The sequence below is a fragment of the Hordeum vulgare genome, chromosome 7H, assembly GCF_904849725.1.
Source record: "Hordeum vulgare subsp. vulgare chromosome 7H, MorexV3_pseudomolecules_assembly, whole genome shotgun sequence".
NCBI lineage: Eukaryota > Viridiplantae > Streptophyta > Magnoliopsida > Poales > Poaceae > Hordeum > Hordeum vulgare.
In genome coordinates, this window is record NC_058524.1 from 600404614 (window position 1) to 600476702 (window position 72089).

The 72089-nt window shown below is 42.5% G+C and overlaps 1 protein-coding gene across 1 annotated transcript; it reads right to left on the reverse strand.

Moving 5' to 3' along the window:
• Positions 1 to 7022: 7022 nt before the first annotated feature.
• On the reverse strand, positions 7023 to 10018 carry LOC123412688 (myb family transcription factor IPN2-like). Its single transcript, XM_045105630.1, has 6 exons — positions 9509 to 10018; positions 9335 to 9411; positions 9152 to 9206; positions 8740 to 8803; positions 8546 to 8618; positions 7023 to 8014 (listed from the first exon to the last, which is right to left on the reverse strand). Exons 1-6 carry the CDS (start codon positions 9699 to 9701, stop codon positions 7430 to 7432), a joined length of 1047 nt encoding a protein of 348 aa, XP_044961565.1. The 5' UTR covers positions 9702 to 10018; the 3' UTR covers positions 7023 to 7429.
• Positions 10019 to 72089: the final 62071 nt, after the last annotated feature.

Genomic DNA, 72089 nt, shown 5'->3' on the forward strand with positions numbered 1-72089 from the left:
TGCCATACCACAGTTCGTATGGTGTCGTCTCAACGGATTTTGATGGTGGCCTATTTAAAGTGAATGCAGCTATTTCTAATACATAACCCCAAAACGATAACGGCAAGTTGGTAAGAGACATCATAGATCGCACCATCTCTAATAAAGTACGATTAAGACGTTCGGACACACCATTACGCTGTGGTGTTCCAGGCGGTGTCAACTATGAAACAATTCCACATTGTCTTAAGTGAGCACCAAACTCGAAACTCAGATATTCACCCCCACGATCAGACCGTAGGAACTTGATCTTCTTGTTACGATGATTTTCAACTTCACTCTGAAATTGCTTGAACTTTTCAAATGTTTCAAACTTGTGCTTCATTAAGTAGACATAACCATATCTACTCAAAACGTCAGTGAAGGTGAGAAAATAACGATATCCGTCGCGTGCCTCTACGCTCATCGGACCACACACATCGGTATGTATGATTTCCAACAAGTCACTTGCACGCTCCATTGTTCCGGAGAACGGAGTTTTAGTCATCTTGCCCATGAGGCATGGTTCGCACGTGTCAAGTGAATCAAAGTCAAGTGACTCCAAAAGTCCATCGACATGGAGTTTCTTCATGCGCTTTACACCAATATGACCTAAGCGGCAGTGCCACAAAAATATGGCGCTATCATTGTTAACTCTAACTCTTTTGGTCTCAATGTTATGTATGTGTGTATCGCTATCAAGATTCAATATGAACAATCCTCTCACATTGGGTGCATGACCATAAAAGAAGTTACTCATAGAAATAGAACAACCATTATTCTCTGACTTAAAAGAGTAACCGTCTCGCAATAAACAAGATCCATATATAATGTTCATGCTCAACGCAGGCACTAAATAACAACGATTCAAGTTCATAACTAATCCTGATGGTAACTGAAGTGAACCTGTGCCGACGGCGATTGCATCAACCTTGGAACCATTTCCTACGCGCATCGTCACTTCATCTTTAGCCAGCCTTCGTCTATTCCGCAGTTCCTGTTTCGAGTTGCAAATATGAGCAACAGAACCGGTATCGAATACCCAGGCACTACTACGAGAGCCGGTTAAGTACACATCAATAACATATATATCAAATATACCTGATTTTTCTTTGGCCGCCTTCTTATCTGCCAGATACTTGGGGCAATTGCGCTTCCAGTGACCCATACCCTTGCAATAGTAACACTCTGTTTCAGGCTTAGGTCCAGCTTTGGGTTTCTTCGTCGGATTGGCAACAGGCTTGCCGCTCTTCTTTGAATTACCCTTCTTGCCTTTGCCGTTTCTCTTGAAACTAGTGGTCTTATTCACCATCAACACTTGATGCTCTTTACGGAGTTCAGACTCTGCGACTTTCAGCATCGCAAACAACTCGCCGGGAGACTTGTTCATCCCTTGCATGTTGTAGTTCAACACAAAGCCTTTATAGCTTGGCGGCAGTGATTGAAGGATTCTGTCAATGATAGCCTCTTGCGGGAGTTCAATCCCTAGCTCAGCTAGACGGTTTGAGTACCCAGACATTTTGAGCACATGTTCACTGCCAGACGAGTTCTCCTCCATCTTGCAAGCATAGAATTTATCGGAGGTCTCATACCTCTCGATCCGGGCGTTCTTCTGAAAGATAAACTTTAACTCCTGGAACATCTCAAATGCTCCATGACGCTCAAAGCGACATTGAAGTCCCGGTTCTAAGCCATACAAGACTGCAAATTGAACTACTGAGTAGTCCTCCTTACGTGCTAACCAAGCGTTCTTAACATCCTGATCAGCCGTAGCGGGTGGTTCATCTCCTAGCGCAGCATTAAGGACATAATCCTTCTTCCCAGCTTGTCATATTAGCTTAAGATTACGAGCCCAGTCTACAAAGTTGCTTCCATCATCTTTCAACTTAGCTTTCTCTAGGAACGTATTAAAATTCAGGATGACTGTCGCGTGAGCCATGATCTACAACACAAATATATTCAAAGTGGACTTAGACTATGTTCAAGATAATTAGAGTTTAACTTAATCAAATTATTCGCTAAACTCCCACTCAAAAAGTACATCTCTCTAGTCATTTGAGTGGTTCATGATCCACTTACACTAGCTCAAGTCCGATCATCACGTGAGTTGAGCATAGTTTCAGTGGTAAGCATCCCTATGCTAATCATATCATCTATATGATTCATGATCGACCTTTCGGTCTCATGTGTTCCGAGGCCATGTCTGCACATGCTAGACTCATCAAGCTTAACCCGAGTGTTCCGCGTGCGTAACTGTTTTGCACCCGTTGTATGTGAACGTTGAGTCTATCACACCCGATCATCACGTGGTGTCTCGAAACGACGAACTGTAGCAACGGTGCACAGTCGGGGAGAACACAATTTCGTCTTTAAATTTTAGTGAGAGATCACCTCATAATGCTACCTTCGTTCTAAGCAAAATAAGGTGCAAAAAAGGATTAACATCACATGCAATTCATAAGTGACATGATATGGCCATCATCACGTGCTCCTTGATCTCCATCACCAAAGCACCGGCACGATCTTCTTGTCACCGGCGCCGCACCATGATCTTCATTAACATGTCGCCATCGGGGTTGTCGTGCTACTCATGCTATTACTACTAAAGCTACATCCTAGCAAAATAGTAAACGCATCTGCAAGCACAAACATTAGTATAAAGACAACCCTATGGCTCCTGCCAGTTGCCGTACCATCGACGTGCAAGTCGATATTATCTATTACAACATGATCATCTCATACATCCAATATATCACATCACATCATTGGCCATATCACATCACAAGCATACCCTGCAAAAACAAGTTAGACGTCCTCTAATTTTGTTGTTGCATGTTTTACGTGGTGACCATGGGTATCTAGTAGGATCGCATCTTACTTACGCAAACACCACAACGGAGATATATGAGTTGCTATTTAACCTCATCCAAGGACCTCCTTGGTCAAATCCGATTCAACTAAAGTTGGAGAAACTGACACTTGCCAGTCATCTTTGAGCAACGGGGTTACTCGTAGCGATGAAACCAGTCTCTCGTAAGCGTACGAGTAATGTGGGTCCAAGCCACTTCAATCCAACAATACCGCGGAATCAAGAAAAGACTAAGGAGGGCAGCAAAACACACATCACCGCCCACAAAAAAATTTGTGTTTTACTCGAGAAGACATCTACGCATGAACCTGGCTCTGATACCACTGTTGGGGAACGTCGCATGGGAAACAAAAAATTTCCTACGCACACGAAGACCTATCATGGTGATGTCCATCTACGAGAGGGGATGTGTGATCTACGTACCCTTGTAGAACGTACAGCAGAAGCGTTAGTGAACGCGGTTGATGTAGTGGAACGTCCTCACGTTCCTCGATCCGCCCCGCGAACTGTCCCGCGATCAGTCCCACGATCTAGTGCCGAACGGACGGCACCTCCGTTCAGCACACATACAGCTCGACGATGATCTCGGCCTTCTTGATCCAGTAAGAGAGATGGAGAGGTAGAAGAGTTCACCGGCAGCGTGACGGCGCTCCGGAGGTTGGTGATGGTCTTGTCTCAGCAGGGCTCCGCCCGAGCTCCGCAAAAACGCGATCTAGAGGAAAAATCGTGGAGGTATGTGGTCGGGCTGCCGTGGAAAAGTCGTCTCAAATCAGCCCTAAAACCTCCGTATATATAGGTGGGAGAGGGGGAGCCTTGCCTTGGGGCTCAAGGAGCCCCAAGGGGGTCGGCCGAGCCAAGGGGGGAAGGTCTCCCCCCCCAAACCGAGTCCAACTTGGTTTGGTGGGCGGAGTCCTTCTTTCCTTTCCCACCTCCTCCTTTTTTTTCTCTTTTTTTTTCTTCCTATGGCGCATAGGGCCTTCTTGGGCTGTCCCACCAGCCCACTAAGGGCTGGTGTGCCACCCCCAAGGCCTATGGGCTTCCCCGGGGTGGGTTGCCCCCCCCCCCGGTGAACTCCCGGAACCCATTCGTCATTCCCGATACATTCCCGGTAACTCTGAAAACCTTCCGGTAATCAAATGAGGTCATCCTATATATCAATCTTCGTTTCTGGACCATTCCGGAAACCCTCGTGACGTCCGTGATCTCATCCGGGACTCCGAACAACATTCGATAACCAACCATATAACTCAAATACGCATAAAACAATGTCGAACCTTAAGTGTGCAGACCCTGCGGGTTCGAGAACTATGTAGACATGACCCGAGAGACTCCTCGGTCAATATACAATAGCGGGACCTGGATGCCCATATTGGATCCTACATATTCTACGAAGATCTTATCGTTTGAACCTCAGTGCCAAGGATTCATATAATCCCGTATGTCATTCCCTTTGTCCTTCGTATGTTACTTGCCCGAGATTCGATCGTCAGTATCCGCATACCTATTTCAATCTCGTTTACCGGCAAGTCTCTTTACTCGTTCCGTAATACAAGATCCCGCAACTTACACTAAGTTACATTGCTTGCAAGGCTTGTGTGTGATGTTGTATTACCGAGTGGGCCCCGAGATACCTCTCCGTCACACGGAGTGACAAATCCCAGTCTTGATCCATACTAACTCAACGAACACCTTCGGAGATACCTGTAGAGCATCTTTATAGTCACCCAGTTATGTTGCGACGTTTGATACACACAAAGTATTCCTCCGGTGTTAGTGAGTTATATGATATCATGGTCATAGGAACAAATACTTGACACGCAGAAAAACAGTAGCAACAAAATGACACGATCAACATGCTACGTCTATTAGTTTGGGTCTAGTCCATCACGTGATTCTCCTAATGACGTGATCCAGTTATCAAGCAACAACACCTTGTTCATAATCAGAAGACATTGACTATCTTTGATCAACTGGCTAGCCAACTAGAGGCTTGCTAGGGACAGTGTTTTGTCTATGTATCCACACATGTAAATGAGTCTTCATTCAATACAATTATAGCATGGATAATAAACGATTAATTTGATACAGGAACTATAATAATAACTATATTTATTATTGCCTCTAGGGCATAATTCCAACAATCAGGTGGTGGAGATTTGGCAGTTTCCTATTCGTTTGTTTTCCCGAGCATGGTTCTTGGCAAAGCATGGACTCGGCTTAGGACATGGGGACCACCTGTCAGGTGGTGAACACGTGGCAATTTTCTATTTGTTTGCTTTGCCGAGAATGGATCTCGGCAAAGCATGGACTCGACATGGAATATGGGGACTGCCTGTCATGTGGTGGGCATTTGGTAGTTTCTTATTCGTTTGCTTTCGCGAGCATGCTTGTCGCCAAAGTTTGTGCTCGGATTAGGATGTGGCGCCCACATGTCAGGTGACAGACACATGGCAATTTCCTATTCATTTGCTTTGCCGGGAATGGATCTCGTCAAAGCATGGACTCGGCATGGGCCATGGGGACCCGCCTTTCAGGTGGTGGACATGTGGCAATTTCCTATTTGTTTGCTTTGCCGAGCATGGGCTCGGCTCATGACATGGGGCCTAGCTGTCAGGTGGTGGACACGTGGAATTTTTCTATTCGTTTGCTTTGCCGAGAATGGATCGCGACAAAGCATGGACTCGGCGTAGGCTATGGGGACCACCTGTCATGTGGCGGGCATTTGGCATTTTCCTACTCGTTTGCTTTTCCGATCATGGTTCTCGGCAAAGTCTGTGCTCGACTTAGAATGTGGGGCCCAGCTGTTAGGTGCAGACACATGGAATTTTTATGTTCGTTTGCTTTGGTGAGAATGGATGATGACAAAGCATGGACTCGACGTAGGCTATGCGGACCTCCTGTCATGTGGTGCACATTTGGCAGTTTCCTATTCATTTGCTTTCCCGAGCATGGTTCTCGACAAAGTCTATGCTCACCTTGGGATGTGGTGCCCACCTGTCAAGTGACAAACAATACGGTTGGTTCTTGGCAAAGTTATGTTTGCCTGAGGGGTGTACGTCGGGTACTCTTTGCGGAGAACAATTCTCGGCAAAGGCTTTGCCGAGTTTATTTGACCCTTTGTTGAGTATTTCTGGCACTCGACGTAGGTTGTAATTCCAGTAGTGCTTATGAAAGCGCTATTATAGCCTTAAGAAAACATAAAGTAAATTGAATAGCAATGTTTTGAAAAGAAAATGCACGGAAGGATCTAGAACAAAGAGAAGTGTCTATGATTTAAAGTTTGTGTACTAAAGAAAAGATGGCAGTAATTTATTTAGAGGATTGAAGAATTGGATTATGGAGTATTCGAGAACAAAGGAGAAGTGCTTGTTTTTTTAAGTTTGTGCCACAACCATTGAATCCGGTAGAGTGAAGAGCATATCCAAAGCCCAACAGTGCTTGGACTTGCCACATCTCTACCGTTGGATTGACTTCATCCAATAGCTAATATTTGAAGTTATTCGTACACTAGTGAGCTGGGAGCAATACGGTGTTTTGAGCAAAACAAAAGGAAAATAAGTAAATAACATTTGACGGAAGCCTACGATACCGTTAACTTTCTGATATTTAGAGCCCCTTTTTGGAACCTCCATTCCTGTGCGACCACGACCGTGGTAGAATATAATAATGTGATGCATACTCTACACCATCCGTCTCTTTTTATAGGGTGTAATTCGCTTCTTACAAAAGAATTGTCACACCATAATTATGTTAGTCTATCGATCAGGTGAACCAAATTAATGAATCCATGTCATGCAAACCAAGAGGCAGATACCAGAAGTGTTTATGAAGCTATCTATAGGGGTAGAGTTGGAAGTGATCCAAGAAAATCATCTCGGAAGACTGATTGCGACGAATAATTCAGGACAAATATGAAAAATGTTAGTGCGCTATAAAAAGAGAATGAGGGATTATATACTAAGGCTGCTTAATTTTCTCAAAAGAAATATATTAAGATTGCAGACGATCAAAATTAACATGTGCAAGCTAACTAGAAGATATAACCAGTCCGAAAAAAGGACGTGCAACAGGGCATTTAATCGCAGCTTAATTGATACAAACATAACACCAGAGAACACATTATCACATGCATGACTACACAAGGTGACACCGATAAATTTCAGTGTTTTCCCTCTATTATTGTTAATACATGCACCGAACAAGAATTAGGATAGAAGCATGTTTCACACCAGCTGTATGCTTTCACAGCTACACCAAAATGTACAACTCTTAAACCAACGCCAATATGTTAAAATACAATTTTGTTACCCACTAAATCCTCAAAAAAAAAAGAAAGGAAAACATATATCATCATCAGCATATGATGACCCCTCTTTCTTATCAACTCTTAGGCTCTTAGCTACACCTCACCCAGGCTTATTTACTGATCTTAGCAAAGGAGCCAATTAAGCTTGGTTCATGACAACAAGACATTAACGTACGTAACTATTAATTGTGTTCCCAAAGAAGAACAAAAAACACATTATTTAAGATATTATTAAATTACCCGTAGGATAAGTTCCTCTCACTTCCTACTTGCTGTGGAGACGACCTCATCTCAAGCTTGGAGTTGATGATTGGGCCGTCGAAGCCCTTACTGCCCAAGGAGTCGCCGGACAATGACATGATCGGATCCATTGAACCACCGCTGCCGCCACCCGCCTCCATCATGCAGGACGGCCCCATCTGGAGAAGCTCATCGGCGCTGCCGCCACTCTTCGCCTGCTCATCATCGTCGTTGCCCCACATCATGGGGCTCTTCCCGGTGGAGCAGCTCCTGACTGCTGCCGACCCAATGCAGCTCTCGTTGAACGCCAAGAAGCTGTCCATAGCCATTGTTGGCCTCATCTCCATGTGCTGCTGAAGGTCCAGATGGCTCGACGTCCCACCGTATAGGGTGAGGTCCTGGAAGCTCATGGAGCCGCCAAGGTCCAGGGCCGGCGCCTGGCTGCCGCCTAGAGATCTGTACCCGGCAGCGGCGGGCCACGTGGCGCAATCGCTGGACGCGAGGGTTTGGTAGGCTTTCTCCAGGATGGACTGCATGTACTTCCCCTGGGCCTCCACCCTCATCTGGAGGTGCTTCTGCACCTGCACATACACATCACATGGCATATATATTGGCATCATTGCAAAGTGATCACAGCCTTGAAAGTGAAAATGCACCTGCATTGGATCCGATGGCACATATAATGTTGGTGTCATTGCAATGCAAAGTGATAAATTTCTTCCGCCTTGAAAAGGTTAAAATGCATATGTGCCAAGCTCATGAGTGCTACCAAAAAGATGTGTGCCGAGTAAAGTAGTAAACTTCCCATGAAATATTCTTGCAACCAAGCTAGCATGGAGGTTCACATGCACCAACATGCATGTGTAAAGGACAAACATCATTGCCGTATCATCTGCCAGCAACTTGGCAAAATTAATGTAAGTTTCCTTCGAACGTTCATGCATGCATTGCATGGAAAGTACAGAAGATACATGCATGTTTGTGGTTGTGTAGGGACAGGGTAACAGATCGTAGTTGTACCAGTATATATGTATGTGTAAACTTCCCAAGAATTTCAGATGCACCAGTATATATGTATGTGTGTACCAGTATATATGTAAGTTTCAATTTACCTCCAGCTGCTCATGGAGCCTTCTTTGGACCTCCATCTGCATCCTTAGTGACTCGTTCATGTGCGTGCTGCGGCTGGGTGGTTAATCGACGACACCGTACCAGATTCATGTTAGCTAGTAGTCTTTCAGAAATGCATGCATTTGAAGAACCTGATTCGTCTTTATTAGGATACATGTGCTTTTGTGAATCTTACTCGTTCATGCTTCTTCCCATCATGCCCGAGGACGAAGAGGCTGCATTCCGTTGCATCTCCATTGCTGCAGGTGATTTGAAGACGAAGTTCATTAATTAACTGGACTATGCTATGAATAAGAGATCGAGTACTACTTTGCCCTTTTTGACCAAAAAAGAGAGATTGCCAAAAGAGAGAGTAAACTTCATAGCTAGGTTAAGCACCTAGGCATAACAGGTTGCTTCGGAAAGACTCTAAGACGCATGCATGTAACATATTTCCAGGTGAATGATCTAGGTTTAACTATGACTGAAGTGAGGGAATGCAAACATATATGTGAGATCTAGTAGGGATAATTGAACCAGCATGATATATAGAACAGAAGCATGAATATGCACATCGATTTTAACAAGTAGAGATTTTATGATTTTACCATCCTTGACTGAGTGATCACCGAACTCCTTGTGTTGCTTCCCTAGCCTGAATTTCTGAGAACAATAAAATCACAACTCAGATCACATATGAGATCTGGAGAGAAAGAGAGAGGGAAGAAGGGAGGGAGGGAGGGAGAAAGAGAGAGACAGACTAAAACCTAATTCTGCCCATGCACACACACCTGAAGATGACTCTTGAGATGATAAAGCGTGAGGCCCTTGACTCCCATAACCCTCATGATAGTCTTCGGAGTTGCCTCTGCCATCAAGCAAAATCAACAAGCAAACCTAATTAAACTCCACAAATTACCACAAAACCTAGGCTTAAACAAGCATGCATGGATCGATCTCCTCACTGTCCGGGCCTCCGAGCTGCGCGACGGCATCGACGAAGCGGTCATGGAGCTCGACGGTCCACCGGAGGCGGGGCTTGGGGTCGGTGGTGAGGACGAGGCCGGAGTCGCACGCGGCGGCGGCGGCGGCCCGATCGTTAATTGACGACGGGCTCACGCCGGGCTTCTTGGAGGTAGCTGCAGCAGCCGGGAACATTCTATTCTCGCCCCTCGGCGCCCCTCTTAAATCCTTCTCTCTCTAGAGATCTTTTTCCCTCTCTGATCAATCTCTGCTACAGATTTGGAAGAGATTCAAGAACAAGGAATAGGGTTCGCTCCCGCACGCAGAACGAGGCTCGGAAGGGTATATAGTCGTAGTAGTAGACGCGGTAGTGGTGGTGGTGGTACTTCCCTTGCTGTCTTCTTTCTTGATATGCTCCCTCTCCCTCTCTCTATTTCTCTCTCTCTCTCTCTGCTTTAGTGGCTTTGTTTCTTTATCTTTCTTCTCTCTCTCTCTACGCGTGGAAAGCTCATGGACGGGTGATGATATTCTCCAGGGAGAGGAAAAGCCACGGCCAACCACTGGAAGCCTCGCCCGCTGTCCTGACGCGCGCCTCTTTTCTTTTCTAAAGATGAGACTGAGAGAGAGGTGTCCATTCAACACAGTCGCATTTTGTCATCTCTAAGCTTCTCTCAAAGTATTAACTAATTATGTCACAGCTCCTTTGATGCATGGAGATTTTTGCAGGGCTATTGACTAGTTAATTAAAGCATCACCAAATTTAATACCATCTGCTTGTGGGCGCCATACTTATTAAAAGAGTGTTGGGAAAATCTATTGAGAGGCGCTGCACCTCTGGCGTACCGTGCGGCGGGCGGTTCGTAAAGATTCGTGCAGAATCTTGCGGTTGCCAGCGCGCGACCGACCGCCCCGACCCGCCCACCTTTTTTTACGCCCCCAAGCGGGGGACTGTTCAAATTTTGTTTTTTTTCATTATCCGCGCCTCATTCTCCTCACAAGCCGTTGCTCCCGAGAGTCAGTCTGGCGAAAGCGGAGGCGGATCCGGCGATCCCCGCGCGACGAACTGCGAATTCGGTGCGGCGTAGGGTGGATCTGCAACTGTCGTTGGCGCTGGAGGGCGAGGAACTCAGGTGAGTGCTTTTCTATCCGGTAGTTACTGCTCATTTCTCGATAGGGATCCGTCGTCGGGGGTTGGTCGTCGGTGGCGAAGCCGGCGTTGATGTCCTCCGTCTGGGCGGCGGCCGAGTCGGAGGAGGCCGAGGAGTAGCCCTTTATTGGTGGTCCTCCTGGATGTGATGACGGGGCTGGTGGGGACTCTGTTTTTTGTGGCGATGGTGGGGATGGTGATGGCCGAGTTCGAGGAGGGGGGGGGATGATGATGCGCCGGCGCTGAGGAGGAGGCGGGCGGCGTGGGGCGGGGAGGGGGCGCGGCCCTGGAGGCCGAGGAGGAGCGGGGTGGCGCGTCGGAGGCAGAGGCGGGGGGGCTGACGGAGGAGTTTTTGTTGGTGGGTCTGGTGGGGGACTCTGTTTTATGGTGATGGTGGGGAGGGTGATGGTCGAGTGCGAGGAGGGGGGATGATGATGCGCCGGCGCTGAGGAGGAGGCTGGCGGCGTGGGGCGGTGGAGGGGGCGCGGCCCTGGTGGCCGAGGAGGAGCGGGGTGGCGCCGTCGGAGGCAGATGCGGGGGCTGGTGGAGGATTTCTTGTGGGTGGGGCTGGTGTGGGAGTCTGTTTTTTTGTGGTGATGGTGGGGAGAGGTGATGGTCGAGTGCGAGGAGGGGGGATGATGATGCGCCGGTGGTGAGGAGGAGGCGGGCGGCGTTGGGCGGGGAGGGGTCGCGGCCCTGGTGGCCGAGGAGGAGCGGGGTGGCGCCGTCGGAGGCAGAGGGGGGGGGGGGCGTCGGAGGGGTGATGGAGAGGACGTAGGGAGAGGACGGTGGTGCTTTCTGTAGAGTGCGGCGACAAATGGCAGGGGGTGTGCAGGTGGAGTGCGAGATGGGGGCGCCCTCCTGTTGCTTGATTTTGCGGATGGACCGTACCATGGGGAGGCGGTCACGAGGGAGAGGTTGTCCTCCTGGACTGCCTGACTGTGAGACCGATTTGGTCGAACAGAGACGAAAGAATGGCCATAGGGACGGTCATACTGACTGCAGACGAAAGTATCTGCTACTGACTGCAGGTTGTCGGTGGTGGCCAGCTCGAGCAGGTGGGAAGGAGGGGTTTTGGTGGGGATGGTCGTGGGCGGAGGGTGACATGGCGGCGGCGGCAAGGTTGTGCAGGCTCGGGGCACATGCTTTCGTCTGCAGACGTTAGTTAGTTAGCTAGTTAGTTAATTACAGGTGTTGTCCACAAGACGTTAGTACATCTTCAGCTAATGTCAGCATACATACATCGATGATGGATCACTTCACCTGATAGGTACTAGTAGTAAGCAAGCAAGCAAGTAAAGGAGGGAGTGACAAGTGTGCCAACACTGTCCAGTAACCTCCCTCTCAAATCATCTCATCCGTGGATAGGATACGCTACTGACTGTCTGGTCAGTTTCAGTTAGAATCGAGCACATGAACTGTTTTTGTGTTTTCGCCTGTTGCTTCAGTGTTGCTCGACCATCCCTCCTCGTTACAGCACCAAGCAAGGTCCCATTTTTTCCGAATAATGGCATCCTGCACGATCCCACTGCAATGATCTGCCAGCCCCCCTGAAATCATGCATGCGACTTACTTACTTAAGAATGGCCTTTTTTATGTGACAACTGAATATAAATAATTTGCCAAGTAAGCATGTTAAAATTGGCGATCAATTTTTTTGCAAATCTGACAAACTAATCCTCTACACGGCAACTAGATATAAATAATGGACGCTACTACAGAGAGGCGCCGCACCCGCGCCTTCCTGAGCGGCGGCCGCTATCGAGCTTTTTTTGTGAGGATCGTGCTCCCCTGCTTGCAACAGAAGCCTGTGTTGAAACCGAAAAGCAGTTCATGCATTCAAAAAGGAACGACAAGGAGCAGAAAAGTTAAAAAACATAGCATGGTAGACACAGCAGTAGGCACTGGGTACTGTGGTAGGCACTATTCACCCCATAGTTCAAGCCCAACTGCACGCATCAGTTATTTTTTTGTCGGTTTAAAGTGTTTTAGTTGCCAAATTATAATAATTAGTTCCAGTATTTAGACCATTTAATTGCCATACTAGACATGTTTAGTCACCACATTTTTTTCTGTCACTTGTTTAGTCATCACATTACAGTTACTTAGTTGTCAGATTACAAGTATTTTTATATTGTCATATTAATCATGCTTAATCACCAGATTATTCTATACATACTTACTTATGTTAGTTCTAAGCTAGCGATTCCACTACACAGTTACAACCTATGTGTTTTCAAGTTTTCATATAGGTTTGCCTTAATATTACCATTTTTTTAAAATGAAACAGGGATTTCTGAAAATGCCAAGGAGAAAGAGGAACTGGACGGAACACACTGTAGGTGGTAGGGGAGCAGTCAATAAGGTTTCTGGTTTTACATTTTTATTACTCGCCTTTTATTTTTCTTACGTCAGCACATTGTTTTGTAGCAGTTGCCACTTTTTTCCTATAGTATTTGCCAAAACAATAGTTCATAGTTACCATTTTTTATTTTGTTTTTTCTCAGGGCCACATTGACGGTACTGAGCAAAATAGGGCATCACCACAGGCTATTTGCAAGCTATACAAGCACATAAATGAAGATCAACGTGCTGCTATCAGAGACATGGGTACTGGAGCGTTCCTTGACATCAAGTGTGGTTACTTGCACAACACCCTTGTGACATGGTTCACTAGGCAGTACCACTCAGGGAGGAAAGGTTTTGTTGTGCCTAGACGTGGGTTCATCCCACTAACCGAGGAATCTGTTCATAAGATTTTGGGCATTCCTCGTGCAGATATCGAAATCAAGTATGAAGCTGACTACGACAATAAAGATGAAATTGCAAGTTCTTTGTTCCCAGGCGATGGCAGCAGGCCAAAGATCACGACAGTTGCTACTGCAATCATCATCAACAACAATGGTGATGCTAGTTTTAAGAAGTTATGGCTTATTTATATCGTCTCAACCGTGTTGGCTCCTACAACGGATACAAGGATCAGCAACAGGTGCTACCCCATGCTGGTAAAAGTCTACTTTATGAGAGTTTTTTCTATTTTTTTGCTGATTTTTTTGCTAACTCTTTTTTGTTTTGTTTTTTTTCAAAAAGGAACACATTGACCAGGCAAACAGGCTCAACTTGTGCAATTTTGTTGTGGCCCAGCTACATGAGCACCTCTCAAAGGCCAAGTTCACAAAAGGATGCCTTCTTTACTGCATGGTGAGTGACAATCCAAAAATCAAAAGTACAAACCCAGCGAATATTTTTGTTGTGGCCCAGCTACATTTTGTCTTTCTTTTGTATCTGTTTCTGTACCCAAAAGCAGGCAACTATGGTTTTTTTTTTAAATCTGGCAGTTAGTGTGTATATATCTGACAACCAGCTTATATATATTTGACAACTATGCTTATTTTGAATCTGGCAATCAGCTTTTAACTGATTTGTGTCTTTTTTGTATTATTTGTTGCATCCACATCTACGGTATCTTGATGCTTTGGATTGCGATGGCATGGAGCTTGAGTTACCCGACACCCCGTACACAATTAATGCATGGTCGAAGACACATGTCGATGTTGTCGTTGAGATGGACATGCTGGAGCATGATCCACCCAGTTTTGGCAACTTTCAGGTTCTTTTTTTGCCTCCTTTCACATTTATGACAATAGCTTCATTTTTTTAGAATAGTACTTCCATAGGATAAATGTCTCGTGGGAAATCAACTGTTTTTTTCCGTTTTATGATGCACGCACATGCAGTTGAAGGGAGAATTTAGAGAGGAGAGTCACAGCAGATTTGATCTGTTTGGGGGACCTGGGGGCTTCAAAACCTGGATGAAGCAAAATATACATCCTAGTTGCTCTCAAAGTGTAAGAATTTTTTTTGTGTATATGGATTTTTTTTTCTCTGCGGCAAGGGCTTATTGAGTTCATATGTATGTGTATTTTTTGCTCTTAAAATAATGCTTTTTCTGTATTTTTTTCTCCTCACAGGATAAGCTTAAAGCTACCATAGTTATCAGCAAGTTTGCATCAGGGGTTGGCGCATTGTTTAATCAGTTTGCATCAGGGGTTGACACACTCCTTACAGAGCTCATGCAGGGACTGACGGCACCCGCAACCAGAAATACAACTACAAGTAGAATAAAAAGGGGCACCGAGGAAAGAGAAAGTGATGATACATCGTCCGAAGATTCAGCAGAATCTGACAATGACACAAATGAGGACAACGTGGATATTGAACGTGACAAAAAGAAGAGGGTGACAAGGTAAAGTAACCCGACAACTAGCCATATAAATTGATCAAGTTGTAATTAGTGTGCAACTTGTCATTTTCACACTTATCATTTTTTTCCCGCAAAACACTAATGCAGAGAGGAGGACATCACCAGAGGCAATGTCGAATCACCATTGACAAAAAATGCGAGAGATGTGGCAGGTGAAATGGAGAACACGACGTATGATCCATCTCAGGGAGCAAATTTCTTCGGTGGTGCTCGCGAGACAGAAGTTTGTGACAACACATCAAGTGGGGATCCATCTGCACAGTTTGACACCAAGTCTCCATCAAGGTCAACTTCACATCTGAACCTCCCATCTGACAGCGATATGTGCAGTCCAGATAACAATTCCCCTGCAGATACACTTGTTTCACTTATATCTGAGGGGAACAGCCAGGAGTTGGAGGAAAAGATTAGAGGCAGCGCAGCAGGGCTTGCTAACAGGCTGCGTGAGCTGAAAAGCACAAGACCGGCTGATATAGAACAGGGTGATGGGAGCACACATGAAGAGATTAAGCGTATCGTTGTGAAAGAGCTCGGACTGCTGAAAGAAACATGTGGGTAGCAATTCGAGGAGAGAAATACCTGCAAAGACTTAAGGAAGATCAATGCACGTCCCATAAAGATGACGCCAAGGAGGTAGTTTTTCTTGTGTTTACTTTATCATGTATAGATTTTAATTTTGCTGAAATATGCATGGCAGACTGCATGCACTTTGTTTTACTGTAGGCAACAGCGAAAGGCAAGTCTGAACTTGCCACATTGTTAAACACACTTTTCCACATTATCAACCACTTACTTGCCTGATAGAAATGACTAAATTACCATATTTTCAGTGTTTGTTTCATACAAAGCTTTGTTGGTTCTTTTAAATCTAGTTGCCACAAAAAAATATGCTTTGTCATTTTTAACTCTACCTAGATGTCATGTAGTGTTATATAAGCCTTTTGTGAATGCTTGGCATAAAAAAATGACAACTCAGTTGCCATGCTTTTTATAAGTTCGCTTTTTTGTTGTCTCATAATGCTTTTTCATTTCTTATAAAATCCACTTTTGTCACAAACACTTTTTCGTTTGTAATTTCCATTTTAATAATAACTAGTTGTCATTTTTTCTCATGATGCTTGTCAATGTTTTTTTTATAAAGTCCACTTGCCACAAATGATTTGTTGTACTTGCCATCTTAATTGTACCAAGTTGTCATATTGTCTCATAATGCTTTGTCACTTGTTTTTGTAAAAAAACCAGTGGTTTGCGGTGTTTTTTTGTTGGATTAGTCAGTTTGAATTCTATCTAGTTGTCATGTTGTCTCATAAAAGTCTTTTCTCGAGTACTCTGAATGCTACGTGTTCTTTTAGTTATTTTTTAATTACACTCAACTGTCTTATATAAGCTTTGTAAGTCGTTAGTTTACAAAAGCTTGCCTGAATCTGCTTTTTAAGGCAACTTATATATTTTTTTCCTTTTTTTATCCGGCAGGAAGTGTCCTGAATCCACGAAAGAAGATGGGGAGAAGAAGCGCAAACATGTACAACAAGCTGGAGTGAATGTTTCAATAAAGAGGTCAGCAACACTATTTTTCCGAAAACCACGTATAGTTTGCCATCAAGTAAAAGAGGTGTTTTCAAAATGCATTTGACTATCAGTTTCTTCTAACACTTTTTTCTTTTTCTTTTTTTGCATGTTTTTTGTTTCATAGAAAAAGCACTGCAACATTGACGCAGCCTTCACCAAAACGACAGGCAACAAGGAGATCACCACGGCTTGCACGGATAACATCCTCAAACGTCACCGGCGCTGATGTCTCTCACGCACCAATGGAACAATCATCATCACGTAGCAGTGCAAACAAAGCAACAGGTTTTTTGGCTACAACACGCTCAGGAAGGATCCAAATGCGCTCACCAGGCAAAGATGGAAGCAACAGCAACACACCTATTACAATTTCTCCAAAAATGAGCCCAAGAACGCAACCAAGCACTGGAATTGGAGAAAGTAAGTGCACTGCCATAATCTTGTCGCCAACTGCTGATACAAACACGCACAACGGGAAAAAAGTAGGAGTTGATGTGGCTACAACACACTTAGCCAGAATCCGAATGCGTTCATTAGTCAAAGATGGAAGTAGCAGTAGCACAGCTATTGTAGTTTCTCCAGAAATCAGCCAAACAACACAACCCACAGAAATCGATGAAAGCAAGTCCACAGCTATTATCCTGTCTCCAGCAGTCAATAAAAATGTGCATGTTGGATCCGGATCTTCTTCAAGCTCAACTAGGATATCGCCACTTGGTAAAAGGATCTTGCGGCACATGACTAATGATGGCAAGTCAACTCCCATTTCAGAACATGTATTAAATGTAATAAAAGATCTTTCAGAATCTGCAAAAAGGCTAGGGATGTTTCAAGGCAAGAAATATGATTCAACAGGAGCTATTCCGAAGACGCAAGCAGCGAATGCAAACAAGAGGAGTGATGGTTCTTCATCAGACAAGGCTAGAGATAACCGGCCTGGGGCATTTACACCTCCTTCGTTCTCCCTTGGTCTCTCACCTATCCCATCAAATCCAAGCAATGAAGTGAACATAGATTATGGGCATCTTGATGCACGCAATCCTTTAGAAATAATGCCATTATCATGGGCCCAACCAACAGGTATTCGGAACATGATCATACATAATTCACTTTTTGTCAGTTTTATTTTGTGCTGAGTCGCCATTTTTTATTTTTTTCATCAAAAAATAAGCTCAAAATTTGCTTAGTTGTCAGATTACAAACGCATCCCTACTTTCCAGAATTAATAGCTTGTTTTTCCAGATTATAAAGTTCTTAGTTGCCAGGTTTAATAGCTTGTTTTTCCAGATACAAAAGTTGTCAGTTGCCAGAATTGATAGCTTGTTTTTTCAGATTTAAAAGTTGTTAGTTGCCAGAATTAATAGCTTGTTTTTTTCCAGATTAAAAAGTTCTTAGTTGCCAGAAATATGTAGTTTCCAGTTCTAAAAGTTCTTACTTACCATGCTACAAAAATACGTAGTTCCCATATTAATATTATGCCTGTCCTGCTAAAAGTTCTTACTTCCCATGCTACAAAAATACCTAGTTCCCATATTTTTATTTATGCTTGTCCTGCCTTTTTTTGTTCCTTGTAGTAGTTGAAACAGGCCTGCAGATGGTCGAGTATCCATTGTCAGACAAGCTGACTGCATTTCTAGCCACTGGAGATCAGGACGAAATCGATGCTGATCTAGCTGAAGAGCTTGACGACTATGAGAGGCACCTCGAAGATTTCTTTAAGAAAAAGCGTGCAGCAGCAACAACAGCTGGAGCAGCGAGAAGCAATAACATGGCAGGCGAGACTGGTGTTCAAAGTGTGACACCAAAGACCAACCCCCATAAGGAAAGAGTGAAGAAGCCGTCTCGCTTTAAGCTATCGCCATACGATGATGATATCAATGTCACCAGCGAAGAAGAAGATATCTATAAGAAGCTAATGTTGAGCAGCAAATACAAAAAGAATGGAAATTCATCGATCAAAAAGTAATTGTCTGCTTCTTTTTTTTTTGCTTCTCCATTTCTATTTTTCTTGCTTTTCTCACTCTTTTTACAGTATTTTTATGCTGCTTTTTTGATGATTGCTTCACCACAAATATGCAGCGTGATCATCATCAAGTATGAAAAAAACTGGGTGTACACATGGGATCTCGCTGATTCAACCTACATCACAGGGGAGTTGTCTACTAATTGTGCTGAAGTTGGGATAGAGTATCTGCAGGGAACAAACAAAGTTGAGGGCAAGTTGATACTCTCACACTTAGTGGCAAAATTCTTGTTGCAAGGCGCGCATAGTAAGAAGATAGTGACTAACATTTTCGAAAGGAAGAAGGACTTTGCTCTTAGCTGCCAGAATTTAGTAAGTAACTCATTTTTTTTCATCAACCTGAAAACAAATCCTACATGATGTGGGACTAAAATGCATGTGTTTGCAAAATTTTACTTTTTTAGTTAGCTGCATAAAATACAAATGCTATATGTTTAATGTTTTTTTTGTTCTTCTTCATGCGCTCCCACAGATCATGTTCCCTGTTATTGAAGAAATGGGAGGGAAAGAAGTGTCAGGACATCACTGGTATGTTTTATGCATCAACAATACTGCTCAAAGGTTTGAGGCGTTAGATTCACTTCGCAGCAAAGGAAACATTGGTCTCATTTACCATGCAAATGCTGTAATGAGAAGAATCAAGGAAGCATGGAAGTTATACTACGATAAGTCGAGGGTTCAGATTGAAAACTACGAACTCGAGATCATTGACGCCCCAAAACAGGCCGTAAGGTGAGTAAAATATTTTTTTATCTTTTTTATTTTTTATAATTTGAAAAGTAAGGTTTTGGTTAAATCTGGTAAGTGAACAATCGCAGTATGACAAACTTTTTTGGCAACTAAGTAGTTTGTTAAGTGTAAAATGTTTAATGTAAAATCTGACAACTAAGAATAGTAATCAGTTAACTATTATTTTAACAACATGACAAACTAATGAATTTAGAACTTGGTATATCATGAGAGTAAATCTTTGAGCCCTTCGTTTTCTGCAACTACAAACTGCAAATATCATTTTCATTCATAAGTTTTGGAAAAAGCTATCTCACACTGGTTTTTTTTACTGCAAGCACAAATAGGAGTGTGCAGTGTGGCTTCTACATGCTGGAATATCTTGATAAGTGGGATGGTGTAAATGTGCCTCGAATTCGGAAAGAGGACATCCAAAAAATAAAGAAGATAACAGCCAACAAATGGCTCAACGCTCCTTTCAACAAAAACAAAAAGTGGAAACAACAGCTTGACAGCAACTGTCGAGGAGGTAAGTAAAACACAATGTATGAACTAGTACCTTTTTTATTTTGGAGGTAAGTAACTCATCTAAATTCCTTTGCATGAGTTGACTAGTAATCATCTGTTTTTGTTAAAACTGTCATGCACCAGAGTAGACAACACTTGCCACATTGTTCCATTCACTTTTTGCCATATTATTATGCACTTACTTGCCTGAAAAAACTAATTTAATTGCATATTTTTTGATGTTATCGCATAAATCTTTTGTCGGTGCTTACAAATACTTGTCACGGAAATTTAATGTGTTTGTCATTTTAATTGTAACCTAATTATCGTGTTTTGTCTCGTAAAGCATTGTCATGTGATGCACGAGTGCTTACACTCAGCTACCAAGTAGTACTTGCTTGCCACATTGCCATGCTACAACCATCCAGAATAGGTTCGATCCCCTCGCAGAACATATTGCGTTCAGAATTACATATATAAACAACATCCAAAATATTTATATATATAAATAGAATGAAAATTACACAATGCATCAAGAAAAACACGTCTTCTTCAGTTTGGAGGGGGGGGGGGGGTTTCCCTCGTTAAGCATGTCCTCGCATCATGCGTGACTGATCCACACAACCGACAAGTCCTCTTCTCTCTCTTCCCAATGTTCAATGGGTGCTGGAACGACTTCTTCCTCTTGCGGCCTTTTGTGTTTGACTTCTCTGGGTCACGAATGATAGGCTCAGGAGCAACTACATGCGAAGAATGGTGCTGGTTGTTCGAGCCACCAACTGGGGTAGAAATAACAGTTGTAGCAGGAGCCATTGGCCAAGCGGATGCACTCTCACTCATAACAGTCATGGATGCATTTTGGCATTGATTTTGGGTTTTGAACGCAGCTGCACGAGAAGAATGACCTTTGTTGTTGGAGCGAGGAGCAGCTTGGGCAGTATAGACTCCTGGAGTAGCAGATCTTGACATAGGTTGCGTAGCTGGCGCACATGCTGCAGCCGGCAAAGCACTTCGGGCAGAATATGCACCTAGAGCAGCACATCTCGACACAGGTTGCGTAGTTGCAGGTGTTGCTGTAGCACCGTAGCCTAGAATGTTTGGCTCGGCAGGAGCTACATAGGTTGAATGCCCTTGTCTTGTGGAGGCACCAAGTTGGGCAGAGTATACACCGGGAGCAGCAGGATTTGGCATAATTGGTGCACTCATAGCAGCCAGCAAAGCACTTTGGCCCTCAATTTGGGGGGTCGAACGCAGCTGCATTAGAAGAACGGCCTTGGTTGTTAGAGGAAGCAACAGATGGGGAAGTATAGACTGATGGAGTAGCAGTGTTTGACATAGTGTGTGTACTCACAGCTGTAGCACCGTGCCCCATAATGCTTGGCTCGAAAGGCACTCCACGGGAAGAACGGCCTTGGTTGTTGAAGCCATGAATTGGGGCAGAATGAGCAGGTTGAGCAGCATACTTTGACATAGATGGTGCACTCGCAGCAGTTGCTGAAGAAACTGCAGCAAAATCAGCCCTTGATCTTCTTTTTTTCTGTTCTTTCGCAAGCGCAGCAAGTTCCCTCTTCATCTCCTTCAAGTGTGTACCTATTATCTTCCGACCATCAGCTGTTCGGCACCCAACTTTAGCAAGCGAGGCAAACTCATTCTTCATGAGGGTTGTTTTCATCAGAATCACCGATTCCTCAGGCATCTCATGCACCTTGCCAGGGACTTGTGATGACATATCAACGAGCATTTCATCCGCAAGCCATGTCCATCTTTTGAGTCTGTATGCCGCTGGCAACGTGGTAACACCAAGCTGGACCATGATCTGCAAAAATGTACAAGGTAGTAAAATACATAAGTCATTTTTGAAGAATCTAGCAAATCCCACAAAAACAGCCTACAAAATCTGACAAGTAGGAAAACAAGTGGGGGAACATGACAATTATGGAAAACAAAACGCAGCAAGCAGGATGTGTTTTTACCCTTAGTATATGGCAACAGACGATCCCATCACGCTCATACTTGCAGCATTCACACATATAAAACCCTTCTTCAACATTTGCATGAACCTTAAAGGACTTGTTGCCATATCCCGGGACAAACTTAGCAATGCAGTCAACCATGTATTCTTGGGCACCCATTTGCTTACAGCTGTAAGACAACAGCGATTGCATCTCCCCCTGGAACCTAAGAAAAATATTGCGTGTATAGATACTTGACATTTGGAGCTCAATTGGGTTGTAACTCCACTTCCTAGCTATTGTGATTGTTGTGTCTGCATCCTGCTTGCTCTCAGCACACATTATCTTCTCTTGTATGGTAGCATATTGGCGAATAAAGTCCATTATTGAGTTTTGTAGGTTGACATACTTTTTGAGCACAGCATTGAAGCCTTCACTCCTTTGTGTGGTCTGGAGAAAGGGGTAGAACTTGTGCATAAAGTAGGCAGGCACCCAACACCTTTGTTTCTCATACAAATAAACAAAGTCTGGGTGTTCTGCAACCCCATGTTGTCGAACCATTGCAATCCACCTTGCTTCAAACTCCTCAGGAGCGTAGCTGTCGTTGACACAATCATTGAACTTAGCTTGCAACTCTGGTTTTTTCGCTAGGAACGCACCAAGCTTCTCAGTTGCATTTTGCATTATGTGCCAACGAGAGATTCAGTGCGTTTTATTGGGAAAAACATTCTGAATAGCAGACCTCATGGCAAAATCTTGATCAGTTATGATATTGGTTGGAGCCAAACCACCCATTGCCTCTAGGAATGTCTCAAATAGCCAAACGAAGCTTGTCGATAGCTCGTTCCTAACAAAACCACACCCAAATTGAATTGACTGTCCATGGTTGTTTATACCAATAAACGGGGCACAAGGCATCTTGTATATATTGTCAAGTATGTTGTGTCAAAAGAGACACAATCAGTGAAAAACTTGTAAGCCCTTCTCGCTGAACCATCAATCCAGTAAATGCATTGGACCTTATCTTCGTCATCAAGCTTGTACTTGTAAAAAAAGTCTTTATCAAGCTGTTGACTGCTTTTGAAGTACTCAATCGGGTCCTGCATATCAGTGTATTTGTGCTCAGCCCGGAACTTTGCCAGCAAATTTGCCAAGTCTTTGTCAGTGTAACCAATGGCTTCACGTTGGCCATGCAACTCTGTCAACAACTGCATCTGTCTAGAAGGTTCTAGATTGCACGAATGAAGCAACTTCACACACTGTTGTTCTTCTTCAGGGATATGTCTATGTGATCGTAGGTATCCTGTCAGCGACCATTTCTTTATGAGAGGGTGGTTATGGTTGTCATTTGTTTCTGTTACAACCCAGGCATTATCTCTCCGCTTCACAAACATACGGGCTGGGCAGTTTGTTCTTTCAGTTGTATTCCTCCTCCTCTCAGGGGCAATAGGTTGCGGGTTTTGGGTGTCTACTTTCCTCTTGATCTTCAACCCAGCTCTATGGCAGACAAGTGATGCTCTTATCAGTTCACCACTAGCCTCTGACCTTTTTCGGAAACAATACCTTACTCCAAAACCTTTCTGCCTCGCATACATTTTGTAGTGTTTCTCAGCATCCTCAAGAGTGTCAAATCTCATCATGGCTGTGGGTTGCTGTGGCGTGGACATCACCTCCGGCATTCCTTCATCCTCATTTGCATTGTCATCGTTTGGGGTGTGATTAGACGATTCATCCAGCGTTTGGTCGGTGTTTGCCGGCAACACAGTGCGTGATGTACCGACAGTCTCACGATCTGCATAACATACAAAACCAATTTTAGTTACATTTTTTTAGGAAATCACAGTTTGTGCATATATTTTTTTCTCGAAAACTGGTAATCAGTAACCTGACAACTAGTTTTAGTAACCTGACAACTAAGTAATACTCAATCTGAAAAGTAAGCTTTTTTTAAAACGGTAACCAAGTACTTTAGAACATGGCAAGTAAGCACGGTTAATCTTGGCGAGCAGGCACGGTTAATATGACAACTAGCGCATAACCCAGGGAAGTAAGGAGTTGTAATCTGGTAACAAAAATTTTTTCCCCCCTGTAATATGATGAGTAGCTACTTGTAATTTGGCAAGTAGACAATTTATAAAGGGACAAGAGGTCAACTTATACATGTAGCTAGAGCTAGGCCATGGTGTGAATTTTTTTTGGGCTAGGCTATGTGTGAATTTTTGGCAATCAGGTAACCTGACAACTACCTTTAGCAAACCTGACAATTAAGCAATACTAAATCTGGAAACTACGCTGCCTAAAATGATAACTAAGTACTTAGAAACCTGGTGAGTAAGCACAATTAATCTGATGAGTAGGCACAGTTAATATGGCAACTAGCGCGTAACCCAGCAACTAATTACAATTGGAGAACCAAGTAATAACAGCATGCATTTTGCATCAGGCAAGTAAGCAGTTTTATACAGGACAAGAGGTCAAGTCATCCATGTAGCTAGAGCTAGGCCATGTGTGTATATTGGCTAGGCTACTATTATGGTAGGAATTATGGTAGGAATTATGTAGGAATTATAGCAGCAAAAACACTACAAAAACACAACCAATTTGGAAACTACAGGGAGGGAGGGGACAAACCTGTGTCATGAGCAGTCACAAAGTGAGAATCCATCTATATATGAGTGATGCCCCCTTGTTTGTTTTCTTTTTTGTGAAGATCTTGCTCTTCCTGCATGTTTTGTGTCAAATGGAGACATTTTTATCAGTGTGTTTTTTCTGACTTTTTTGTTTCTGTAATAAGGGATTTGAGATCAGAAGCTGAAGATCCAGAGGGAGAAAGAGAGGTGGATATCTGAAGGGGCCAAGAAAAAGAGAGAGGGGTTGCCTTTTTGAGTTGGAGAAAACAAGAGATCTGAGGGAAAACAACAGATCTGAGGGTGTTGTTTTTTTAATCATTTTCTGTAAGCAGATTCATATTTGTGGGAAACTCCAGAATTCATACCTGTAATTTTTTACTGCCTTGGATCACTTGGACAACTCCAGAAATTGTCTCTTTTCTTTATGCTTTTTCTGTTGGTATTTTGTTTCTTGCTGGTATGTTCATGCCAGTGGGCTTTTGTGGAGGGAGGAAGAAGACAGGGGGGGGGGGGAAGAGATCACGGTGGGGGGTGGGGGTGGGGGGTAGGGGATATGAGATGGGTTTGGGATTGGTGGTGGGGGAGAGGTAGATATTTATGGTGCTGGTGGGGGCTTCAGACAGAAAAAGAAGGAAAGGGTGGGGCTGCGGGCACCTGCCCGTGCGGGGTGTTTGGTTGCCAGGCTGGCAACCTGGCCGCCGCACGGGAAGACCTGTGTGCGGCGCCGCTCGGTAGTGCGGTCCAAGAGTGTTTTCCAGACAGTATTATGGTTGAGTAAGATTTAAGTACAACCGATGATATATCCATCTTGTTTTGAAGTTCATGGCTCATTTGTGTAGAAATTATGATTGCTTCTTTTATTTTTATGCTTTAAGATGATGATTGCATTCTGAAAATCTAAATGGCTCCCACATCATCTGGGGACAATAGGCTTTAGATCATGTTGTTAACTTGCATTTTAGTACGTACAGCAATATAATAACCCGCATCACCAAGCTGTATAATTAATCCTCTATCGTATAGATCTACCTGGTGGAACTATATTTTTCTAGGCGGTGTGATGCACTTGTTGTTTTTCGATAATGGAACTTTTCTGATTCTTACCATTGCATTGAGCCGATACACACAGAACCGCGTGCAGGGAGTTAGTAAATTTCCCGGGCTCTACATAATGAGGATGTACGTGGTCAACAAAAATAAAGTCATGCCTAAAATAAAATAGCCACAAGACAAGGAAACTCAGCTTACTTAGGTGACTGGGTGAGGAGAATCAGTTTGGAGATTAGACCCCCATCCATTCGAACAATCTACGCAAACATTGCTATCGTGAAGCGAATCGAGTTGCGGATAAACTAGCAAAGAATTCTTTTACCAATAGGTCTTCTAGTTTTTGGGAGGCTTTAAGTCCCGATTTTATTTCTCATCTTCTTGTAAATGATATGTCTATTATTTAAGAAATAAAAAAAATTACCCATAAAAAAATGCCATACAAATATGCTATTCAATCAAGTCGCTCTACTCGAGTGGCTAATGCGTGACAAGGTACCGTCGGGGATGATTTGGTCTAATTTCAATATGTCGTCCAAGCCATCGCTTGCTTGAGAAATGACTCCGACTTTGAAAGCCATCCCACTTTTATATTCCATATTCCTGAAAATCCTATGTGTCATCCTAGAAACAAATAACCATAAATTCTATAGTGAGTACAATACGGGCACAACTAACATGCACGTCCAGGAGTAGTGTATCAAATTAAGAAACATAATTATGAGTAGGAGTCATACTTTAATTAGTACTTTTGTATCATCGGTGCATCAAATCATCAATGGGTCAAGCTATGCTACATAGACAATGATGCATGGTAAAGGAGTGTATACCCCAAACACCATCAATCATCATGTCTAAATGATGACTTGCAGATTGTCTAGGAATTTGAAAGGCATGCATTTGCATTGAGCCCCGGGATACTTGTTAGTTGGGAAACTAGACATCACAACATTCCCAATAAAAAGCAACCTATAGCTAAAGACACCATTGCCTCATAGCTGATTGGAGCAACCATGCATCTTTCCCTTTATCAGAACCCATTATTATCAGCTCTTTTCTGATGTACTCGTGTGATCATTTTTAGTTTACACAGCAGATAAATCAAGGGCATATATCTGTCATACTCCTTTGTGTTGATTGCCCTAGCCAAATATGCCCCCCCCCCCTTTAATTCTTGATTTGTTTTTAAAGGAATTGGTGCTTTATATATAGTGATTGTGAATAAGAGTGTTTATATAGCTGATCTTAATCTTACCCGCAAAAAAACAAAGCTATGATCTTAATCCTTGATTTCCCTTTTTAGATGCTAATTCTTGATTTCCCGATCGAATAGATGCATGAACTTAAATTACACTTGCTAGGTCTAGTTGACTACCAAATCAAGTTTATTTGAGGCCTATGACTTGCAGTACGTACATGGGGAACAAATAATGGTGCTGCAAGGAATCAGAATGTTGAACTGCTGCGTACGTCACATATTTTAGGCCTATGGCGTGTAGTTTTAAGATTATTTTCAGTGCTATAATTTATAGAGAAATAATGACAGGTACATGGGCGACAGATAATGGTGCTGCGAAGAATGCGAATTTGACAAAGTTCAACTCATAGTCTCTCCCACTTTAGTAGAATATAAGATTGTCTCTCCGTGCATGCATAGGTCACTTAGAGAATCCCTATATATATGGAACCCACAAATCCAAACAAAGGGAAACCATGGAGAGTTCCAGGCCCCCATTTAACTAGGAGATAAAAGCAGAGAGGATGAGCGAGAACCTTGTAAAGCTAGCTAGCTCAGTCGTTCCATACCTTTGGCCTTCTCCCGTGAGGAGAGAGGGTGCATGGCATGCCGTTTTCTTCGCCGTAGATGGAATATATGCTTTCTTCTTTGCCAATTAAGCAAAGATGCTGTTTTTTTCTGTTAGCCATGTGCGGCTTGAATTGTATCTTGTGGTGTATGCTGGTTTATGTTTTGAGGACATTTCACAAATACACAATCTTTAGGTCTGAGGTAACACAATGACAACTCCAATTGTGTTGACAAGTCATAACAAAAAACACAATCTCCATGACAGGGCCGGCCGGCAAAATCCGGGGTCATGTACGAGTCAAAAAAATGAGGCCCTCTATCTCATTTAAAAAATGAACTAACGAGCAATTATAATGTATATATCTTGCCGAAATTTTTTATAATGTTTATATTATAATGTCTTACATAGCAATTGGACATAAAAAAATCATACTTATTCAACTCCCGGTTGCTATTTATTGGAACAACATAATTCCTTTAGTATTCTTTCAAATGAAATCCTCAATGATATCCTTGTAATCAATCTTGTCCAACACTTCAGTCTCAAGTGCTATTGTGGCCAAATCATTGAGTCCTTTTTTTATAGCAAAAACGGTAGGTAAAGTCCCTACTGTAACTCTTTTTCATTAATATGGGTATGCACAGAAGGCATTTACAGGTGTGGCATTGCACAAATAATTTACATATGGTCTAGCCAAGATTGCATTCCATCCTTCAAAGCTAGGTCTAGTTTTCTTAATGATCATACTGAAGTGATCCTTGAAGCAGCCGATGCAATGCATAATATCCACTCTTTGCTGATCAAATATGATACCATTTCTATGTTTCCATAGACTCCAGCAACCTGCAATAAGGGATTCTTTGAAGCATCTGATCTCCAGTCTATCATTGGCTCTCTGAAGCATGTCTATTATATTTAGACCAATCTCCCATTCAAAGCCAATATTGTTCCAGAAATTTTGGCTAAAATCACGTGAGAAGAATAGGTGTATTAAATCTTCAGGCTGATTATCATTACATAGGACACAGTGTGTGTTTTCAACATACAAGCTTTTCCTGTCCATCAGTAATCATTGAGTCTTTGTTGTGTCATAGTAGTCCGGTTGAACTGCTACACTGTGATCTTTAGCCAAGGAGATAAGAACCGATCTCTAACAAAGTAACCATACATGCCAAAAGTTAATTAGGAAATTAGGAATTAGGAGTAGGAACTAACTTTAATCGGAAAGAGGACTCGCTGAGCACCTGGAGGATGGAGTTGGTCATGGATCAATCCGACAAGGCCACGAGGCGACGATTCTAAAATTTGGGAGAGGAATGTTGCGGCAGTGACCTGAATCTGATCGATCCGGCAAAGGTGACGAGACAATCCCGTTTCCTCTAGTGATGCCGACGCCGACACGATTGCTGTTGAGGTTTCCGATCGATCAACCCACGATCTTGTTGTCTTTTTAGACCGGCGATCCCGTTTCCATCAAAATCGATCGAGCAGTTTCCTTTGTTTGAGAAGCATCGATCGAGCAGATGAGCACCAATGCTCGATGGCCTCGACTCAGCCCAGCTCAAGCTCCCAGCGGACCAGTGTGGCAGCTCCTAGGAATTTTTAGAAATACTAGGCCTGTATAAAATATTTGATGCTCTCAAAATTATGGGCACTGTGTGGGCTGCATATTCGGCACAACTATGGGCCCAGCCGTCCTCCGCGATATGAGGCAGGACCTTTCCGCTTCCCTTTGCAACAGTAGGAAGTTAACCTTTTAATCAAGTTTTATATCTAAAAATTGATGGACTTAGTTTCATCTTTCAAAAAAATCCAAAAGTTTATAAAACTTAGTCCCACATAAAAAAAACTAAAAACTTAATGGAACTTAGTTTCACAGAAAAATCCCAACAAACTCAAGCATGGGTTGATTTTAAGAAAATAAAACACTATTCCTTTTGTAAATACCATGCTAGTATTTTTTTGACAGCCCAGCCGGAGTGTGTCTTTTCATTAAGGGGGAAATATGTACATGTTTGATTTTTAAATGGGGGCATGTCAGGAACCCACAACGATACTAAAACCAGATATAAACTACTCGTGGATCTCAATAACCCTCCAATCATGCTGCACAATCTTCTCGAAAGTGAGATTGACCATCTCAATGTAAGTCAGTCTCGGGCCATTGAAAATGCGTCGGTTCCTCTCCTTCCAGGTGTTCCACATAATGTAGATGAGGACGCCCTTCATAGTCTCCTTTTGAGCATGTCAATATCTTTGAGCCCTCCCTCCCACCATGCATCGAAGAAATGTTAGTATGGGTCTGAAGGCAAGTTGATCATCCACCTAGATCATCATCAGACTGTGGACTCAGAGCCATGAAAGGGGAGTCGTTGCATAGGTGTCCGGCAGTGCCAGCGTCTTTGATGACCGAGAGAAGATAACTAAGGAAGAAGACTCGTGAGTGACAACATGTGAAGAAACTATAGTGGATCCGACAAGTAAAAGAGAAGCAGCAAAATTCAATATGGCTCGTGGGCCATGAGCCTGGCCCGCTTGTTTGAAGATAAAGCCCTGGTGGAACTTCGGTCCAGAATGGACCCAGTAGTTTAAATACTCACGTATAACGTCTCTCTATCTCTCGTCCTGGATTTGGACAACGGCTTTGGCTAATTCTGTACGCAACAAATAGTTGTGTGGGAGGTTGGCAGGAAATACATGCTCCTCCTTCCCCATTTTGCCATGAACCCTAGCTACATAGATCTAGAGATTGAGAGCGATCCTTACACTTGGTATCATATTTGGTGGTCCTCGTGCTTCCTTAACATCATCACGGGACATAGTGGCATGATCGTAGAAAAGCTGCAACAATGGAGAAGTTGTCCTGCGATGGGTGGGGGTCTACAAGCTCCTGCGGGTGGATTTTGCCATGGATCTCGACCGCCGCTTGAAAGAACAAGGCGCGGATCTCCTCCAAGCCATGGAGAAGTTGATTACGATGAACATAGCTACTCTCGACCGGCTTGCTGCCGACGCGGGTGGGTGGGGTCTGCTATGAGATGTTGATGGAGTTGGAGCTCCACGGGGAGATACGTGACACGTCTTCAATGTATCTATAATTTTTGATTGTTCCATGCTATTATATTATCATCCTAGGATACTTTTTGGGTAATAATTTACCACTTTATGTTATTTTTAAGCATTAACCTATTGACCCAATGCCCAATGTCAATTGTTGTTTCCTGCGTGTTTTTTACTTTTTAGATTTACAATACCAAATAAAGTCCAATTGCCCTGATTTTTTTATGATTTTTTCTGGACCATAAGCAGACCTCGAAGCCTCGGGAGAAGACCATAGGTAACACGAGGGAGGCACAAGCCAACAGGGTGCGGCCGGGGGGTCGGCGCCCTGATGGCTTGTCCCTCCCTCGTAGCCCCTCTACCTCTGTTCTATGGCCTATAAATTCACATATATTCCAAAACACCTAAGGAACATCGTGAAACACTTTTTTCACCGCCACAAGTATTTATTCCATGGCAATCCCATCTAGATTTCCGTTTCGGCACCCTGCTGGAGGATAGGGCCTCTTCATCAACCATGTTGCCCTCGTGATGATGTCTCCGTAGTTCACAATAGACCTACAGGTCCATAGTTAGTACCTAGATGGCAATCTCTCTCTCTCTCTCTCTCTCTCTCTCTCTCTCTCTCTCTCTCTCTCTCTTGATCTTCAATACAACTATCATCACATCTTTGCTTTAATCCATCCGATGTAATTCTTTTGTATGGTGCGTTCGTTGGGATCCGATGAATTGTGGGTTTATGTTCAGGTTATTCTGAAAATTATTTGAGTTTTCTCTGATTATTATGATTCTTATTTGCATGATCATCATAGCTTCGTAAATTTCTCCGATCAATTGAATTTCTTTGGCCAAGAAGCTTGATATTTTTTCAATGAAAGGGGAGCGTTGCAGTGGGTTCAACCTGATGGGTTTCTATATCCGAGTGAGAGAAGGGGACAATGTACGTCTTTGTGTTGTTGCTACTAAGGAGAAAATGATGGGGTTTATTCATATTGATTGAGTTTACTTTGTCTACATCATGTCATCATTATCCAAGCATTATGATGACCCACAAGTGTAGGGGATCTATCGTAGTCCTTTCGATAAGTAAAAGTGTCGAACCCAACAAGGAGCAGAAGGAAATGACAAGTGGTTTTCAGCAAGGTATTCTCTGCAGGCACTGAAATTATCGATAACAGATAGTTGTCTGATAAGATAATTCATAACGGGTAGCAAGTAACAATAGTAACAAAGGTGCAGCAAGATGGCCCAATCCCTTTTGTAGCAAGGGACAAGCCTGGACGAACTCTTATATAAGGTAAAGCGCTTCTGAGGACACATGGGAATTTCTGTCAAGCTAGTTTTCATCATGTTCATATGATTCGCGTTCGCTACTTTGATAGTTTGATATGTGGGTGGACCGGTGGTTGGGTGCTGTCCTTACTTGGACAAACATCCCACTTATGATTAACCCCTCTCGCAAGCATCCGCAACTACGAAAACAGAATTAAGATAAAGTCTAACCATAGCATTAAACTAGTGGATCCAAATCAGCCCCTTACGAAGCAACGCATAAACTAGGGTTTAAACTTCTGTCACTCTAGCAACCCATCATCTACTTATTACTTCCCAATGCATTCCTCTAGGCCCAAATATTGGTGAAGTGTTATGTAGTCGACGTTCACATGACACCACTAGAGGAAAGACAACATACAACTCATCAAAATATCGAATGAATACCAAATTCACATGACTACTTATAGCAAGACTTATCCCATGTCCTCAGGAACAAAAGTGACTACTCACAAAGCATAATTATGTTCATGATCATAGAGGTATTGAATAGCATTAAGGATCTGAACATATGATCTTCCACCGAGTAATCCAACTAGCATCAACTACAAGGAGTAATTAACACTACTAGCAACCTTACAAGTACCAATCGGAGTCGCGAGACGAAGATTGGGTACAAGAGATGAACTAGGGTTTGGAGATGAGATGGTGCTGATGAAGATGTTGATGGAGATGAGTCCCCTCCAATGAGAGGAGTGTTGGTGATGACGATGGCGATGATTTCCCCCTCCGGGAGGGAAGTTTCCCCGGCAGGACGGCCCTGCCGGAGCTCTAGATTGGTTTTTCTCAAGTTCCGCCTCGTGGTGGCGGCGTTTCTTCCCAAAAGCTCTCCCCTGATTTTTTTTCTGGGACGAAAGAGACTATATAGAGTTGGAGTTGGAGGCTGCGGAGCCACGTGGGCCCCACAAGCCTGCCAGGCGTGGCCTAGGGGGGGGCGTGCCTCCTGGGCTTGTGGGCTCATGGCTCCGTGTCTTCTGGTAGTTCTTGCGCTAGTATTTTTTATATATTCCACAAAAAATCCTCTTAAGTTTCCAGGTCATTCTGAGAACTTTTATTTCTGCACAAAAATAGCGTCAGTCCGGGTTAGTTCCATTCAATTCATGCAAATTAGAGTCCAAAACAAGGGCAAAAGTGTTTGGAAAAGTAGATACGATGGAGACGTATCAACTCCCCCAAGGTTAAAGCCTTGCTTGTCCTCAAGCAATTCAGTTGACAAACTGAAAGAGACAAAAGGAAAACTTTTACGAACTCTGATTGATCTTGTTGTTGTAATTATGTCTAACTCATATTCAGATTTTCAGCAAGATCATAAGCTAACCACATAAGCAATAACATTTAGGTCTCATGGTGTACTCATATCAATGGCATAATCAACTAGCGAGCAATAATGATAAGTTTCAAATGTCAACACTTCAATCAAAACAATCATGATACAATATGAACAAATGGTATCTCGCTAGCCCTTTCTGAGACCGCAAAACATAAATGCAGAGCACCTTCAAAGACCAAGGGTTGACTGAACATTGTAATTCATGGCAAAGAAGATCCAGACACAGTCATACTCAATATCAATTAATAGCAAAGCATAAAAATGACGGAGGTGCTCTCTAATTGGTGCCTTTTATAAGAAGAGGATGACTCAACAGTAATGTAAATAGATAGGCACTTCGCATTGGGAAGCATTGATTTGCAGAGGTGCCAGAGCTCAAGCTTTTAAAACAGAGATAAATAATTTTGGATGGCATGCTTTCATTGTCAACGTGATGACCAAGAGTTTTCACCATCTTCCATGCTACACATATTATAGGCGGTTCCCAAACAGAATAGTAAAGTTTTGACCCCCCCCCCCCCACCACCGATCAATCACACTCCACGACTAGCCGAAACCTCGGGTGCCGTCCATACCAACAACAATCCAGAGGGAGTTTTGTTTGCCATTATATTTTCGATTTGATTTGAGCATGGAACTGGGCATTCCGATTACCGACCCCTTTCTCGTGAGTGATAGTGAATAAACACGTATCAAGGATAACACGCCTAGCATGAAAGATATTGACCGCCCCTTGTCACCACATCAGCGATTCGGGCATACAAAACAGATTATTATTTGAAGATTTAGGGAGTGGCACATGCAAATTTACTTGGAACGGCAGGTAGATACCGCATATAGGTAGGTATGGTGGACTCATACGGAACAACTTTAGGTTTATGGAAGTGGATGCACAAGCAGTATTCCCGCTTAGTACAAGTGAAGGCTAGCAAAAGACTGGGAAGTGACCAACTAGAGAGCGACACCAATCATCAATATGCATTGAAATTAACCAATGTTGAGTGCAAGAATGAGTAGGATATAAATCACCATAAACATGAATATCGTAGAGGCTATGTTGATTTTGTTTCAACTACATGTGTGAACATGTGCCAAGTCAAGCCACTTGAATCATTCAAAGGAGGATACCATCCTATCATACTACATCATAATCATCCTGAAATTCATGTTGGCATCCAAGACAAACCATTATAAGGTCCTAGCTAATTAAGCATGGCATCAGAAACTATGATCTCTAAGTTGTCATTGCAAACATGTTTCTCTCATAACAATGTTGAATTAGGAACGATGAGCTAGTCATATTTACAAAAAAAATAGGTCGAGTTCATACCAGCTTTTCCAGGCTCAGTCACTTCATCATATATCGTCATTATTGCCTTTCACTTGTACGACCGAATGATGTGAGTAATAATAAGAGTGTTCATGCATTGGACTAAGACGGAATCTGCAAGCAAACTTAGAGGAGAAGACAAAGTAATATGGCTCTTTGATGAATAAACAAAAATGCATATGAGAGCCACTAATCATTTTAATCATGGTCTTCTACCTTGACCCAAAGAAAAAGAAAACTATTTACACGGGAAAGCTCCCAACAAGCAAAATAAGAATGGGAAATCTCGTGCGCTTTCCGGACTACTTTAAATTTTTCTATTTTTCTAAATATTCCAAAACGGAGAAAAATTGCTATTGGAAAAGTTTTGGAGTCTTTTTACTTACCGAATCACATACCTCTTTGTTTTTGGAGTCTGAAACAAGCTGGTAAATATCCCTTATGTACTCCTCCAGAGTTATGGTATTAATTATATTGCTTTCACATTTATGGGAGTACTTGAGATATAATGCTTGATTCTTTGCCGATTCACAACTCTCGAAAATTTACCTTCCGCGTTGTTGATTTTGATGGCACCAGAACGATATGCTTCCTCAACAATGTAAGGACCTTTCCATTTAGAGAGAAGCTTGCCTGCAAAAAATCTTAAACAAGAATTGTATAGCAAGACATAATCACCTACATTGAACTCACGTTTTTGTATCCTTTTATCATGCCACCTCTTAACTTTTTCTTTAAACAACTTGGCATTTTCATATGCCTGAGTTCTCCATTCATCAAGTGAGCTAATATCAAATAACCTCTTCTCACCAGCAAGTTTGAAATCAAAGTTGAGCTCTTTGATTGCCCAATAAGCCTTATGCTCTAGCTCAAGAGGTAAATGACATGCTTTACCGTAAACCATTTTGTACGGATACATGCCCATGGGATTCTTATAAGCAGTTCTATAAGCCCACAATGCATCATCAAGTTTCTTAGACCAATTCTTTCTAGACCTATTAACAGTCTTTTGCAGAATTAGTTTAATTTCTCTATTACTTAACTCTACTTGACCACTGGACTGAGGATGATAAGGAGACGCAATTCTATGGTTGACATCATACTTAGCAAGCGTTTTACGGAAAGCACCATGAATAAAATGCGAACCACCATCAATCATTAAATATCTAGGGACTCCAAATCTAGGGAAAATAACTTCTTTAAGCATCCTAATACAGGTGTTATGATCAACACTACTAGTTGGGATAGCTTCTACCCACTTAGTAATGTAACCAACAGCAACTAGGATATGAGTATACCCGTTGGACTTTGGAAAAGGTCCCATATAATCAAAACCCCAAACATCAAATGGTTCAATGACAAGTGAATAGTTCATAGGCATTTCCTGACGTTTACTGATATTACCTATTCTTTGACATTCATCACAAGACAAGACAAACTTACGAGCATCCTTGAAGAGAGTAGGCCAATAAAAACCGGATTGCAATACCTTGTGTGCAGTTCTATCTCCCGCATGGTGTCCTCTGTAAGCCTCGGAGTGACACTTCTGTAGGATCTGTCCTTGTTCATGCTCAGGTACACAACGTCTAATAACACCATCTACTCCTTCTTTATAAAGATGAGGATCATCCCAAAAGTAATGTCTCAAATCAAAGAATAATTTCTTCTTTTGTTGGTATGTGAAACTAGGTCGTATATATTTAGCAACAATATAATTCGAATAATCAGCATACCAAGGTGTACTACGTGAAGCATTGATGACATTCAATTGTTCACCAGGAAAGCTATCATCAATAGGTTGTGGGTCATCAAGAATATTCTCCAGCCTAGACAAGTTATCTGCTACGGGGTTCTCAGCACCCTTCCTATCAACAACATGCAAATCAAATTCTTATAGCAAGAGAACCCATCTAATAAGTCTAGGTTTAGCATCTTTCTTTTCCATGAGATATTTAATAGCAGCATGATCAGTGTGAATAGTAACTTTGGAATCGACAATATAAGATCTGAACTTATCACATGCAAACACGACTGCTAAAAATTCTTTTTCAGTAGTAGCATAGTTTCTTTGGGCACTGTCTAGAGTTTTACTAGCATAATGAATAACATTCAATTTCTTATCAACTCTTTGTCCTAGAACAGCACCAACAGCATAATCACTAGCATCACACATAATTTCAAAAGGTAGGTTCCAATCAGGTGGTTGAACAATAGGTGCAGTTATCAAGGCCTTCTTAAGTTTTTCAAATGCTTATTCACAATCATCATAAAAAACAAATGGAATATCTTTTTGCAAGAGATTGGTAAGAGGCCTAGAAATCTTAGAGAAGTCTTTAATGAACCTTCTATAGAAACCAGCATGACCAAGGAAACTTCTTACACCTTTAATGTCTGTAGGGCATGGCATTTTCTCGATCGCATCAACTTTAGCCTTATCGACTTCAATACCTCTTTCAGAAATCTTATGTCCTAAGACGATGCCTTCATTAACCATAAAGTGGCACTTCTCCCAATTCAAGACAAGGTTGGTATCTTTACATCTCTGCAAAACTCGATCAAGGTTGCTCAAGCAATCATCAAAAGAAGACCCGTAAATGGAGAAATCATCCATGAAAACCTCAACAATCTTTTCACAAAAGTCAGAGAATATAGCCATCATACATCTTTGAAAGGTAGCAGGTGCATTACATAAACCAAAAGGCATACGTCTATAAGCAAAGGTACCGAAAGGGCAAGTAAAAGTGGTTTTCTCCTGATCAGATTGTGCAACAGGTATTTGGGAGAAACCAGAATAACCATCTAGAAAGAAAAAGTGTGTGTGTTTTGACAATCTTTCTAGCATTTGGTCAATAAAAGGCAAAGGGTAATGATCTTTCCTAGTGGCTTTATTTAATTTCCTAAAATCAATTACCATCCTATAGCCAGTAACAATTCTTTGTGGGATCAATTCATCTTTATCATTAGGGACAACGGTAATACCTCCCTTCTTAGGGATGCAATGCACCGGACTTACCCAATCACTATGAGCAACATGATAGATAATACATGCTTCCAGGAGCTTTAGTATTTCTTTTCTTACCACCTCTTTCATCTTAGGATTTAATCTTCGTTGATGATCGGCAACTGGTTTGGAATCAGGATCAGTTTTAATTTTATGCTGGCATAGAGTGGGACTAATGCCCTTAAGATCATCAAGAGTATATCCAATAGCAGCACAGTGCTTCCTCAGAGTTTTCAATAATTTCTTTTCTTCATGCTCTGAAAGGTTAGCACTAATAATAACAGGATATATATCTTTTTCATCAAGATAAGCATACTTAAGAGTATCAGGTAACTATTTAAGCTCAAACACAGGACCACCCTTTGGTGGAGGTGGATCTCCAAGTAATTCAACGGGCAAATTGTTCTTAAGGATAGGATGTTGTTCAAAGATAACTCTATCTATCTCATTCCTTTCATCCATATGCATATCATTTTCATGTTCAAGCAAGTATTGCTCTAAAGGATTAGTAGGAGGCACAACAATAGAAGCTAGAGCAATGATCTCATCCTTACTAGACAATTCTTTTTCATGAGGTTGTCTACCAAACTTGGAAAAAATAAATTCATGTGACACACCTTCAAAGCCAACAGTGACAGTTTGTTTCTCACAATCAATCTGAGCATTGACAGTATTGAGAAAAGGTCTGCCAAATATGATGGGACAAAAGCTATCTTGTGTGGTAGCAAGAACGAGAAAATCAGTAGGATACTTAGTTTTACCACACAAGACTTCAACATCTCTAAAAATGCCCACAGGGCAGATAGTATCTATATTGGCAAGTTGAATAGTAACATCAATGAATTCCATCTCGACAGGTGCAATCTCATCTTTAATTTCATCATATAAAGATCGAGGTATTGCACTAACACTAGCACCCACGTCACATAAACCATGATAACAATGATCTCCTATCTTAACAGAAACAATAGGCATGCCGACGACAGGCTTATGTTTTTCTCTAGCATGAGGTTTAGCAATTCTAGCAGCATATTCACAGAAGTGAATAACATGCCCATCAACATTATCGGACAGGAGATCTTTGATAATAGCAATGCTAGGTTCAACTTTAATTTGCTCAGGGGGTGTAGGTGTTCTAATATAGCCCTTACGTATCACAGTTGAAGCTTTAGCATGATCCTTTATTCTAACAGGGAAAGGTGGTTTCTCAATGTAAGCACTAGGAACAATAGGATCATTATAAGCAATGACTTTCTCGTCAACTGGATTGGGTTTTACTACATTGACTTCTATGGGAGGATGATATTTAAACCACTTCTCTTTAGGGAGATTAATATGAGCAGCAAATGATTCACATAATGAAGCTACTATCTCAGAGTCAAGTCCATGTTTAGCGCTAAAATCACAAAAAGTATTTGTTTCAACAAAGGATTTAACGCAATCGAACTTAAGATTCATACCTGACTCCTTACCTTCATAAAACTCCCAATCTTCAAAGTTGTGTTTAATTCTTTCCAATAAATCCCATTTGAAATCAATATCTCTCTTCATAAAAGAACCGGCACAAGAAGTGTCAAGCATGGTGTGATTGTCATGAGAAAGTCGAGCATAAAAGTTCATAATAATAATTTCTCTAGGGAGCTCATGGTTGGGGCATGAATATAACATTGACTTAAGCCTCCCCAAGCTTGAGCGATACTTTCTCTATCACAAGGCCAAAAATTATAGATATAATTCCGATCACGATGTACCAAATGCATAGGATAAAACTTTTGATGAAATTCCTATTTCAATCGGTTGTAGTTCCATGATCCAGTATCATCACATAGCCTATACCATGTCAATGCTTTATCCCACAAAGATAAGGGAAAGACCTTCTTCTTGACCTCATCCTCGGGCAAACCTACAGCTTAAATAAACCACAAACTTCATCTACATAGATTAGATGCAAGTCGGGATGTGATGTTCCATCTCCTATAAAAGGATTAGCCAAGAGTTTCTCTAGCATACCCGAAGGAATTTCATAATAAATATTTTCAGTAGGTGCAGTAGGTTGAGGAGCATCTCTTTGTGCTTCCGGTCGAGGTGAAGATACCCCGAACAAGCTCCTCAAAGGATTAGTTTCCATAGTGACAATTGACAATAAATTTCAGCACACTATATAAATGTTTCCTTACCAAATTCCACTTACCAAAGGCGCTTCACTCCCCGGCAACGCGCCAGAAAAGAATCTTGATGACCCACAAGTGTAGGGGATCTATCGTAGTCCTTTTGATAAGTAAGAGTGTCGAACCCAACGAGGAGCAAAAGGAAATGACAAGTGGTTTTCAGCAAGGTATTCTCTCCACGCACTGAAATTATCGGTAACAGATAGTTGTGTGATAAGATAATTCGTAACGGGTAGAAAGTAACAATAGTAACAAAGGTGCAGCAAGATGTCCCAATCCCTTTTGTAGCAAGGGACAAGCCTGGACGAACTCTTATATAAGGTAAAGCGCTCCCGAGTACACATGGGAATTTCTGTCAAGCTAGTTTTCATCATGTTCATATGATTCGCGTTCGCTACTTTGATAGTTTGATATGTGGGCGGACCGGTGCTTGGGTGCTGTCCTTACTTGGACAAACATCTCACTTATGATTAACCCCTCTCGCAAGCATCCACAAATATGAAAGAAGAATTAAGACAAAGTCTAACCATAGCATTAAACTAGTGGATCCAAATCAGCCCCTTACGAAGCAACGCATAAACTAGGGTTTAAACTTCTGTCACTCTAGCAACCCATCATCTACTTATTACTTCCAATGCCTTCCTCTAGGCCCAAATATTGGTGAAGTGTTATGTAGTCGACGTTCACATGACACCACTAGAGGAAAGACAACATACAACTCATCAAAATATCGAATGAATACCAAATTCACATGACTACTTATAGCAAGACTTATCCCATGTCCTCAGGAACAAAAGTGACTACTCACAAAGCATAATTATGTTCATGATCATAGAGGTATTTAATAGCATCAAGAATCTGAACATATGATCTTCCACCGAGTAATCCAACTAGCAACAACTACAAGGAGTAATTAACACTACTAGCAACCTTACAAGTACCAATCGGAGTCGCGTGACGAAGATTGGGTACAAGAGATGAACTAGGGTTTGGAGATGAGATAGTGCTGATGAAGATGTTGATGGAGATGAGTCCCCTCCGATGAGAGGAGTGTTGGTGATGACGATGGCGACGATTTCCCCCTCCGGGAGGGAAGTTTCCCCGGCAGGACGGCCCTGTTGGAGCTTTAGATTGGTTTTGCTCAAGTTCTGCCTCGTGGCAGTGGCGTTTCTTCCCCAAAGCTCTCCCCTTATTTTTTCTGGGACGAAAGAGACTATATAGAGTTGGAGTTGGAGGCTGCAGATCCACGTGGGCCCCACAAGCCTGTCAGGCGCGGCCTAGGGGGGCGCGCCTCCTGGGCTTGTGGGCTCATGGTCCGTGTCGTCTAATAATTCTTGCGCTAGTATTTTTTATATATTCCACAAAAAATCCTCGTAAGTTTCCAGGTCATTCCGAGAAGTTTTATTTCTGGACAAAAACAACACCATGGAAATTCTGCTGAAAACAACGTCAGTCCGGGTTAGTTACATTCAAATCATGCAAATTAGAGTCCAAAACAAGGGCAAAAGAGTTTGGAAAAGTAGATACGATGGAGACGTATCACATTACTCTCTTTGTCATGAACTTAATACGTAGAGAGGCACGCATATAAGCGCTCTTGAAGTGTAGTAATAGTAGTAGGTGCAGGAAAGAGTCGGTCTATTTTCTTATGGATGTGATGCCTATATACACACGATCATTGCCGTGAATATCGCATAAATTTGTGCTTTTCTATCAATTGCCCAACAGTAATTTGTTTATCCACCATATGTTGCTTTCATGAGAGATGCCATTAGGGAACCCTATGGCCCCGGGGTCTATTCACTTATATATTTCCAAAACTTATCTTTACCTTCATGTTCTAATTTTTTCTATTTTATTTTGAAATTTACAATTGTCTACAATTATCTACGCACCTCATTCGCTTGAAAATAAAAAGATCAAGGAGATTGACAACCCTCTTACCCGTATTGGGTGCAAGTTGTTTGCTCTTTTGTGTGCATCCGCTAAAGACGGTTGAGGATTGATATTCCCATTGGTTCTGTAAACCTTGGTTTCTTAACTGAGGGAAATACTTACCCGTATTGTGTTGCAATTACCATGTTCCTCTTCACGGAAAACCCATCGCAGATCACAAGTATCACGAAGGATTTCTTGCACCGTTGCCGAGGAATATCATCACCAACTATCAAGTAACTTCACACAAATTATCATTCACTTGTTCTTATTTTTATTTTCTGTTATATTTTGCTTGCTTAAAAAAAACAAAAATACAAAAATATTTACCTTTGCTTGTCACTAGTTCATTTCTTTGCTCGTTAGTTTACATTTCATGCTTGTTACTTTGCTTGCTCGGTCACCATGTCTCAAGATACTACTAAGTTGTGTGACTTCTCAAGTACTAATAATAATGATTTTATTAGTACTCCTATACCACTCGCCACTAGTGTGGATGCTTTTAATGTTAATGTTGCATTGTTGAATCTTGTCAAGAAAGAACAATTTTTGGGAAGTCCTAATGAGGATCCCGCTGCTCATCTTAATGCCTTTGTTGAACTTTGTGTTATGAAAATAAAAAGGACATGGATAATGATATTGTGAAACTAAAATTATTTCCTTCTTCACTAAGAGATAGATCTAACTCTTGGTTTTCATCTTTACCACGTAATAGTATTGGAACATGCGATAAGTGTAAAGATACTTTTATTGCCAAGTATTTTCCTCATGCTAAGATCATCTCCCTTTGAAATAAAATAATTAATTTTAAATATCATGATCATGAACATGTTGCACAAGCTTGGGAGAGAATGAAATTGATGATTATAAACTGCCCTACTCGTGGTTTAAATATGTGGATCATTATCCAAAACTTCTATGCTGGACTAAACTTTGTATCTAGAAATCTTCTAGATTCTGCCGCAGGTGGTACCTTCATGGAGGTGACCTTAGGAGAGGCTACCAAACTTCTGTACAATATCATGACCAAATACTCTCAATGGCATATCGAGGTCCAACTGGTAAGAAGGTAAATTATGTTGAGGAAATCACCACTTTGAGTGAAAAAGTGGATGCTCTTATGAATTTTGTTGCTAATAAAGATGCTCATGTTCATCCTAATGACATGACCTTGTCTATTTTGATTGATAAAAATATAATTCCATTGATGTGAATTTTATCTTGCAGAATAATTTTAATAACAATATATATAGGGATAATTTCAATGCTAGGCCATATCCCGGTAATCACTCTAATGGTTATGGCAACTCTTATGGAAATTCTTATGGAAATTCTTCGACCAATAATAATAATTTATCCTCTTATCTTGAAAACACCATTAAATAATTCATTAATTCTCAAAACAAAATCAATACTATGGTAGAGGAAAAGCTGCATATGATCGGTACCTTGGCTAAAAACATGGATAGAATTGCTCTTGATGTAGAAACTCTTATAAGTAAAGCTTTGCCACCCAAGCATGATTTTAATGAGACTATTAAATCTATCCAAATATATATTAATTGAATCAAGGAGAGGACTGTTAAGTTGAAAGCTAAGCAGTAATTCCTAGAAAAAGGTCTCCCACTCGTTTTTTTACCAAAATCATGATGAAGGTCTTAAAATGATTGGCACTTGTCCTATTTAATCCTTATTTACTTCTCTGAACATAAATGATAAAGGGATTATAGATGAGTCAACTTTATATAGAGAGCTCCCCGTTTGCTTGGAGGGGTGATGATCCTAATATTAAAACTAAAAAAGTGGGCTTGGAGAGGTTAAAACTTTAACTAGTGATGTGCCCACTATCTTGGATTACAAGTACTTTAATTATTAAAGTTTAGCTTTAGTATAATGTATTTTCTTGTTACAAACCATTAATAGCTCACCCAATGTTTAATAACAAAACAAGGCTTTCACAAATCATATAGTGGAAGCAATGATAAAAGCATATGATGAGAAACTTGAACTTGAAGTTTCTATTCCTAGAAAATTGCATGATGAATGGAATAGAGTGTGGTGGTGGTTGTGAGACAAAAAAGGAGGAGATGGTCACATTGACTCAGCGTATTAAAGGGCTATGGAGATGCCCATTAATAGATATCAATGTGAATGAGTAGGGATTGCCATACAAAGGATGCACTAGAGCTATAAGTATGTGAAAGCTCAAAAGGAGAACTAGTGGGTGTGCATCCAACTTGCTTGCTCCCTAGGGAAATTTGAGGAAGCCCATCATTGGAATATACAAGCCAAGTTATATAATAAAGATTCCCACTAGTATATGGTGGTAAAAAATAAGAGGCTCTCAATCATGAAGAACATGGTGCTATTATGAAGCACAAGTGTGGAAAGAGATAGTAGCATTGTCCCTTCTCTCTTTTTCTCTCTTTTTTTTGTTTGGGCTCTTGGGCCTCTTTTTTCTCTTTTTTATTGTGGGCAACTTTGGCCTATTTTTTTTATTTCCTCACATGGGACAATGCTCTAATAATGATGATCATCACACTTTTATTTACTCACAGTTCAAAGCTCAGAACGATGATGACTATAGGAAATGCCTCTGGCAGTGTACCGGGATGTGCAACGATCTAGCTTGGTGTATGACGTTGAAACATCTTGCTAGCTATCTTACGATCATGCAAAGGCAATATGATAGTGACGGCACAAGTCATGAGATGGAACGGTGGGAGTTGCATGGCAATATATCTCGGAATGGTTATGAAAATGCCATAGTAGGTAGGTATGGTGGCTGTTTTGAGGAAGGCATATGGTGGGTTTGTGCACCGGCGAAAATTGCGCGGTACTAGAGAGGCTAGCAATGGTGGAAGGTGAAAGTGCATCTATACCATCGACTCACATTAGTCATGAAGAACTCACATACTTATTGCGGAATTTTTTATTAGTAATCGAAACAAAGTGCTAAACGCATACTCCTAGGGGAAGGGTTGGTAGGTGTTAACCATCGCGCGATCCCGACGCAACACAAAGGGTGACAATCAATAGATCAATTATGCTCCGACTTCGTATATTTTTGGTACCTCACAAATTCTGAAAAATTACGACTGCCTGGGAAAAAGGCATATCAACCAGAAGCAAAAAGAATCAACTCAAAATCTCTTTCTGAATAAAAACGAAAAATAATTTCGTGAGCGAAAAGTTTATGTCTTTTTCCAGCAGGATCAAACAACCATCACCAAAACTAGTCATAAAGGTTTTACTTGGCTCAAACACAAAAAGGAACACAAAAGACACAATCAAAACAGAATTATGATGGTGTGGACGCAACAAAACAGAACGCAAAAGGCAAAGATAAATTAATTGGGATGCCTCCCAACAAGCGCTATTGTTTAATGCCCTTAGCTAGGCATTGATAATTCAATGATGCTCACACAAAAGACAAGAATTGAAGCACAACGAGAGCATCATGAAGCATGTGAAAATCACATCTAAGTCTAACATACTTCCTATGCATAAGCATTTTATAGGAAAGCAAATTATCAAGACAAACAAAAACGACCATATGCAAGGAAGAAGAAAGAGACAATAGCAATCTCAACATAACGAGAGATGATTTAGTGATATGAAACTTTCTACCACTATATTTTCCTCTCTCATAACAATTACATGTGGGATCATATTCAAATTCAACAATATAGCTATCACATAGGATATTCTTTTCATGATCCACATGCATGCAAAGTTGACGCTCTTCAAAAATAGTGGGATTATCATCAACTAAAGTCATGACTTCTCTAATACCACTTTCAATATTATTGCAAATATCATAATCATCATGAGGCTTAAACAAATTTTCAAGATCATAAGAAAAATCATTACCCCAATCATGATCATTGCAACAAGTAGTGGACATAGCAAAACTAGCATCCCCAAGCTTAGGGTTTTGCATATTTTTAACATGATTGTCATTAATAGAATTTATAATGAAATCATTGCAATCATGCTTTTCATTCAAGGAGCCCTCGTGAATCACCTCATAAATTTCTTCATCACGATTTTCAGATTCACGCATCTCAAGCAAAACTCCATAGAGAAAGTCAAGTGCACTCAACTCACTAGAAAATGGTTCAACATAATTGGATCTCTTAAAGAGATTAGCAAGTGGATGAGGATCCATATCAATAGATTTTCAGCAAGCGAAGATGCAACCATATTGAAGGCACATAGCACACAAGCAAAGGAAAGGCAAACGAAAAAGGCAAATATTTTCGTAAATTTTTGTTTTTCAGAAGTGGGGAAGAGGAAAACGAGAGGCAAGAAAGTAAATGCAAGAGATGAGTTTGTGACACTTACTTGGATGAGTTCTTGACTTGATCCTCCCGAGCAACGGCGCCAGAAATCCTTCTGCTGCCTCTTGAGCTTGCGTTGGTTTTTCCCTTGATGAGGAAAGGGTGATGTAGCACCGGAGAAGTAAGTATTTCCCTCAGTTTCAGAACCAAGAAATCAATCCAGTAGGAGAATCGAGGTCAAGTCCAGAGTACCTGCACAAACACAAAAGAGCTTGCACCCAACGCTGTAAAGGGGTTGTCAATCCCTTCAAGATTTATTGCAAAGTGAGATCCGAAGGCGGAAAGTGCAATGAAGTAAAAGTGTAGGCTGAAAATAAGGTGTGAAGTAGACCCGGGGGCCATAGTGTTCACTAGAGGCTTCTCTCAAAATAGAAAATAATACGGTGGGTGAATTCTACGGCAACAGACAACAGCGCCAGAAATTGGCATGTTGATGGAGACTTGCCTTGCGCTGGTTTTTCCCTTGAAGAGGAAAGGGTGATGCAGCACAGGAGTAGTAAGTATTTCCCTCAGTTTGAGAACCAAGGTATCAATCCAGTAGGAGAATCGCGTCAAGTCTAGAGTACCTGCACAAACGCAACAGAGCTTGCACCAAACGCTATAAAGGGGTTGTCAATCCCTTCAAGATTGATTGCAAAGTGAGAACTGAAGGTAGAAAGTACAACGAAGTAAAAGTGTAAGGCTGAAAATATGATGTGAAGTAGATGCGGGGGCCATAGTGTTCACTAGAGGCTTCTCTCAAAATAGCAAATATTACGGTGGGTGAACAAATTACTGTCGAGCAATTGATAGAACCACGCAAAGTCATGATGATATCTAAGGCAATGATCATACATATAGGCATCACGTCCGAGACAAGTAGACCGATACTTTCTGCATCTACTACTATTACTCCACACATCGACCGCTATCCAGCATGCATCTAGTGTATTGAGTTCATGACGAACAGAGTAACGCCTTAAGCAAGATGACATGATGTAGAGGGATAAACTCAAACCAATGATGAAAACCCCATCTTTTTACCCTTGATGGCAACAACACGATGCGTGCCTCGCTACCCCTTCTGTCACTGGGTGAGGTCACCGCACGGTATGAACCCAAAACCAAGCACTTCTCCCATTGCAAGAATCATAGATCAAGATGGCCAAACAAAACCCACAACTCGAAGAGAATTACAAGGATATGAAATCATGCATAAGAGAGATCAGAAGAAACTCAAATAAGATTCATAGATAATCTGATCATAAATCCACAATTCATCGGATCTCGAGAAACACACCGTAAAAGAAGATTACATCAGATAGATCTCCATGAAGATCATGGATAACTTTGTATTGAAGATCCAAGAGAGAGAAGAAGCCATCTAGCTACTAGCTATGGACCCGTAGGTCTGTGGTGAACTACTCACGCATCATCGAAGAGGTCATGGTGTTAATGAAGAAGCCCTCCGTATCCGAATCCCCCCTCCGACAGGGCACCAGAACGTGCCCCAGATGGGATCTTGCGGAGACAGAAGCTTGCAGCGGCGGAAAAGTATTTTCGTGGATCTCCTAATTTTTTCTGGGATTTTAGGGAGTATATAGGCGCAAGACCTAGGGCAGAGGAGGCCCAGGGAGCCCACAAGCCTATGAGGCGCGGGCCCCCCTGGCCGCGGCCAGGGGGCTTGTGGGGTCCGTGGTGGCCCTCTGCCTTGGTTCTCAAGTCTCCCAATCGTCTTCTGTTTTGGAAAAAATCTTTTTGGAAGTTTCATTCCGTTTGGACTCCGTTTAAAATCCTCCTCTGAAAGGGGTCAGAAACACGAAAAAAACAGGAACTGGCACTTGGCACTGAGTTGATAAGTTAGTCCCAAAAAAGATATAAAATGCATACAAAACATCCAAAGTTTGACAAGATAATAGCATGAAACCATCAAAAATTATATATACGTTGGAGACGTATCAATCATCCCCAAGCTTAACTCCTGGTCGTCCTTGAGTAGGGAAGTGATAAAGACTGAATTTTTGATGTGGAATGCTACCTAGCATAGTTGTCCTTTGTAACTTCTTTCATGTGACATGAATGTTCAGATCCGTAAGATTCAAAACAATAGTTTGATATTGACATGAAAACAATAATACTTCAAGCAAACTAGCAAGGTAATCATGAACTTTCGAAATATCAAGGCCAAAGAAAGTTATCCCTACAAAATCATATAGTCTGACTATGCTCCCTCGTCCCCACACAACTAATTTAAATCATGCACAACCCCGGTATTGGGCAAGTAATTGTTTTTGCACTCTTACTTTCTCAAACCTTTTTCAACTGTCACGCAATACATGAGCGTGATCCATGGATATAACACTATAGGTGGAACAGAGTGTGGTGGTGGTTGTGAGACAAAAAAGGAGGAGATGATCACATTGACTCGGCGTATCAAAGGGTTATGGAGATGCCCATTAATAGATATCAATGTGAATGAGTAGGGATTGCCATACAAAGGATGCACTAGAGCTATAAGTATGTGAAATCTCAAAAGGAGAACTAGTGGGTGTGCATCCAACTTGCTTGCTCACGAAGACCTAGGGCAATTTGAGGAAGACCATCATTGGAATATACAAGCCAAGTTATATAATAAAGATTCCCACTAGTATATGGTGGTGACGAAACGAGAGGCTCTCAATCATGAATAACATGGTGCTATTATGAAGCACAAGTGTGGAAAAAGATAGTAGCATTGTCCCTTCTCTCTTTTTCTCTCCGTTTTTTTATTTGGCCTCTTTAAATTTTGGGGCTCTTTGGCCTCTTTTTTTATTTCCTCACATGGGACAATGCTCTAATAATGATGATCATCACACTTTTAGTTACTCACAGCTCAAAGCTCGGAACAATGATGACTCTATAGGAAATGCCTTCGACAGTGTACCGGGATGTGCAACGATCTAGCTTGGCGTATGACGTTGAAACATCTCGCTAGCTATCTTACGATCATTCAATGGAAATATGAGAGTGACGGCACAGGTCATGATACGGAATGGTGGGAGTTGCATGGCAATATATCTCGGAATGGCTATGAAAATGCCATAGTAGGTAGGTATGGTGGCTGTTTTGAGGAAGGCATATGGTGGGTTTGTGCACCGGCAAAAGTTGCGCGTCACTAGGGAGGCTAGCAATGGTGGAAGGTGAAAGTGCATCTATACCATGGGCTCACATTAGTCATGAAGAACTCACATACTTGTTGCGAAAGTTTTAATTAGTAATCGAAACAAAATGCTAAACGCATACTACTAGGGGAAGGGTTAGTAGGTGTTAACCATCGCGCGATCCCGACCTCAACACAAAGGATGACAATCAGTAGATCAATTATGCTCCGACTTCCTAACATAGCGGTTCACCATACGTGCATGCTACGGGAATAACTAACTTCAACACAAGTATTTCTAGATTCTCAACACCCTACTAACATAACTCTTAATATTACCAAATCCACGTCTCAGAACTAATTGAGAGGAATCATACTTTTCTTTCTACTCAATGCACATGAAGATGGAGGTTTTTGTATCCTCTTTGGGTACCTATCACCTTTGGGACTAATTTCATAGCTCAAACCAACTACCAAGTCACGCACCGCCGTGCTCTAAAAGATCTAAGTGAAGCACATAGAGCAAAATTATCTAGCTCAAAAGATATAAGTGAAGCACAATGAGCATTCTAGTAAATCCATGATGAGTGCGTGTATCTCTCAAAAGGTGTGCAGCAAGGATGATTGTGACACAACAAAAATAAAATACTCCTACGATACAAGACGCTCCAAGCAAAACACATATCATGTGGTGAATAAAAATATAGCTCCAAGTAATGTTACCGGTGGATTGAACACGAAAGAGGGGATGCCTTCCCGGGGCATCGCCAAGCTTAGGCTTTTTGGTGTCCTTGAATTTGGCTTGGGGTGCCTTGGGCATCCCGAATCTTGAGCTCTTTCCACTCTTTATCCCTTTGTCCATGCGAACATCACCCAAAACTTGAAAATTTCACAACACAAAACTAAAATAGAAACTCATGATATCATTAGCACAAGAAAACAAACTACCACCACTTTAGGTACTGTAGCAATCCTGATTTATATTTATATTGGTGTTAGATTACCGTATTCTCACTTTTCCATGGCTAGTACCCCCTGATACTATCCATAGTTTCATCAAAACAAGCAACCAACTCAACAAAAGCAGAATCTGTCAAAAACAGACTAGTCTGTAGCAATATGTATACTTCGTATACTTCTGGTACCTCACAAACTCTGAAAAATTATGACTGCCTGGGCAAAAGGCATATAAACCAGCAGCGAAAAGAATCAACTCAAAAGCTCTATCTGAATAAAAATGAAAAATAATCTCGTGAGCGAAAAGTTTCTGTCTTTTTCCAGCAGGATCAAACAACCATCACCAAGACTATTCATAAAGGTTTTGCTTGGCTCAAACACAAAAGACACTATCATAACATAATTATGATGGTGTGGACGCAACAAAATAGAAAGAAAAAGAAAAATTCATTGGGTTGCCTCCCAACAAGTGCTATTGTTTAACTCCCTTAGCTAGGCATTGATAATTCAATGATGCTCACACAAAAGACAAGAATTGAAGCACAATGAGAGCATCATAAAGCATGTGAAAATCACATCTAAGTCTAACATACTTCCTATGCATAGGAATTTTATAGGAAAACAAATTGGCAAGACAACCAATAGTTACCAAATGCAAGGAAGAAAAAAGAGACAATAGGAATATCAACATAACGAGAGGTAATTTGGTAACATGAAAGTTTCTACCACAATATTTTCTTCTCTCATAGCAATTACATGTGGGATCATAATAAAATTCAACAATATAGCTATCACAAAGGATATTCTTTTCATGATCCACATGCATGCAAAGTTGACGCTCTTCAAAAATAGTGGGATTATCATCAACTAAAGTCGTGACTTCTCCAAAACCACTTTCAATATTATTGCAAATATCATATTCATCATGAGCCTTAAACAAATTTTCAAGATCATAAGAAAAATCATTACCCCAATCATGATCATTGCAACAAGTAGTGGACAAAGAAAAACTAGCATCCCCAAGCTTACGGTTTTGCATATTTTTAGCATGATTGACACTAATAGGATTTATAGTGAAACCATTGCAATCATGCTTTTCATTCATGGAGCCCTCGTGAATCACTTCATAAATTTCTTCGTCACGATTTTTAGATTCACGCATCTCAAGCAAAACTCCATAAAGATAGTCAAGTGCACTCAACTCACTAGCAATTGGTTCAACATAATTGGATATCTTAAAGAGATTAGCAAGTGGATGAGGATCCATATCAATAGATTTTTAGCAAGCGAAGATGCAAGCATATTGAAGGCACATAGCATACAAGCAAAGGAAAGGCAAACGAAAAAGGCAAATATTTTTGTAAATTTTTGTTTTTCAGAAGTGGGGGAGAGGAAAACGAGAGGCAAAAAAGTAAATGCAAGAGATGACTTTGGGACACTTACTTGGATGAGTTATTGACTTGATCCTCCCCGGCAACGGCGCCAGAAATTCTTCTGCTACGGCAACAGACAACAGCGCCAGAAATTGGCACGTTGACGGAGACTTGGCTTGCGCTGGTTTCTTCCTTGAAGAGGAAAGGGTGATGCAGCACAGGAGCAGTAAGTATTTCTCTCAGTTTGAGAACCAAGGTATCAATCCAGTAGGAGAATCGCGTCAAGTCCAGAGTACCTGCGCAAACACAAAAGAGCTTGCACCCAACGCTATAAAGGGGTTGTCAATCCCGTCAAGATTGATGGCAAAGTGAGAACTGAAGGCATAATGTGCAACGAACAAAAAGTGTAAGGCTGAAAATATGATGTGAAGTTCACCCGGGGGCCATAGTGTTCACTAGAGGCTTCTCTCAAAGTAGCAAATATTATGGTGGGTGAACAAATTACTGTCGAGCAATTGATAGAACCGCGAAAAGTCATGACGATATCTAAGGCAATGATCATACATATAGGCATCATGTCCGAGACAAGTAGACCGATACTTTCTGCATTTACTACTATTACTCCACACATCGACCGCTATCCAGCATGCATCTAGTGTATTGAGTTAATGACGAACAGAGTAACGCCTTAAGCAAGATGACATGATGTAGAAGGACAAACTCAAACTAATGATGAAAACCCCATCTTTTTACCCTTGATGGAAACAACACGATGCGTTCCTCGCTACCCCTTCTGTCACTGGGTGAGGTCACCACACAGTATGAACCCAATACCAAGAACTTCTCCCACTGCAAGAATCATAGATTAAGCTGGCCAAACAAAACCCACAACTCGAAGAGAATTACAAGGATATGAAATCATGCATAAGAGAGATCGGAAGAAACTCAAATAAGATTCATAGATAATCTGATCATAAATCCACAATTCATCGGATCTCGACAAACACACCGCAAAAGAAGATTACATCGGATAGATCTCTATGAAGATCATGGAGAACTTTATATTGAAGATCCAAGAGAGAGAAGAAGCCATCTAGCTACTAGCTATGGACCCGTAGGTCTATGGTGAACTACTCACGCATCATCGGAGAGGTCATGGTGTTGATGAAGAAGCCCTCTGTATCCAAATCCCCCTCCAGTAGGGCACCAAAACGTGCCCAGATGGGATCTTGCGGAGACAAAACCTTGCGGCGACGAAAAAGTATTTTCGTGGATCTCCTAATTTTTTCTGGGATTTTAGGGAATATATAGGCGCAAGACCTAGGGCAGAGGAGGCCCAAGGAGCCCACAAGCCTGGAAGGTGCGGGCCCCCTGGCCATGGCTAGGGGGCTTGTGGCGTCCCTGGTGGCCCTGTGCCTTGGTTCTCAAGTCTCCCAATCGTCTTCTGTTTCGGAAAAAATCTTTTTGGAAGTTTCATTCCGTTTGGACTCCGCTTAAAATCCTCCTCTGAAAGGGGTCAAAAACACGGAAAAAACAGGAACTGGCACTTTGCACTGAGTTAATAAGTTAGTCCCAAAAAAGATATAAAAGGCATACAAAACATCCAAAGTTTGACAAGATAATAGCATGAAACCATCAAAAATTATAGATACGTTGGAGACGTATCAGTGAACAAATTACTGTCGTGCAATTGATAGAACCGCACAAAGTCATGACGATATCTAAGGCAATGATCATACATATAGGCATCACGTCCGAGACAAGTAGACCGATACTTTCTGCATCTACTACTATTACTCCACACATCGACCGCTATCTAGCATGCATCTAGTGTATTGAGTTCATGACGAACAGAGTAACGCCTTAAGCAAGATGACATGAGGTAGAGGGATAAACTCAAACCAATGATGTAAACCCCATCTTTTTACCCTTGATGGCAACAACACGATGCGTGCCTCGCTATCCCTTCTGTCACTGGTGAGGTCACCGCACGGTATGAACCCAAAGCTAAGAACTTCTCCCATTGCAAGAATCATAGATCAAGTTGGCCAAACAAAACCCACAACTTGAAGAGAATTACAAGGATATGAAATCATGCATATAAGAGATCAGAAGAAACTCAAATAAGATTCATAGATAATCTGATCATAAATCCACAATTGTTCGGATTTCGACAAACAGACCGCAAAGAAGATTACATCGGATAGAACTCCATGAAGACCATGGAGAACTTTGTATTGAAGATCCAAGAGAGAGAAGAAGCCATCTAGCTACTAGTTATGGACCCGAAGGTCTATGGTGAACTACTCACGCATCATCGGAGAGGTCATGGTGTTGATGAAGAAGCCCTCCGTATCCGAATCCTCCCTCCGGCAGGGCACCAGAACGTGCCCCAGATGGGATCTTGCGGAGACAGAAGCTTGCGGCGGCGGAAAATTATTTTCGTGGATCTCTCTCGTAGTTTTTGAATTTTCCTGAATTTATAGGTGGAAGAGGTAGGGCAGACGAGCCACAGGGGCCCCACAAGCCTGCTAGGCGCGGGCCCCCCTGCCCGCGCTTAGGGGGCTTGTGGGGTCCCCTGGTGGCCCCTGCCTTGGTTATCAAGTCTCGTGCGTATCTTCTGTTCCGGAAAAAAATCTTTTTGGAAGTTTTATTCCGTTTGGACACCGTTTAAAATCCTCCTCTGAAAAAGGTCAAAAACACGGAAAAACAGGAACTGGCACTTGGCACTGAGTTAATAAGTTAGTCCTAAAAAAGATATAAAAGGCATACAAAACATCCAAAGTTTGACAAGATAATAGCATGGAACCATCAAAAATTATAGATACGTTGGAGACGTATCACACCTCCTCCCTCTCCTCCTATATATAGTGAAGGGTTTTTGGCCTTTTGGAGACACACAATTCATCTCTCCATGGCGCAGCCATACTCCTCCTCCTCCTCGCCCTCCGCATACCTTGGCGAAGCCCTGCCGGAGTACCACGTAGCTCCACCGTCACCATGCCGTCGTGCTGCCGGAGCTCTCCATCAACCTCTCCCTCCTCCTTGCTGGATCAAGGCGTGGGAGATGTCACCGGGCTTCTTGTGTGTTGAACACGGAGGCACCATCGTTCGGTGCATAGATCGGAATCCACCGCGATCTGAAGCGTTGCGAGTACAACTCCATCAACCGCGTTCTATAAACGCTTCCGCTTAGCGATCTTCAAAGGTATGAAGATGCTCTACAACCTCTCTCGTTGCTGGTTTCTCCATAGATAGATCCTTGCATGGCGTAGGAATTTTTTTGAAATTACTACGATCCCCAACACTATGACCAATTGTCTACTTATGAAGAAGCCCCCAATTCACTGCATTACACAACCAGATTCCTGGATGGACTGAAGCCAGGGGTACATGTTGTTGTGGCTTTGCCGAAGCCACTTTACTTTGATGCGGCGTATGATCCAGCACTGTTACATGAGGAGTTGGGGGAGGTCTTTACACCTACGAATATTGTCAGTTCTGGTAAGTGTGGCCCTATGGCTTTTCCACTGCCCCCCCCCCCCACACACACACACTAAACATAGAAGTTCTGAAGAAAAACGAGGTTTTGATATTCATAAATCTAGTCATACTGAAGACAAGTGGACTACATGCGTAATTTTTGTAAATCCAAGGGTCTTTGTTGTGTGTGTGGTGCAAAATGGTCTAGGGACCATACATGTAAATCTTCATTTCAGTAACATATTTTGTAGGAGTGTATTGATCATATTCAGCCTAAATATAATGCTTGTTCTGACAGTTCAAAAATAGAACACATGTCTCTTGCAACACTAATCTGTTTGCGGCAGCGTTTGGGAAAAATTCTAATGCTCCCACATAACGGTTGTTGATCGAGTTGCAGGGTATGGATTTGATCTTCTTGGTTGATTCAGGCAATACACATTCCTTTATATATAGTGGGTTGCAACATAAACTATCTATTGTGAAGCAAACTTCGCATGTGTCAGTAGTTGTGACTAGTGGTAGTGTAGTACAATATTATTCCCTATTTCAAAATTGTTTCGAAAGTCGTGGTGGTGCTCAATTCACTAGTGACTTCAGAATAGTGCAATTATCTAGTTATGATGGCATAACTAGTTTAGATTGGACGGCCAAGTTCAATAGGTGCAGGAATGGATGTCAGTTACTTATCAAGGTCAAGTAGTTACATTGCAAGGACCGTTACCTGAAGATGTTGTTGTTACAGTATTTTCTATTTCCTTGCTGAGAGATGTTACTGAGTGTGCTAAACATCTAGAGTTGAAACAGATGTTGGATAAACATGTTATGGTGTTTGAAACTCCAATTACCTTAACACCAAGAAGACTTAAAGATCATGTCGTTCCTTTGATTCCTCGAGCAAGACCACTATTTGTCAGACCTTATAGAATTGCTCCCCATCTAAAATATGAACTAAAAAATAGAATAAGGAGCTGTTGTATCTGGGTATGATCAGTCATAGTGGTAGTGCATTTTCCTCTCATGTTCTGCTAGTTAAAAAGGAGGAAGGTGCTTGGAGGATGGTTGTGGATTATTGAGATCTCAATGCAATTGCACTAAAAAGGAAATGTCGAGTGCCCATGATAGATGAATTACTGGATGAGTTGTTAGGAGTTTGTTGATTTTCGAAACTTGATCTAAAGGCTCGTTATCATCACATAGACTGTCACCTGTTAAGAGTAGAAGACAAGCTTTCAGACACACAATGGCCATTATGAGTTTAATGTTATGGGCTTTGGGTTGATAGGAGCACCAAGAGCATTTCAAGGGACAATGAATTACTATATGTCCCCTATTTTGAGGAAGTGTGTAGTAGTGCTATTTGATAATATATTGGTGTTCAGCTAAACTTTGGAAGAGCATTGCTAGCATTTCAATGAAGTGTTGTCCATCCTACATAAGGAGCAGTGGGAAGTTAAAATGTCTAAGTGTGATTGTGTTGAGCCCAAAATAGCTTATCTTGGCCATGTTATTTTTGCAGAAGGTGTTTCTACTAGTGATGATAAAATTGTAGCACTACAGCAATGGCATGTGACCAAGAATGTGAAGAAAGTTAGAGGTTTCCTTGGATTGAGTGGTTATTATAGGAAGTTTATCAAGAACTATAGAATTATTGTAAGGCCATTGACTGATTTTTTGAAGAAGAGAATTTGTTTTACTTGGACTAATATTACAAAAGAAGCTTTTATCACACCTAAGAAAGCTCTAGTGTCTGCTCTTGTTCTGGCCTTACCTGATTTTTCAAATCTCTTCATGATTGAGGATGATGCTTGTGAATATGGTATTGGTGCAGTTATTATGCGGCAATGGCATCCACTGGTTTTTGTTAGTAAAACATGCGGTCCCAAGAATAGAGCTCTATCTGTATATGAAAAAAGAATATCTAGCTATTATATCTCTAGGTCCAACATTCCATCATTAAAACGTACTAGAGAAGCTTAGCTCATCTACAAGATCAAAGATTGCACACATTTTCGCAAAAGAAATGTCTCACTAAGTTACTGGATCTAAATTATCAAATTCAGTACAAGCAGGGCAAGGAAAATAGTGCAGTAGGTTCTTTGTCTAGACGACCACCTGATACATCTCAACTTTTTGCAGTTTTGAGTGCTCAACCTAGTTGGTTGTGTGAAATAGTGGAGAGTTACTAGTAGAATAATGCAACTCTAGCACTTCTACATCAGTTAGCAGTGTGGCAAGCTTCTAGACCTCCTTACTCTGTAGTCAATGGATTGTTGAGGTATAAACAGAGCATTTGGGTGGACACAGCTCGTGAGTTGCACCATAATTTTTTTTGCTGCTTTCCATGACTATCCTATGGGTGGCCATTCTAGATTTTCAGTCACTTATAAAAGTATTCATGCTCTTTTCTCTTGATTCGACATGAAAAGGTTTATATTATCTCAGGAGTCTTGTTTGATCTGTCGAAAAGCTAAACCTAAGAGAGTTCAGTATCCAGGATTACTGTCCCCATTGCCAGTTCCAAAACAGGCCTGGGCAGTGTCTCAATGGATTTTATTATTGGACTTCCCCCTTCTTCTCAATATAATTGCATCTTAGTAGTGATTGGTAAGTTTTCCAAGTATGGCCACTTCATTGCTATGAATCACCCTTTCAATGCTCACAGAATTGCTGAAGTATTCCTCGATAATGTGTACAAATTGCATGGATTTCCCAACATTATTATTTCTGATAAAGACCCACTATTCACTAGCCGGTTTTGGAAATTGTTGGTCATTAAAACTTGAACCCAACTGAACATGAGTACAATTAATCACCCTGAAACTGATGGTTAGACTGTAAGAGCTAATCGACAAGTGGAGTGTTATCTCACGTGTTCCATCAGTGCTTAGCCTCATAAGTGGAGTAAGTGGCTGCCTTTATGTGAGTTTTGGTACAATTCTAATTGTCAATCTTCTTTGGGGAAGTATCCTTTTGAAGTTTTGTATGGTTATACTTCAAGATACTTTGGCGTTAGTGAATCAGATATTATTGCACGAGTGGAAATTCAAGGGTGGTTATAGTCTAGATAGAAATTTACTGAAATAGTGATACAACATTTGTTGCGGGCACAACAACGTATGAAAAGTCAAGGTAACAAGCACAGAACTGAAAGAACGTTTGAGGTGGGCGATAGAGTATTTCTCAATCTCCAATTGTATGCTCAGCTTTTAGTATATTCCAGGACAATCAGAAATTAGTTTCAAGTTCCATGGCCCATTTCCAATAGTTGAGAGAAGATTGGTGACATGGCTTAAAGTTGGATCATCCCATTGGTAGTCGTATAGATGCAATATTTCACGTCTCTCAACTCAAGCGTTTCTTGCCGCGTGAAGCTATTCAGCATCAAACATTACCTTCAGTCCATGTTGCCTTACTAGTTCATGTTCAAGTAGTACAACAACGGGCCCGTCAGGTGGAAAATCGTAATATCATTCAAGGCTTTGGTTCAATGGTCGGAATCTTCTCCAGCGGATGCTACTTGGGAGGACTTGGAGTTCTTGAAGCAACAATTTCCCCATGCACCGGATTGGGGGCAAGTCGGTTCTCAAGGAGGGAGGAATGTGAGTGTCACTGATGGCCAGGAGAAGATAACTAAAGAACAAGACTCGTCAGCAACAACAGGTGTAGAAACTATAGCGGATACGGAAACTAAAAGAGAAGCGGCAAGATTCAAAATGGCTTGTGGGCTAGGAGCCTGGCCCACTCACGAGAAGACGAAGCCCAGGTGGAACTTTAGTCCAAACTGGACCCCGTAGTTTAAATACTCATGTGTAATGTCTCTCTCTCGTCTTGGATTTGAAAGACGGCTTTGACTTGATTCTGTACGCAACAGACAACTGTGTGGGAGATTGGGAGGAAATACATGTTGCTTGTTCCTCATTTTGCCATGAACCCTAGCAATGCTAGGCTAGATCTAGAGATCAAGAGCGACCCTTATAGGCAAACTCGTGGCAACTTAGGCAAAGGTGGTAAATAGGATAATGTGGCCAACCCCTTATGGATAGGCGATGGGCTGTGATGATTTTATTGTTGCGGACAAACCGGAAGATCAAGTTGCACTTTTATTCCACATGCACCTTACAGATCTTTTCAGATGAGAACTTTGGGTGGGAGAAAATGAATTCCTCCTTGTAGGCCAAGCGGGTCGAGTATTCCCCGTCTAGGTGGAAATATAGGAGAAGGAGTCTTGAGTCAGTGGATCCATAGTGGTTGAGGTCATGATAGTTGCGTGCTCGATGAACTCCTACAGCTGACCAGGCCTATTTAGACCAGCCATCGATCTAATCCAGTTATTAAGTTATTATTTAGGTGCTCGTCATACACCAATATATTCTTCTGAGTTACGATGGTTAATATAACAGGGCAACGGAGGCGCAGTTCCCTAGTTGTTGTGCCAAAAAGGCAGCATTGTTCCTATCCCGGATGGTGATGACCATGGAGGTGTTGGAAATATGCCCTAGAGGCAATAATAAAATATTTATTATCATATTTCCTTGTTCATGATAATCGTCTATTATTCATGCTATAACTGTATTAACAGGCAATAGTAATACATGTGTGGATAAATAGATCACAATGTGTCCCTAGCAAGCCTCTAGTTGGCTAGCTCGTTGATCAATAGATGATCATGGTTTCCTGATCATGGACATTGGATGTCATTGGTAACGGGATCACATCATTAGGATAATGATGTGATGGACAAGACCCAATCCTAAGCATAGCACTAGATCGTGTTGTTTGTATGCTAAAGCTTTTCTAATGCCATGTACCTTTTCCTTCGACCATGAGATTGTGCAACTCCCGGATACCGTAGGAGTGCTTTGGGTGTATCAAACGTCACAACATAACTGGGTGAGTATAAAGGTGCACTACGGGTATCTCCGAAAGTATATGTTGGGTTGGTACGAATCGAGATCGGGATTTGTCACTCCGTGTGACGGAGAGGTATCTCTCGGCCCACTCGGTAGAACATCATCATAATGAGCTCATTGTGACTAAGGAGTTAGTCACGGGATGATGTGCTATGGAATGAGTAACGAGACTTGCCGGCAATGAGATTGAACAAGGTATGGGGATACCGACGATCGAATCTCGAGCAAGTATCATACCGATAGACAAAGGGAATTGCGTACGGGATTGATTGAATCCTTGACATCAAGGTTCATCCGATGAGATCATCGTGGAACATTTGGTAACCAACATGGATATCCAGACCCCGCTGTTGGTTATTGGCCAAAGAGATGTCTCGGTCATGTCTGCACGTCTCCCGAACCCGTAGGGTCTACACACTTAAGGTTCGATGACGCTAGGGTTAAAGGGAAATAGTATACGTGGTTACCGAAGTTTGTTCGGAGTCCCGGATGAGATCTTGGACATCGCGAGGAGTTCTGGAATGGTCCGGAGGTAAAGATTGATATATAGGATGAAAGGTTTTGGACACCGGAAATGTTTCGGGCGTCACTGGTAGAGTACCGGGACCACCCGGACCATCGGAAAGGGTTCCGGAGGTCCACCGGGAAGGGCCACCAGCCCCAAAAGGTGACGTGGGCCAAAAGGTGGAAGGGAACCAGCCCAGAGTGGGCTGGTGCGCCTCCCACCAGGGTCCCAAGGCGCAGGGGAGAGGGAAGGGGGCAAACCCTAAGCCAGGTGGGCCTAAGGCCCACTAGGGGTGCGCCACACCCCTCCTCCCCTCCTGGCCGCCACCCCCTGGCGCACATGGGAGCTGCCGCACCCCTTGGGGGTGGGAACCCTAAGGGCTGCGCCCCCTCCCGCTCCCCTATATATAGTTGAGGTTTGGGGCTATTTTGAGACACACGAATCTCTCTCTCTCTCTCTCTCGGCGCAGCCCTACCTCTCTCCTTCCTCGTCCTCCGCGGTGCTTGGCGAAGCCCTGCCGGAGTTCCACGTAGCTCCACCGCCACCACGTTGTCGTGTTCCTGGAGCTCTCCCTCAACCTCTCCTCCCTCCTTGCTGGTTCAAGGTGTTGGAGACGCCACCGGGCTGTACGTGTGTTGAACACAGAGGTGCCATGATTCGGCACATAGATCGGAACCGACCGCTATCTGAATCGCTGCGAGTACGACTCCATCGACCGCGTTCATAGTAACGCTTCCGCTTAGCAATCTTCCAAGGTATAAAGATGCTCTACAACCTCTCTAGTTGCTGGTCTCTCCATAGATAGATCCTTATATGGCGTAGGAAAATTTTGAATTTACTACACTTACCCAACAGTGGCATCCGAGCCAAGGTTCTATGCTTAGATTCTATGCACGAGTAGAACACAAAAGTTGTGGGCGCTGATTTTGTCAATTGCTTGCCGTTACTAGTCTTATCTTGATTCAGCGTCATCGTGGGATGAAGCGGCCCGGACCGACTTTACACGTACTCTTACATGAGAATGGTTCCACCGACAGACATGCACCAGTTGCATAAGGTGGCTAGCGGGTGTCTATCTCTCCCACTTTAGTCGGATCGGATTCGATGAAGAGGGTCCTTATGAAGGGTAAATAGCATTGACATATCAACGTTGTGGCTGTCACGTAGGTAAGAAACGTTCTTGCTAGAAACCTAAATCAGCCACGTAAAACTTGCAACAACAATTAGAGGACGTCTAACTTGTTTTTGCAGGATATGCTATGTGATGTGATATGGCCAAAAGAATGTGATGTTTAATATGTGATGTATGAGATTGATCATGTTCTTGTAATAGGATTCACGACTTGCATGTTGATGAGTATGACAACCGGCAGGAGCCATAGGAGTTGTCTTAATGTATTGCATGAGATGCAACATCATGTTGATTACTTTACTTTGTTGCTAAACGTTAGCTATAGTAGTAGAAGTAATAGATTGGTGTGACGACTTCACGGAGACACAATGATGGAGATCATGATGATGGAGATCATGGTGTCATGCCGATGACGATGATGATCATGGTGCCCCGAAGATGGTGATCAAAGGAGCAAGATGATAATGGCCATATCATGTCACTATATGATTGCATGTGATGTTTATCATGTTTTACATCTTATTGCTTAGAACGACGGTAGCAAAGATAAGATGATCCCTCGTGAAAATTTCGAGAAAGTATTCCCCTAAGTGTGCACCGTTGCGAAGGATCGTTGTCTCGAAGCACCACGTGATGATCGGGTGTGATAGACTCTAACGTTTGCATACAACGGGTGTAAGCCAGTTTACACATGCAGAACACTTAGGTTGACTCGACGAGCCTAGCATGTACAGACATGGCCTCGAATACAGGAGACCGAAAGGTCGAACATGAGTCGTATGGTTGATACGATCAGCATGGAGATGCTCACCATTGATGACTAGTTTGTCTCACATGATGATCGGACATGGGCTAGTCGACGTGGATCGTGTAACACTTGGATGACTAGAGGGATGTCGATCTAAGTGGGAGTTCATCAGATGAACCTAATTATCATGAACATAGTCACATAGGTCTTTGCAAATTATGTTGTAACTTACACTGTAGCTCTACGATATTTGATACGTTCCTAGAGAAAATATGGTTGAAAGATAGAAGTAGCAATTATGCGGACTCGGTCCGTTAACTGAGGATTGTCCTCATTGCTAAACAGAAGGCTTATGTCCTTAATGCACCACTCGGTGTGCTGAACCCCAAGCGTGATCTATGGATGTTGCGAACATCCGACATACACGTTTTTTGATAACTACATGATAGTTCAGTGCATATTGCTTGAACGACTTAGAATTAAGGCGTTAAAGACGTTTCAAACGTCACAGGACATACGTGATGATCCAAGAGATGAAATTAGGATTTCATGCTCGTGCCCTTGTTGAGAGGTATGAGACCTCCGACAAGATCGAGCATGTGCTCAGATTGTCTGAGTACTATAATCACTTGAATCGAGTGGGAGTTAATCTTCCAGATGAGACAGTGATAGTTCTCCAAAGTCATGGACACCAAGCTACTAGAGCTTCGTGATGAACTATAACATATCAAGGATGGATATGATGATCCTTGAGCTATTTGCGATGTTTGACACCACGGAAGTAGAAATCGAAAAGGAGCATCAATTGTTGATGGTTTGTGAAACCGCTAGTTTCAAGAAGGGAAAGGGCATGAAGGGATACTTCATTAAATGCAAACCAGTTGCTGCTCTAGTGAAGAGACCCAAGGTTGAACCCAAACCCGAGACTGATTGCTTCTGTAATGAGGGGAACGGTCACTGAAAAGGAACTACCCTAAACACTTGGTAGATGAGAAGGCTGGCAAAGTCGACAAAACTATATTGGATATACATGATACTGATGTGTACTTTACTAGTACTCCTAGTAGCACCAGGGCATTAGATACCGGTTTGCTAAGTGTTAATAACTCGAAATAAAAGCTACGGAATAAACAGAGACTAGCTAAAGGCGAGGTGATGATGTATATATGTTGGAAGTGTTTCCAAGATTGATATGATCACACATCACACGATCCCTCTACCATCGAGATTAGTGTTAAACCTAAATAATTGTTATTTGGTGTTTGCGTTGAGCATAGACATGATTGGATTATGTTAATGGCAAAAATGATTATTCATCTAAAGAGAATAATGGTTATTCTGTTTACTTGAATGATACCTTAAATGGTCTTGCACCTAGAATGAATGGTTTATTGAATCTCGATCGTAGTGATACACATGTTCATAATATTGTTGCCAAAATATACAAAGTAGTAATGATAGTATCACTTACTTGTGGCATTGCTGCTTGAGTCATATGAGTATAAAATGCATGAAGAAGCTACATGCTGATGGATTTTTGTACTCACTCATTTTTGAAATGTTTGAGACATGCAAACCATGCTTGTTGGTATAAAGGCATGAAGAAACTCCATGCGGATGGATCGTTTGACTCACTTGATTTTTGAATCACTTGAGACATGCAAATCATACCACATGGGCAAGTTGACTGAAGACCTCTTTTTCCAGTGAGATGGAACAAGAATGTAACTTGTTGGAAGTAATACATTTTGATGTGTGCAGTCCGATGAGTACTGAGGCACGCAGTGGATATCATTATGTTCATACTTCACAAATGATTTGAGTAGATACTAGTGTATTTACTTGATGAAACACGGGTCTGAATTATTGAAAAAGGTTCAAGTAATTTCAGAGTGAAGTTGAAGGTCATCGTGACAAGAGGATAATATGTCTACGATGTGATCGTGGAGGTAATCATATATATCTGAGTCACGAGTTTGGTAAATGCTTAAGACAAGGTGAAAATTGTTTCACGTGAAAAATGTTTCACAACTCATGCCACCTGGAACACCATAGTCTGATGGTGTGTCCGTATGTCATAATCGTGCACTATTAGATATAGTGCATACTATGATATTTCTTATCAAATTACCACTATCGTTTATGGGTTAGGCATTAGAGACAACCGCATTCACTTTGAATAGAGCACCACTCAATTCCGTTGAGATGACACCGTATGAACTAGGGTTTAGAGAAACCTTAGCTCTCATTTCTTAAGAGTTTGGGTCTGCGATTCTTATGTGAAAGAGTTTCAGCCGGATAAGCTCGAACCCAAAAGCGGATAAATGCATCTTCATAGGACACCCAAAACAGTTGGGTATACCTCCTACCTCAGATCTGGAAGCAAAAGTGTTTGCTTCTAGAAATGGGTCCTTTCTCGAGGAAAGGTTTCTCTCGAAAGAGTTGAGTGGGAGTATGGTGGATACTTGATGAGGTTATTGAACCATCACTTCAACCAGTGTGTGGCAGGGCGCAGGAATTTGTTCCGGTGGCGCCTACACCAATTGAAGTGGAAGCTTATGATGGTGATCATGAAGTTTCGGATCAAGTCACTGCCAAAACCCTCGTAGGCGGACAAGGATGCGTACTACTACAGAGTGGTATGGTAAACCTGTCTTAGAGGTCATGTTGTTGGACAACAATGAACCTACGAGATATGGAGAAGCGATGGTGGGCCCGGATTCCAACAAATGGCTGGAGGCCATGAAATCTGAGAGAGGATCCATGTATGAAAAACAAAGTATAGACTTTGGAGGAACCACTTGATGGTCATAAGACTATTAACTGTGAATGGATCTTTAAAAGGAAGACAGGCGATGATGGTGAAAAGTCAACATTAAGAAAGCTCGACTTGTCACAAAGGTGTTTTCGACAAAGTTCAAAGAGTTGACTACGATGAGATTTTTTCACTCGTAGCGATGTTGAAAGTCTGTTGAAATTATGTAAGCACTTGCTGCATCATTTACGAAATATTGCAGATAGGATGTCAAAATATTTTTTCCTCGACGGTTTCCTTGAGGAAAGGTTGTATGTGATACAACCAGAAGATTTTGTCGATCCTAAAAGGTGCTAACAAGTATGCAAAGCTCCAGCGATCCTTCTATGTACTGGAGCAAGCATCTCGGAGTTGGAATATACACTTTGATGAGATGATCAAAGTTTTTGGTTCTATACAAAGTTTGTAAGAAACTTGTATTTCCAAAAGGTGAGTGCAAGCACTACAGAATTTCCGATGAATATATGTGGTTGACATACTGTTGATCGGAAATAATGTAGAATTTCTGCAAAGCATAAAGGGTTGTTTGAATGGAGTTTTTTCAAAGGAAAAACCTAGATGTAGCTACTTGAGAGTTGAGCATCAAGATCTATAAAGATAGATCAAAGTACTTAATGGAACTTTCAACGAGATGCATGCCTTGACAAGTTTTTGAAGGAGTTCAAAATAGATCAGGAAAGAAGGAGTTCTTGGCTATGTTGCAAGGTGTAAATTTGAGTACGACTCAAAGCCCGACCACGGCAGAAGAAAGAGAAAGGACGAATGTCGTCCCCTATGCATCAGCCGTAGGCTCTACAAGTATGATATGTTGTGTACCGCACCTAAAGCGTGCCTCGCCATGAGTCGGTCGTGGGGTACAAGAGTGATCCGAGAATGGATCACTGGACAACGGTCGAAGTTATCCTTAGTAACTAATGGACTAAAGAATTTTTCTCAATTATGGAGTTGATTAAAGAGTCCGTCGTAAAGGAGTTACGTCGATGCAAGCTTTGTCACTAATCCGGAGGACTATGAGTAGTAAACCGGATTCGTATAGTGGAGCAATCATTTGGAATGGTTCCAGATGGGGCATAGTAGCATCTATAGGATGACGTAGAGATTTGTAAAGCACACACGGATCTGAAAGGTTCAACCCCGTTGACTATAAACCGCTCTGACAAGCAAGACATGATCGAACCCCAGAACTGTATGGGTGTTGAATTCATTGCAATCACATAGTGATGCGAACTAGATTATTGACTCTAGTGCAAGTGGGAGACTGTTGGAAATATGCCCTAGAGGCAATAATAAAATGGTTATTATCATATTTCCTTGTTCATGATAATCGTCTATTGTTCATGCTATAATTATTTTAACAGGAAACAGTAATACATGTGTGGATAAATAGATCACAATGTGTCCCTAGCAAGCCTCTAGTTGGCTAGCTCGTTGATCAATAGATGATCATGGTTTCCTGATCATGGACATTGGATGTCATTGATAACGGGATCACATCATTAGGAGAATGATGTGATGGACAAGACCCAATCCTAAGCATAGCACTAGATCGTGTTGTTCGTATGCTAAAGCTTTTCTAATGCCAAGTATCTTTTCCTTCGACCGTGAGATTGTGCAACTCCCGGATACCGTAGGAGTGCTTTGGGTGTATCAAACATCACAACGTAACTGGGTGACTATAAAGGTGCACTACGGGTATCTCCGAAAGTATCTCTTGGGTTGGTAAATCGAGATCGAGATTTGTCACTCCGTGTGACGGAGAGGTATCTCTGGGCCCACTCGGTAGAACATCATCAAAATGAGATCAATGTGACTAAGGAGTTAGTCACGGGATGATGTGCTACGGAACGAGTAAAGAGACTTGCCGGCAACGAGATTGAACAAGGTATGGGGATACCGACGATCGAATCTCGGGCAAGTAGCATACCAATAGACAAAGGGAATTGCGTACGGGATTGATTGAATCCTTGACATCGTGGTTCATCCGATGAGATCATCGTGGAACGTGTGGGAACCAACATGGATATCCAGACCCCGCTGTTGGTTATTGACCGGAGAGATGTCTCGGTCATGTCTGCACGTCTCCGAACCCGTAGGGTCTACACACTTAAGGTTCGATGATGCTACGGTTAAAGGGAAACAGTGTACATGGTTACCGAAAGTTGTTCGGAGTCCCGGATGAGATCCCGGACGTCACGAGGAGTTCCGGAATGGTCCGGAGGTAAAGATTGGTATATAGGATGAAAGTTTATGGACACCGGAAATGTTTCACGCGTCACCGGTCGCGTACAGGGACCACCGGGACCATCGGAAAGAGTTCCGGAGGTCCACCAGTAGGGGCCACCAGCCCCAAAAGGTGACATGGGCCAAAAGGTGGAAAGGAACCAGCCCAGAGTGGGCTGGTGCGCCTCCCACCAGGGGCCCAAGGCACAGGGGAGAGGAAAGGGGGGCAAACCCTAAGCTAGGTGGGCCTAAGGCCCACCAGGGGTGCGCCACACCCCACCTCCCCTCCTAGCCACCACCCCCTGGCGCAGATGGGGACTCCCGCACCCCTTGGGGGTGGGAACCCTAAGGTCTGCGCCCCCTCCCTCTCCCCTTATATATAGTTGAGGTTTAGGGCTGTTTTGAGACACACGAATCTCTCTCTCTCTCTTGGCGCAGCCCTACCTCTCTCCTTCCTCGTCCTCCACGGTTCTTGGCGAAGCCCTGCCGGAGTTCCACGTAGCTCCACCGCCACCACGCCGTCGTGCTGCCGGAGCTCTCCCTCAACCTCTCCTCCCTCCTTGCTGGTTCAAGGTGTTGGAGACGTCACTGGGTTGTACGTGTGTTGAATGCGGAGGTGTCGTGATTCGGCACATAGATCAGAACCGACCGCGATCTGAATTGCTGCGAGTACGACTCCATCGACCGCGTTCATTGTAACGCTTCCGCTTAGCGATCTTCAAAGGTATGAAGATGCTCTACAACCTCTCTCGTTGCTGGTCTCTCCATAGATAGATCCTTATATGGCGTAGGAAAATTTTGAATTTACTACGTTCCCCAACAGGAGGTTGCGAAGAGGGGCACATCAAATGTGTCACTAGTCAACAGGTTCTAAGGGCATCCCAACGACAACCCACAAATTTCCTCCTTCATCTGTTCGCGAACAAGGGGGCTGCCCGCAGATATGGATGTGGGAGGCCGCCATCCAACATTTTCCGCATATATTTCGAACACTTGGTGAACCAACCGGAGGGAATTCGTGCAAACATGGGCGGACTTCAGACAAACCGGACAATATTCATGCAAACACGGAAAATATTCATTAGGTTTCGAACATTTAGAACAAAAAATCCGTTGTGACACGACCCTAAACCTATCCTACGGTGAAGGCCAACGGCCAGGCCCTTACCGTCCTCCATCCGTTGTCTCCACGTGCACCGACGATAAGATCGATGAAGTGAAGGTGCAGTCTCCGGCAAGGAAGAGTAAAACACAGGGGACGGAGTGACCCACATGGGACACCAGGCCCTCCCGCCTCACATGCCCTACTCATCCTTGGCGGAGTTCATGCCTTGTCCGTCGTCGTTGGGCGTGAGGTCCACAATGGAGACGGTGGCGTTGGCGCTGTCGTCGAACTAGCCCGCTTGATAGTTCATCGATGGGGCATAGGAGGCACAACTAGTGTTATTTTCATCTGCAATCGCCTGCTGCTGCGCCTCCACGACAGCCGCTTCTTGGCGAGCGGTGACTTACGTGTGGAGGGCGTCGTAGAGTGCACACTGCTCCGTTACGAAGTTTGGGTTCTCCGTGTCTATGGTCGCTAGGGCCTCCTCGCTCACGCGCTCGTCGTTGATTTGGTCCAACGCGAGCCGGTGCTGCTCCAGCGCCCGCTCTAACGCGGGCGTAGGCACCGACGCAAGCTTCCCCTCCATCATGGCGGTGTTGTAGTGCGCATGTGCCTCCTCCATGGTGAAGCCGGCATGCACCGACGCGGGCGTTAGGGCGGTGTCGTCCGAGCCCGTGTCCATCGTGGTGTCGTCTTTGTCGTCGGAAACCTCAGTCGAGCTGGACGACAAGCATGCCTCGATCCGCCTGGCACGGCGTCTGTACCAGGCGGCGGTAAGGGTGACCAGCTCGTGTTTCATCTCCATTGAGATGCTCTCCCATGGAACTTCGCCACCTGCAGTCATGGAGTATGCGGTGCAAGGGAGGAGGATGGGGAACGACTTGTGTTGTGGTGTGGAGTTAGGGGGAGTGGCCACCTTTATATAGCGGATTCCGATGAAGCCAGACGTCAATGGGCGGCGCCGGAGTGGGTTTCTCGGTCGGCGAGCCTGCTTAATGATGGCATACATGTCGACGAAACATCGAACAGGTGTGGTAGGTATCCGTCCCGTCTCGTCCAGTAATGTGTCGTCGGCATTGAACAGGCGCGGACACGGAAGATGCGTCGCGGACGGCCCCATGTGCCGGCATGCCGCTTGAGTCGCGGAGGCAGCGAGAGGTCTTGTCCGCCCTCAACCGTCATCAATGTGAAGTCAGGTGGCGCTCGACGGGAATGCGCGCGGGCAAGAACTGAGGTGTTGGGGAGGGTCAGGGTTGTAAGAAGCAGGCTTGGATGTTATCACGATGCCTACAAAAACTTCCTCACATTTATTTTCAGTTTACGAAAAAAAATACAACAAAATTATCATTCGATATAAGTCCATATTGGATGGTTTCCACGGTCCAAACAGCTCTATCCAGACTTTATGCGGACTGTTTAGGAGTCGCCATGTCCTAACCATCTCTCCACTATCCAACGGACTGAGAGGCTAGCACTGGATACGATCCCCTAGGGATGCTTGTACGGTTCTTTGATTTTCAGCGGAGGCAAGAAAGAAACCGAGCACGTTGAACATTGAGACACGTCGTCAATCCGGCAAGCTGAAGGCATGGCACACGCTGTGTACGACAGCTCGCACCACGAGTCCACGGATGCTCAGGATAGATTCGTTTCGGAAGAATCCACCTCCAGAGCCCAGCAAGTGAAGTACACTAATTACTGTCTATGCTAAAGAAACACGTACCTTGGTATGCATAGTATTCCCATCGTTTTTAAATATAAGTATTTTAAAATATTTTATTATAAACTAAAGAGTGAATTTCATTTTTTACCCTGTAGTTGTACATTTATGACACATATTACCCTATTTAGTGGAATTTTTATTGATCATATCAGATTTTAGTGACTTTAAACATTGTATTTCCTCAAATTTACATTTTTCTCTTTTGTGTAAGATAAGATCAACATGTTGCGTTAATGATTCGTACAAAAATCTGTAAAGATCAAAGGACATCGTTGACGATCATGTCCAGATTTTTCTTGTCCATCTGTTTTATTCCTCATCGTCGTCCATATATTTTTGGACCCTGGGCGTCCCCTCATACCTTGCTTGATGGACACGCATCAGACAACGAGTGTCCAAAGCTTCCAAAAGAGATATTGTAGACGAATTTCCACTCGATGGGGTAATTAGTGTCACAAATGTACAACTACAGAGTAAAAAGCGGAATTCACTCTAAACTAGAGTATAGATTCACTCATTTTTGTTTTGTATGTATTAGTCGGTAGTAGCATTTAGAAAAAGTTATATTTAGAAATCAAAGGGAGTAGCTTGCATTTCAAGCACACATTTTTGAAGGTTCCGTCTATCTATCTCTTTACGCGAGACGTCATCGACAAAATCAAACTGCGACATCAGACGCATCTGGCTGCGAAAAGTCCATGTTCCACCTATGTTGCATACGTTTGGGAACAAGCCACGCTACGGTATGGAGTGGAACTCTCTAGTGTACGGCCATGACTGCAACCATGCATGTCAGTTTCGTCCTCCACGAAGTGCCCAACTGTATTGCCGGTCATGAAACTAGGAATTTATCAGCCACCGTTGGATTGTTGCTCCGTGGTGCCTGCACGCGCCCAACACCCTCATGCGGAAGCTATATCTCACATTAAACGATATGGAAGAAGAACTTTCATTAAGCGACTACATTATCGACCAATCCATCCATGTGTAGTCTGAGGAAGCTATATCTCACACTAAATGATACGGAAGGAGATCTTCAATCAAACGACTACAGACCAGCCCACCCACATTTAGTGTGCGAAAGCTATATCTCACATTAAACGATAAAGAAAGAGATCTCGCATCAAACGACTACAATGTAAGACTAGCCCATCCTATTGTAGTCCATGGAAGTTATATCTCACGTTAACACATATGGGAGGAGGACTCTCATCGAGCGACTACAATATTAGATCAACCCACCCTCATGTAGTCCGCGGAAGCTATATCTCAGATTAAATGGTATGGAAGGAGATCTCTCATCAAGCAACTACAGTATCAGACCAACCAACTCAGCTATATCTCACATTAAGCGATACAAAAGGAGTTCTCTCATCAAGCGACTATAGTATTAGACCAACCCACCCTCCTATAGTCTGAGGAAGCTATATCTCACATTAAGCGATACGGAAGGAGATCTCTTATCGAGCGACTAGAGTATCAGACCATCCCACCCTCCTGAAGTCCACGAAAGTTATATCTCATACTAAGAGGTACGGAAGGAGATCTCTCATCAAGAGACTACAATATCATACCAGCCCACCCTCATGTAGTCCGCAGAAGCAATATCTCACATTAAGCGATACGGAAGGAGATCTCTCATCGAACGACTACAGTATCAGACCAGCCCACCCTCCTGTAGTCAGCAGAACATATATCTCGCATTAAGCGATACAAAGGGAGATCTCTCATCGAACGACTACAGTATCAGACTATCCCACTCTCATGTAGTCCGCGAAAGCTATATCTCACATTAAGCGATATGGAAGGAGATCTCTTATCAAGCGACTACAGTATCAGACCAACCTATCCTCTTGTAGTCCTCAGAAGATATATTTCACATTAAGTGATACGGATAGGGATATCTCATCGAACGACTACAGTATCAAATCAGCACCCTTCTGTAGTCTACGAAAGCTATATCTTACATTAAGCGATACGGAAGGAGATCTCTCATCGAACGACTACAGTATCAAATCAGCACATCCTCATGTAGTCCGTGGAAGCTATATCTCACATTAAACGATACAGAAGGAGATCTCTCACCGAGCGACTACAGTATCAAACCAGCCCACCCTCTTTTACTCCGCGGGAGCTATATCTCACATTAAGCGATACGGAAGGAGATATCTCATCGAGCGATTACAGTATCAGACCATCCCACCCTTATGTAGTCCGTGGAAAGCTATATCTCACATTAACCGATACAGACGAAGATCTATCATCGAGTGACTATAGTATCAAACCAGCCCACCCTCGTGCAGTCCGCAAAAGTTA

What these genes read in the sequence shown, in the direction of transcription:
- LOC123412688 (XM_045105630.1), bottom strand. Translation starts at nt 9,701, where the DNA reads ATGTTCCCGGCTGCTGCAGCTACCTCCAAGAAGCCCGGCGTGAGCCCG. An exon ending in TGATCACTCAGTCAAGGATG is followed by an intron (nt 8,804 to 9,151) that starts GTAAAATCATAA and finishes AATCACCTGCAG; the next exon opens with CAATGGAGATGCAACGGAAT. An exon ending in GGCTCCATGAGCAGCTGGAG is followed by an intron (nt 8,015 to 8,545) that starts GTAAATTGAAAC and finishes GTGTATGTGCAG; the next exon opens with GTGCAGAAGCACCTCCAGAT.